General features: G+C 34.8%; 1 protein-coding gene and 1 pseudogene across 1 annotated transcript; both read right to left on the bottom strand.

The window, feature by feature from the left end:
* Positions 1–41,970: 41,970 nt before the first annotated feature.
* Positions 41,971–44,071, bottom strand: LOC145578722 (berberine bridge enzyme-like 8 pseudogene; annotated as a pseudogene).
* A 580-nt stretch (positions 44,072–44,651) lies between these two features.
* Positions 44,652–58,764, bottom strand: LOC145643131 (leucine-rich repeat receptor protein kinase HPCA1-like). Its single transcript, XM_081694293.1, has 20 exons — positions 58,339–58,764; positions 57,030–57,492; positions 56,183–56,303; positions 56,007–56,078; positions 53,341–53,415; positions 52,893–52,964; positions 52,608–52,769; positions 52,427–52,501; positions 50,994–51,065; positions 50,846–50,917; positions 50,683–50,751; positions 49,855–49,929; positions 48,833–48,901; positions 48,579–48,713; positions 47,441–47,922; positions 47,189–47,335; positions 46,971–47,107; positions 46,515–46,734; positions 45,638–45,873; positions 44,652–45,296 (listed from the first exon to the last, which is right to left on the bottom strand). The coding sequence occupies exons 2-20, from the start codon at positions 57,127–57,129 to the stop codon at positions 44,859–44,861; spliced, it is 2,829 nt and encodes a 942-aa protein (XP_081550419.1). The 5' UTR covers positions 57,130–57,492; positions 58,339–58,764; the 3' UTR covers positions 44,652–44,858.
* Between the last annotated feature and the right edge of the window lie 13,325 nt (positions 58,765–72,089).

Genomic DNA, 72,089 nt, shown 5'->3' with positions numbered 1-72,089 from the left:
CAATCATAGTAAATAATCCCAACACTTACAATTTCACTCATAAGATATAATAATGGAGTAATAGAGTGAATAAACAAACTTTATTTTCCAACTTGAATTTTTTCCATTGAGGCTCAAAATTATTCTTTACAAACCTCCAACTAGAACATTTGAACATTTTTTTCTTTTTTTTTCTTTTGAAGTTCGCTTATTTTTTTCACATTTTTTTTTTCTTTGAACTTCTCTATATTTTCATAACATCATGCTTTATTTTTTCAAGAAAATATAACTCTCAAACTCATCAAAAATAAACATGATCAACAACAAAACAACTTCTCAAAAGCCCACCCAAATTGTGCAAATAATAAGTACACTACAAACTCCCTCACCTCACTCACTAATAGCTCCCCCAAGCCAAGCTTGGGACTAGTAACCAATGGGGCAAAATAGGCTTGTAATGCGGCTAATAAACAACAAAAGGTCAAAGCAACAACATGGGTAGCAAGAAGGGAACAAATGTATCTACAATGTCTGGAGGCTACCTAAAAGAACAAATGCCTTCGTCCTCCTCAATGTGCATAATAATGAATCATATAAACATTACTAATAGTAGCAAACCAATACTAAAATTCATTGACATACCAGGAATTATGGAACTATCACACATTTCCTAACCAAATCAACTAGTCAAGCACTATATTCACAAGTAGTTGGGCAAAATTGACGCATGTTAAGGGTTCAAGGCAATTAAACATCAAATCATGATCAACTAATCCACAATGCTCATCATCAAATACCAACAATCAAAACAAATTTTTCTCAAGTAAGGGGCACAGGGAAGCATGATTTACAATTCATTGGAACAAAACTAACCTAAGAAAGTAATAAAATCTATACTAAGAAAAATAAAAATAAAAAGAGAAGAGAGAGAGTGAAAGATGTACCATACGAACACGAGAACCTCCCCCCAAGCTAAATCAGACAATGTCCTCATTGTCTTAAAGGGAAGATAGTAGTCAAGGTGACTACTCTTCATCATCACCACATCAATGTCACCAAAGCCTCGAGGATTGCAATGCATCTCTTTGGAACAAAATTGGGCAAGAAATAAACAAAGTGTTAGTGGGAAAAAGTTCAAATTTGAGTCAGGTGCACTATTCTGATCATAACTTTGATGTATAAATGATAATACAGTGATTCCAACTGTATTGGAAACTATACTTGAAGAGCTTTTCAACGACAGGTCACACGCAAAAATCAGATAAGAAACGCAAAAGTTATGGCCTGTCGAAGTTGACTAAGTTTGCTGACGCGTACGCGCGCCCGATCGGGCGAGCTCTGCCCGATATATCTTTTCCTCCACTCGATTTGCGCCCGATCGGGCAACCTCGCCCGATCGGGCGAAATTTGCTCGAGTTTTTGACTGCACTTGCGCGCCCGATCGGGCGGCTCCGCCCGATCGGGCTAATTAAGGCTCGATTCCAGCTCTCTTCTCGCGCCCGATCGGGCAAATTCGCCCGATCGGGCGAGTGGAGGCATGAAATTTAACCCTCCTTGCGCGCCCGATCGGGAGAGCTTCGCCCGATCGGGCCCGTGCCCAGTCGTTTCCTTTGTTTTTCTTCGTCTTCAATTTCTTCTAAGTCTTTTGACCTCTTAAACCTATACCTGTACAAAAACACACTCCCACAAATATAAGATATACTCTCCTCTACCTCTCTAAAACAAAACAAAAAGAAAACACACAATCAAATAAATAAAAAAAATAAATAAACTAAATAAAAAGCAACAAAATACGGGTTGCCTCCCACAAAGTGCTAGTTTATCAAGGTCCCGCTCGACCATACTCCTTCTCTCAATCGGAAGAATTCAATGCCTTGAGTAACTTATCAAACGCTCCTGCAAACATTTCATTAAGCACTATATAGGGCTTAATAGCAAGTACATTTATCCCTACAAAGAAAAAGTTAAGAGCACATAAAGAGAACTCAAGGTAGAAAGAAAAATCAAAAGAGGGAGATGAAAATACACCACAACCTTCTACTTCCTCCGCTAAAAATTTAGAATTAATAGAACGAACATGGAGGTAGTCATTGTCTTTACCATCCAATAATGACTTTAAAATTTTACCCTCACAAATAACCTCATCATCAACAAAGGAATTATCAACCACCGTTTCTACAACTAATGATTTTTCAATCACCGATTCGTCAACCAATGATTTTTCAACCACAAATTCTATAACCGATGGTTCTTCATCCTCAATAACATTCATATTATTATAGTGTCCATAGACTTTTTCATCAAGAGCCTTCCAATAACTTTCATTAGCAACTAATCGTTTCCGAATATGATCATATGTATATGGAAAGACTCTAAAATCATCCGGAGCACGCACAAAAAACTCACTATAAGGGCATTCAGGATTTTCATGACAAAGACGTTGACAACTACAGTAGTTAGGTGCTGCATAAAAATTATATAATTCTTGTAGTGACATAAGCATGGATATTTTCAACTCATAAAAAAAAAAAAAAAAAAAAAAAAAAAAAAAAAAAAAAAAAATTAAAAATTAAAAAAATAATAATAATTAAAAAAAAATAATTAAAAATAATCTAGACTCTAATAATAATTAGAAACAAAAATAAAACCGTTTCCCCGGCAACGACGCCAAATTTTGACAGGGTAAAGTCGTATCCCCTAATAAAAAATAATTACCTAATTCACTAACTAAAGTAGATAGGGAAGTAGGGTCGATCTCCACAGGGAAACAAGTCTTTCTACTCCTAATTAAATATTATAATCTAAATTATTTAAGTAACCAATATTTATGAATGAATAAGAAACTAAACTAAAAAGAGTAGGAATAGGGAGAAAATAATATATAAAAGGATCTAGGGCATAGGTTCACCAATAAATAATATTCCGGGGTAAAATAGGGTAATCAATCATTGACATTGCATAAATAACATGATTAACAGGCTCTCGCAATTTTATTAATCAACATAGATCTAACAGGCTCTCGCAATTTACTAGATCTAAGTTCTTATTGAAAATAGCCTTTAATATTAAATTAACATCTGCTCGATTCATCAATTCAATATTGCTAAACATTCACAATCAAATTACATTTGCTCGATTCATAATCTAATTGCAAAGAATTAAAACAATTTAATAAGAAATTATCATGCAATATCAATAATCAACAATAACAAATTATCCCTTCATATTAATTATGGATCCCCATAAACCCTAGAATTAAATTACTCAAACATAATAAAACTAAACTAAACAAAGCAATTAAATAAAGCATAATAGAAAGAGATTTAAGTAAGAGAGAGGAATAGTTACCAGAGTAAAGGAGATAGAGTATGGAATAAACCAAGAGTTGTAGAGAGAGAGAAAAGTAGAGAGAGAGAGAAAAGTAGAGAGAGAGTAAGAGAGAAAAGAGATGATCTAAGGAAAATTGTCTCACACAATGATCCAAAACAACTAAAACTAGCTCCACAAAAGAGTATTTATACTAATCTACGAAACCTAAGCTAAAGCAAATAAAACGAACGCTTAAACCGACTTCCGGAAACACGCGCCCGATCGGGCAAAGGGCCGCCCGATCGGGCGCGCCTTTTTCCTCGACTTCATAATCTGGGCATAACTTCGACAGGCCTTTTTCACTTGGGCTGAATTTTTCTTTTCTTAATTTATCTTGGACTTGCAACAAAATTAATACTCCAAACAAACCGAGCCCTTAATCACCGAACCAAATTTAATTAGCTCAACCTTGGGCTTCAAAAACTCGTCATAAGGTACGATCATCTCTAATATTTTCATAGTGGCTCAATAAGCTCGGGAATTGTCATAATTCTTCAAATTCCTACAAAATAATACCAACTCTACAAAAACTCTAGAAAACGTATATTAGTAATAAAAATAGCTCCGTAGAGCCCAAATAAGCACAAATATGACCGTGGGACGGGGAATAAATATATATATAAAATAGACTCATCAGTGGCTACTAGGATTGAAGATGATCTTGTTAAAGGAAAAGCAAACAAACCTCATTATCATCATCAACCTAAGAATAAATACAAGAAGGGGAATGATAATGCATCGTCCTTTATTGACGTATTTGCGACTTCCACGCAATACAATAACACAAATTGATATGATGATCCTAGAAAAATATGGACAAAAGAGAGAAAATTTACTCTATTTTCTGTAAGCTTTAAAGAATTGTTAGAAAAATTAAATGAAAAAAGGCTTACTTGCCCCAACAGGGTCAACACCACCTACTCCACCAGAAATGAGGTTTCCTCAATGGAATGGTAGTGCTTATTGTGCTTATCATAGAGGCGTTGGACACGATACTGAACGTTGCTATGTTTTAACGCACAAAATACAAGATTTAGTAGACGATGGGAAAATTCCCATGCCTAAACCTAACAATAATGCATCCCCCCTAGGGGTGTTTCACATCGATGAAGACCATATGGGAAGTGATACGTTCAATCCTTTGGACTATATCAGACCCATAGGAGAACCTCTATCCACAATACTCATAGGGGCAACTAATGAAGTATGTGGACTATGGGACGACGACTTTCAAGACTTATTTGTCTCTAAGTATGCCGCCGTCCCACCTCCATCTTGTTTACAAAATGCAACAAATGGAGTGCTTGACTGGGATCATTTCTTGGGGAAATCGCAAGATTTATCGAATCTCTCCTTGGATGAACAATGACATCAAGCACAACTCATGGAACATCTTGAAATGGAGGCACATCCAAAGCCTCTAGAAGAAACTTGGTTTATGGGTCCTACGACTAACCCAAATGAGATAGATCATTTAACTCGTTTTGGGCGAGTCTACTAAGCACCACCACCAAATGAATCTTCGACCACACAAAATCAAACTCAAGGTCAAACACAAAATAGCACCACCACCAAATGGATCTTCGACCACACAAAATCAAACTCAAGGTCAAACACAAAATACAATACCACCTCCACTTGAGGTGGAAGATCCATTGGTCAAACAACTTCGCCAATCCAAGGCGAATGTTAGCATTTGGGAACTCCTAAGTACTTCTAAAGAACATAGGAATTCTCTCATGAATGCTCTAACGGCTTTGTCTGTAAGCACAGACACAACCCCTCATGACCTCGTTAGCTTGCTTACTAGCGAGAAATCCGGCAAGTCAATCGTTTTCACTAATGATGATTTGCCTTTAAAAGACACTACCCACAACAATGCGTTATACTTAACTGTGGGATGCAAGGGATACAATATCCCTCTAACTTTGGTAGACAATGGGTCGGCTGTAAACGTATGCCCATTACGAACGGCAAAATACTTAGGCCTAAATCCAGAAAAAGATTTCTAATCAACAAAACAAAGCATAAGGACCTATGACAATTCGAGAAGATCGGTGTGTGGAACTGTTAAGCTACCAATTACCACAGGCCCAATTCAAAAGATGGTTGAATTCCATGTTATGGACATAAAACCTACATTTAACCTTTTACTTGGACATCCTTGGATACATGAGCTTGGTGCAATACCATCCTCACTTCATCAAATGATTAGGTTGAACTATCAAGGGCTTCCTATGACTATACATGCTTCTCCACTCAAAATATCAATAAATGATCAATCACTCTTAGAAATAAACCATGATAATGATGAAGAGGACATGTGGGGATTTGCCGTGGAGCCAATCTTCACAATCGAAATGGAAGAAGACTTGGAAGAACCATTCAAGCTTGATCCATATTCCACTCGGATAGTAAACAACATCTTGCTCAAGAGTAGTTACTTTCTTGGGATGCCTTTGGAAATAGGAATGAAGAAATCTCTCTTACTTCCTATCCCAAAGAAGAGTTTCTCCTTTGAATTGAGATATAAACCAACCAAAGAAGAATTAGAGTCTCACGATGCAAAAAACAAAGCACGTAGAGACAATAATAATAATAAAGGGATAATCACTTCACTCCCATCCTATCAACAAACCCTTAATGGACAATTCATTAGGGAGGGAGAAGATTACCCATGCTACGAATTTCCAGAACCCTTAGTTTTGGAAGGAATCAAGAAGCCTGGATTTGAAATATTTCATGATTGCTACTTCTTGGATGACGATCTTAATATCGTTAAATCAAAACACCCAACTCTAGGGTGCTATGATGGGCAAGCATTTAACTTGCTATTTGGACTAGAGCAAAATCATGTCGCAACAATGACCAATCAAAATGTCATTCAAGATGAAGATTTTGACCCAACCTCGTTGATCACCCCTTCAAACGAAACTTTTGAGCATGGATGGAGGAAATCTTTCAAATGGATCAATCACAAAGGCGATAAGCTGAAAATCGTCACAGGCGAAGGGAAGATGTTTGAAGGGACGATGAATTTATTATAGACTCTAGGGAAGCTGAAAATTTAGGCCTTGTGGCCATTACTGAGTATTTATTTTCTAGTTCTAAGGACGAAGATCCCAAAAAGGATTCTTCACTTGATGTACTCTCTTTTGATTTAAATAATATGAGCTCTATTTTCGAGTATATGCCTTCTCTTGAATCTTTCGAATGCTATAACAATCAATCTAATGAAGAAGATAACATTAATAAATTGGTTGAATTAATGAATGAACGAGAACAAAAGAACCCTATCGTTGAAGAAACTGAAATAGTTAATATAAGAACTAACGAAAATAAGAGAGAAGTCAAAATTGGCTTAACTCTAAATCCGGAAGAGCGATCGACCATCATATCGACGCTCAAAGAATTCGAAGACGTGTTTTCTTGGTCATACAAGGACATTCCTGGAATAGATAGGGAAATTGCAGAACATACCATTCCCTTGAACCCTACTTCTAAACCAGTAAAACAAAAACTTCGACGAATAAAACCTGATGTCGCATTAAAAATAAAAGAAGAAATACAAAAACAGTTGGACGCCGGTTTTATTCGCGTATGTAATTACCCAGAATGGGTAGAGAACATCGTTCCAGTCCCTAAAAAGGATGGACGAGTTTGCATGTGTGTCGACTTTAGGGATCTTAATAAAGCTAGCCCTAAAGACGATTTTCCTCTACCACATATTGATATATTGGTAGATAACACGGCTGAACATGCGATGTTATTCTTTATGGATGGATACGCAGGTTACAACCAAATTTTAATGGCAAAAGAAGATGAAGAAAAGACATGCTTTATTACCCCTTGGGGTACGTATTGCTACACAGTCATACCATTTGGTTTAAAAAATGCAGGAGCTACGTATCAAAGAACGGCTACGACTCTCTTGCATGATATGATGCATAAAAAAAATAGAAGTGTATGTGGATGATATGATAGTGAAGTCCCAACATAGAATGGGACATATAAAAGCTCTACGCAAATTTTTCACTCGCATAAAAGAATATAAAATGCGATTGAATCCACAAAAATGCGCTTTCGGAGTAACTTCTGGTAAGTTACTAGGATACGTAGTAAGCACACGTGGCATCGAGATCGATCCCTCTAAAATAAAGGCAATTGTTGACATGCCTCCCCCTCAAACAGGAAAAGAAATTAGGGGATTCCTTGGCAAATTACAATACATTAGTCGATTTATCAACAAATTGACTATGACTTGTGAGCCAATATTTAAAAAATTGAAAAAAGAGGAGAAACATGAATGGGACGATCAATGCCAAAAGGCCTTTGAGAAAATAAAAGATTATCTCAAAAGTCCACCAATTTTAGCACCTCCAATACCCAAACTATCTCTTAGGCTATACATTACAGTTACAGACACAGCCACAGGGGCCATGTTAGCACAAGAGGTAGAAAAAGTCGAACGTGCAATATATTATATAAGCAAAAAATTCATCCAATACGAAACAAAATATAGCACCTTGGAAAATACAAGCCTATCATTAGTGTGGGCAACCAAAAAGTTACGATATTATATGTTACCACACACAACTCATGGGATTTCTCAACAAAATCCGATAAAGTATTTGTTTGAACAACCACCCATAAAAGGAAGGATATCTAAGTGGTTGGTGATGTTGGCTGAATTTGAACTAAAATATATTCCTGAAAAATCAATGAAAGGAAAAGTAATTTCCAATTTTCTGGCACAACATCCAATTCAAACAAGTCAAGCAGAAGCTACTCATCTTCCGGATGAAGAGATTCTCATGACACAAGATGACAAATGGGTAATATACTTCAACGGTGCGTCGAATAAAAAAGGATGCGGCGTAGGAGTGTTACTCATAAGTCTAGAGGGAGCACATACTCCAATCTCTGTTAAATTAGACTTTGAGGTTACTAATAATACCGCAGAATGTGAAGCGTGCATTATTGGATTAGAAGCAGCAACTAGCATAGGTGTGCAAAAATTAGAGGTATATGGAGACTCCAGTTTGATTATAAATAATATATTAAAAAAATGAAAAATAAAGAACTCCACAATGATATTATACCAAGCACACCTAGGGCAACTCATCGAGCATTTTGAACATATTGATTTTAAATATCTCCCAAGGGATGACAATCAATTTGCCGATGCGCTAGCAAAATTAGCCTCAATGATCAGCATTCCAGATCACTTAAATATGATGCCATTATGCGTTGATAGAAGAGAAGAACCAGCGTATTGTAACGCAATAGAGGAAATAAATGACATTGAAGGAGACAATCCTTGGTATGATCATATCCTCCAATACATTACTAATGGCACATACCCCGAAAATACTTCATCAAAACACCAACGAGCCTTACGAACACTTGCGGCCCAACACCCATAGATAGGTTTGACATTTTACTGTACTGACGTTACAAATGTCCGGGTTTTCTTCTTTTTTCACGTCTGAAGCAAAAAGGAAGGCATTTTCATGCAGCGTAAAAATGCAAATGGCGTATCGTACGGCGTAAAATTGTACGGCGTAGGTGTTGCGTAAAATTTCACTCAGCTCAAGCTTTGCGAGCTCTACCTCTCGGGACTAAAAGGTAGAGAATTACTGTAGGCGTTAGCTCAACGAGTCGACAGGCGCGCCGAACCTTCAGGAACAGGCACTTCTTGAATGGATACGGTAGTTAGTGCGCTTACTAACTTACCGGAAAGTTAGGGTGTCGAATCCACCCCCTGTATAAAGAAGCGACAAGACGATGTCGCACCTATGTAGTCACGTGCCCCCAGTCCTGAGACACGTGTACTCATCTTGTGGACAAAACTGATGAGAGAGTTGCTGAATTTCTTCCCTCTCACTGAATTTGGATATGTGCCTCCAGTCCTGAGACATGTATTTCTATCTTGTGAACTTCCGGCTCGAATACCGGACCATTTCGGCTCGCATACCGAAAACCCCTTTTCATCTTTTACTTTGTTAAAGTCAGGCTAAAGTTTCAATGACATATCGAGGGATTTTTGACCAACGATGACACGATTGAGAGGACATCCTCCCCTTTTATTCTTTTAAAACCGATTTCTTCTCATGACCTGACATCACCCAGAATACTTTTTACTTGTAAGAGCGTTCTACAATTGCAAAGGATCAATCTAGATTCTTTAGCGCATTAAGACTAGGAAGGACTTTTTCTATCCTTAATAGCTTCTTGTTTCAAACACTTAGCGAACCAAGGATTGTTTCGACATCCTTAAACATTACTGAAATATTCTCTATCCTTAGAGAACTTCGCAGAATGAGTCTCGAATTTATTTCCTTGACTACTTGGATCATCGTCTATTCTAGACTCGATCAAAGTGGGGGCAAACTGTAGACATCTACTTTTGGCCTCCTGTCCCGACAGGAAGTGCAATGACGATAAATAAAGCCATCTTTGTGTTGGATCGAAGTGAAGAATACTTATGAATAACTGGTTAAGCCACAAAACACAAAAGACTAGCCCAAATTAAAGGAAAAGCCAAAACAAAGGTCCAATTAACTAAACCCGATCAGAATTAGGCTTAAGCCCGTGCTTAAACCCTAATAATGACGGATTTAAGAGCGTCTAGGTTAAAACTTGGTGCTACCGCAGAAAAAGCCGCGCGCATCTCACAAAGTCGCGCTGGGCTGCCGCGCGCAACTAATTCAGTTACGCACGACACCCAACGCAACTTTCAGAGTTGCGCTGCAAAAAATTTGTAATTATTCGAAAATTATACGGAAAATATAAAATCGAATCTAACAATAATAAAGCCGCGCAAAAGACCATTAGTTGCGCTGCACATAGCAGCGCAACTCTATAACTTGCGCTGGGATGCCAAGCGCAACTTCATCTGTTGCGCGCGACACCTGTTGTGGAAGAATGCTCGAAACCCTAAACCTAATCATTCTCTATAAATACGGGCTTAATCAAGGCTTCAACAGACATAAGTTAACCTAAAAACTCTGGCAAAATAACTTGTGAACTTGTGCAACCTAACCCTCTTGTCCTAAACACTCACCCTTTCGATACTTTGTTACTACGGTGGAGGTTCCCCAACAAGAAGGTGTCCATAAGTGTTCTAAACGGATATCTAGCAAAGAGAAGTGGTAAATTCCCGACCACTTAGTTAAACCACCTTTATTTTCTTGTTTAAAAGGACTTCAATTAATTAATTAGTGTTGTTTGATCACCTTTAAAATAATTAATTAATCAATTCCACATAGTATCTTGTGTTAAATAAAGATTAGAATTGAATTAAATAATTATTGGTTGATCACTTAAGCCAAGGCGAATCTTGTTTATTTATTGTTCTTTCACGAAAATTATTAAATAAGAATAACGACTTTTGCAATGTAATTCCTACGTGAATTAATGTTCTTAAATAAAATCAACTAACATAGTTTTAGGTATCGCGTTGCATATATTGTTTGGTGATGAAATTGTAAAAAAAGAAGAGCTAGTAGAGGCCGTACTAGGGCTAGGATGACGATTCCCCTCTAAAAGGAACGTTATCTTAGTACCCTCGCTCCCGAACTCATTTATGGTTTGTAGACCAATTTTGGCATGTGTAAACTTATGATTTGTGCTAATTATTCCATGAACTCCCCATGGAAGAAAGACATGAACGAGGTTTATGAGTTTTCCTAAAACTCATTGGCGACTCCTATTTGTTTCTTACAAAAAAGCGTGATGATAGAATCAATTCTAATTCAAGGTCCCCAAACAGTTAGGAATTCAAATCCTACTACACCCTAACAAGTGTAAAGTCCTAGGCTTTTAAGTGGCCAAGGGCATTTAAGGAGAGTACCCCTTACGATGGGATCACCCTCCTTACACTCATGTTCTAAACTTTGTCCTATGTTCTAAATTTTTATCCTTATTTTTTTTAAAAAATGCCTATCCACTATTTTTTTTCCTCGAGATCTAAAATTTTTTGTTCATGTTCAAAAAATTTTCCTATGTTCTAAAGTTTTTTCGACTTACATTCTACATTCTTAAATTTTTTCCTATGTTTTAAAATTTATTTTTTCTTACCTCTTTCTTATATTCTTAAGTTTTTTCAGCTTATGTACTAAATTTGTTCTTATGTTCGAAAGTTTTTTATACCTATGTTCTAAATTTTTTCCTATGTTCAAAAGTTTTATTATACTTATATATGTTCTAAATGTTTTCTTATGTTCTAAAGTTTTTTATACTTATGTTCTAATTTTTTTTCTATGTTCTAAACTTTTTTTTATCCGATGTTCTAAATTTTTTTTCTTATGTTCTATACTTTTTTTTTCTATTTATTAACTATTTTTTTTCTGCTAATTTAATCATGGACTTCAAAACAAATAATCATGGGAGGTTTATATTACAAAGATTATAGAAAAATGGATAAATGAGGTGATGATATGGTATGGAGGTCTATGCAGTTAAGGTTCACTTGTGATAATGGTTGACAATCCTAATAATGCTCTACATATACTTAGAATTACGTAGTATATCAAATTATGCCTCAACATTGAATGCACAACCCTTTGAGTTACAGAAGGGCAACCAAGTCCAAACATTATAGTGACACATATTAACATACCAATAAAAGGGATTTTAACCTGTAGACACCCAAATGTGTCTCCCCAAAACCAAACCCAGTGATGAGTACCTTTTATGTCATTTGATTATCGAACGAGGTGAAAGTGTGAAAAGTCTAGTGATGAGGATGTTTTTATTAAAATATCTCTTCTTTCTATTTTTGAAAATATTTATTTTCTTACCCTATTTATGAAAATGTGCATTCCAGTTTAGTTTGGTCCATGATATGGGTCCAATAATAATTTATTTGGATGGGGCTTGAAAAGACCTTTCGAACGATATATTAAAAGCCCAATTCCGATGAATAATGAGGAAGTTATGGCCAAAATACTAAACTGAGTCTGGTTTGGTTCTTACATAGGGCTCAATGATCTAGAGGAGAACCTATTATTAATTATCATTCCTAAAGCTATTAGGATTTATTATAGTCTTCTAGAGTACTCTAGAAGGTTCTCTTAAATCCTAATGGAGTAAGGATTGATAATTATGTTTCAAAGAGTTTGAAATTGAATAAAACTACTCCTTTTGAGAATCCTTGTTTTGTATAAAATGGAATATATTCATATTTTATTTTTGTGCCTCATAATCTTTATCCAAATCTTATATGGTTGGATAAATATTGAAATTATCTTTCCAATGATATATTATAATATTAATTCCGAGCTATAACAAAAAAGATGTGAATGGAATACGAAACTCTATCCAAAACTGACACCCTTTCACTATTTCGGCCATATCTTTTTATCTATAAAAGATTTTAATTTGATTCTAATTGGGTTGAAAATAAGACTTCAAGATCTTTCCAACGACATATTATATGACTTATTTGGACTTTTGGATCAAAAGATATGATAAAAACAAAATCCGCTAAAACTGTCTTGCAGCGCCAAACAACAGACTATGTCGCCAGGCGACAGGCCTGACGACAGACCCTGTCGCCTGGCGAAAGGTCCTGTTGTTGGCGACAGAGGCGTGTTTAATTCCTTTTCGAACTCTGATTCGTACTATCAATTCCAAACTATTTTATTATAAATAGGGTCCCTGGACCTCCGTTTTTCAATTCTTAACCAGAATTATCTAATTCTTCTCTTTCTCTAAGTTAAAGCTTATTCTCTCTATCTCCCTCTTTCTAGCCTAGCCTTTTACAAACACAATTCCTCATACATTAGGACTAGACACACCTAGCCAAGTTCGAAGTTGCCTTCGCCCTAGACGTGAAAGGTTTGATATTTTTGAGGGTTTGGTCCCAAATCTCTATTTCAATTATTTAATTTAATTGTTTAATTTTATATTTTCCTTGAAGTTACTAACATGTGTATTTTGTTATTAGAAAGATATACGAGACATCCAAGTAAGTGATTTAATTGTTTAATCGATATTTTGATATAGAAATCATGTTTAGGTTGTTATTTTGATTCCTAGTATCATGATAGGATGCTTTTCCTAGTATCATGTTTAAGATAATGAATAAATTTGTTATATCAATTATGATTTCTATGATGCTTCCTATTTATTTCCTAATATCATGTTAGTATCATGTTAGGACTAAAGCTTTTGATCTTTAATGTTTAGTGACATGTTAGGGTTTGTTATTAATCTTTGTAGTATCATGCCTAGGATCTTGCTATTAATAATATTATGCTTTAACATTATGATTATTATGATTAGTGTCATGATTTATTATTATGGTTATTATGTTGCTTGATATATATATTTATTGTTATTGCTTGATCACGCCTTTTATGCATGTTTAAAGGGAATTGGTACTTATAATCACGCTTAATAAGATAATTAATGATCTTGTTTAGGGTAATCTGATTATAATTCAAGTGATCGTCAATAATAGATTTATTTGTGCATTAATATTCAACCAACATAGTTAAACAAGTTTAGGGTAAACCTAATGTTTACATATTAGTCAGAAAGCGCACATGAATACGAGAAGAATAAAGTAGAGGCCTATTATTAGAGCAGGTTCTTTCTCTTTTAGATTGAATTTGTACCTTCATCCCCGAGCTTCCAGTCATGGTTCAAGACCTATTGGAGTTAACGATCTCCTAAATCGTTAAGGGGTGTAACCTTCACCCTGTGAACGGTTTACAAGTTCCTAAAACTTGTTGGCGACTCTTTTGCTCTAACTTCATTCCCTTTGGACGCCACCATACTTAAGTGTATGATCATAGTGGGGTTCAAGTTTGGGGTAATGCTTGAAATATTCCTTACACAACCCATCCAAATTCCATCCGTTACATTTAAGTTGTACGTTAATGTATATAAACATATTCGAACTACAAAATAAACTACCAATATTCTATTGTTGCACATATTGTGAAATAGATGTAGTACTAAAACGAAAGTAGTAATAATAATCGAACATGTTAATCACTTGCTATTAAACCAAAAGGTAACTTTTTTTTTTTTTGACAGCTATTACAAAGGGTAACATTAGACCCCAAAAGCAAAAGTACCTACAGACAAACAATGAAAATTGGGTAAAAGAGAATTGATTTTGTGAAGAGTCACTCTGTCTTCTTGGCAACCTGAAAATTGGCCTTGCAGCCATTTAGTAACCTGCTTCTCCTGGCAACATATATGAAGGTGCCATAGCTTGTCCTTCAGAGCGGCCAAAAGACCACTGTTTATGGCTGCCAGCAGACTACTAAAACCATATTCCTGAGGAGAGTCATTACCCTGGCAGCTGCTATCTGACTTCAAGATCCAGTACCATTCCCTTTGCTTCCCTTTCCGTCCTCTTTTGTGCACTTCCAGGCTGACTGTTTTGCAAAAACCTATTCCAGCAATCAGAATATCACTATGCTTTTGCTCACCTTGAGAATTCTGCTGGGCGTTCCTGTGTAAAGCTAACTATAACTGAACATATAATAATAAAACAACAATGAGTTACTATTCAGCCAAAATAAAAAATAGCAAACATTAATAGTTCTAATAATTCCTAAGTACAAATCAACTAATGTTCTATTACTTCAAATCAACTATACTTCCAGATGCAAGTCAGGCTGACGTTACACCAAGTTACTTATCTCGAATAAAACCTACTATATGGCTAAATATCCAAACATAATTGATCCAAATAAAAATTGAATCAAGCAGCCAATTTCCTACCTCGATAAGTGGGTAATTTAGAAAATGCAGCCAAGTTTAATTTTAATTTCATGCGATTAATTCTCTGCCCAATTCTAAAATAGAATTTAGGAGGTTCAATCAATAGATGTTGCTCTTCACAAATCCTCACAAACAAAGGGATATAAAAAGTACGAGTAGATCATTAGCCTAAATTTAATAACTTTGAGTTACAACTTTCACATTTCAAGAAGTAAGCTTGATTGTTCTGGCAAGAAGTAGTTTACTAGCTTCTTACACTTTTCTTGGTTAGTCTATTATATCAACTAACTTGAAGTTTAGAGTAAAAACTTAAATAAAACGTTTACATACAAGTATTCATTAAAAATGTAGACAAAAAGTGATTAAACTTTAGAACATAACTAATAAACTTTAGAACATAAAGATTAAATTTTAGAACATAGAGAGAAACTTTAGAGCATATAGAATAAACTTTGGAACATAGACTAGAAATTAACATATCCAAATATCAAATTAAAACAAAAAATTTCAGAATGTTGCAGATTCAAATCATAAATGAGCTCCAATTCAAATTACATCAAGTAGCATTTACATTGAAGATATCAAATTCAAATGCTTAACAGTAAAGGATGGTATAAACAAATTAGCAAATACTTTGTATAACTTAATTATCAAAATAAAAAAATTATTTCACTACGATCCTCAAAAGCTGCATCAATCAAACACATAAGAATCAATGAAAGCTTATCTAAATAGAACAATCAAATACATTATTCCGCAAAAAAGTACATTATAATCTAAAATTGATCAAAATTATATGAAAAAAATAGTCATAAATTGGGAGATACACAAAATAAAAACATCAAATATTCAAAATTTAATGGAGGTGAAATCTCAAATTGATGCTTCGATGCTGCTTCATTGGAAGATAGTTAGCATAGATGCCACTTCAATGGAGGATAAAATCTTATACGCGTCTTTAATGGAGGTGGAATATCAGATTAATAAACTTACCAAAGTATGAATTCATTGATGAAGATTGGGTTCTTTTGAGTTTTGAGGAGAGAGAAAATACTGAGGAGAGAGAAAATGTTGATGAGAGAGAAGGAATAGCCTTGAGTTTTAGGTTATTTTGTTAGATTGGTAAAAAAAATAAAACTATAAACAATTACAGAAATGCAATTATTAAAGAATTATTTTAGATAGATAGATTAAAATAATAAAGGGCTGAGATTAGTTCTTATATAAGATTGAGTTCTTACATGAGACTTCCTCTATATAGTGGGAGCCCCATCACTAGTTGCAAAAAAAATAAGAGGGAAAATTGGGGGGAAATTATTTACCCACTATAGCGCCTATTGCAACTTAAGCGGAAATCTTGTTGGGTAAAATTGTAGGCGCCATAAGCATTAACTACAAGCTACAACAATATTTTATTTTCCTTTTTCTGAAAATTTAACTCATAAATATAGGATAATATTTTGCTACGCTTGAAGCTTGATCTTCTCTGTTTCTCTAACTTTCAATCTAAGTCTACTTAGTTGTTTGTGTTTTAAAGCTTTTAGGAAGGGCACTTAATGTAAACTTTATTTCATGGCCTCTAACTTTATCTTATCCTTGAGGTTGTTTGCTCTAGTTTATATCCGACGGGCCTCTAATTTTGCTTACGGTATGAGGCTACTTGTTCTAAAACTCTTTAAGTAATTAATATTTTGTTTATAATGTATTAAACAAATATTGGATAATATTCCAACATTTTTTTTTCCTAAAACATGGGTCAAATACCAACATTTTTACAGTTAATAAAAAAAATGGTCGGAGAAGATGACAAAATCCACTAACGTTGGCGAATTTTCCGGTTAAGTATCAAAATACTTAATTTCGCAAGCTTGTTCAATCCAAGTTAAAGAAATTAGATCTTGTTCAACAATCATGCATGTTCAATTTAGTTTTAACATTTTTTAATTTTTCTTTCATCCACCATGTATTTGGGTTTTTCAGATTAGGATCAAAATTCATGTACATAATATAGATTTAGTTAAAATATTTCAGATAAGCAGTCTTGTTTGGGCTTAATCACGCTTTTGAGGCTGGTCGTCTCTGTACAAACATCCCAAAGTGTCATGAATCAGCCAGAAAGAAGATTAGTTGCAATAAAACTCGTTCATTTGATGAAGAAATTCTAGCAAGCTGTTCATGGTGTTTTTTTTTTTTTAATTAAAAAGTTTGTTAATTAAAAATAATAATTTCAGAAATAAATCTGTCATTGGAAATGACAAATATTAAATTAGTTTAAAATTTCATTTGAATTTAAGTGAAATATTAAAGTTAGTAAATTGAGGGGCCCAATTTATTCTCCAACGAAAAGTTGTCATATCACATTGTACGTGGGTTTCACATACAATGGTTGTAGGAGAGATTTTAAAGGGAGGAATGTTAGACATGTAAAAATGCATAACAAGAGGTATTCATGTAATTATACATATGTATAAACGAATGCATATTCTGGTATAATTGGAAGATCAAATGGTACAACTGAATATACTGTGATACTATATATGCACATAATGGTATTATATAAGCATTTAGTTGTACAGAATTTATGCATAAATAATACCACTGAGGATTCAATGGTACCATATAAACTTTCAGTGAAACAATCAACATGTGGTCTCCCATCACATGATACAATCTGACCAAAAAATAGGTGGGGCCCACCTACAAACCTCTCTCTTCCTATCTCTCTCCTCTTTTGTTTCTTTACCTGTGTTTTTAAAATATTTTAATCAATGTTATGTATTTACAAATGCATAACATTCCTTCATTCCCACTTCCTCATGGTTGTATGTGTAGTATTTTCCTCAATGATTCTCTTAATAATCTTCTCACATTAAATCATTAATTAATATTCCTTCTAGAAATTAGCTCCTACATTTTGGGAAGTTAAATTTGCCAAATTAATCCCATAATCTAACCAATTCATTCATATTATCTTCTATTTTCATCCGTGAAATCAATTATTTGTATCATTACCTACATTTTTTTGATTTTTCATCTAATGATAATTTCCCCCGTAAACGTCTTCTTTGCAATCAATTTTCAACGGGATTAAAATCTATGAATTTTCCTATAAATCATACTCTTTCAATTGTTCTTCACATATTGTAGACACCCATTTGTGTCTCCCCAAAACCAAACCCAGTGATGAATACCTTTCACATCGAACCATAATCGAATGAGGTGAAAGTGTGAAAAGTCTAGTGTTGCGGTTAGTTTTTGTTAAAATTCTTTCTTTCTGTTCTCGAAAACCCACTCTATTTTATGAAAACGTCCATTCCAGTTTAGTTTGGTCCATGATAAGGGTCCAATAATGGTGTAGTTGGATGGGGCTTGAAAAAACCTTTCCAACGATATATTATAAGCCCAATTCCGATGAATATTGAGGAAGTTATGGCCAAAATATTAAACTGGGCCCGAACCGGATTTTACCTACGACCCAATGATCATGAGGAGGGTCCAAAGGTTTAATCCTATTCTTAAACTAATTAGGATTGATTAGAATCTTCTATAAGTTTTTAAAATATCTTAATTATCCTTTTTTGAAAAGATAAGATTAAGGAATTTGATTTAAATATAAACTTTCCTTTTTTATAAAACTTTCCTTTTTTAAAGTCCTAATTCTATTCGAATTTAAACATGTTCAAAGACAGTCAGATATTATTTTCGTGCCTCATATTTTTTATCCAAATTTTATATGGTTGGATAGATCTTTAAATTATCTTTCCAATGATATATTATAATATTAAATCCGAGCTATAACGAAAAAGATATGAATGAGACATGAAACTTTATCCAAAACTGACACCGTCTCACTATTTCGTTCATATCTTTTATTCTACAACATATTTTAATCTGATTCTAATTGGGTTAGAAAGTAGACTTCAAGATCTTTCCAACGACATCTTATTCATCTTATTCTGATTCCTGGATCAAAAGATATGATAAAAACAAAATTCCCAAAAGCTGCTGTCTACGAGTTTTATTTCGATTCGAATTTGGATGTTTTTCTTAATTCTTCGACCCCTCTTTTTTTCTTATAAATAGAGGTCATATCTCCCCTTTTTCGATAACCAACTCTCATCAAGATTTTCTTGATTATTCTCTCTCTCTCTCTTTTTCTAAAACTAGCCTTTTCTCAAATAAATAATTCCGCATTCATTAGATCTTGATACACCTAGCCATATTCGAAGTTGCCTTCGCCCTAGACGTGAAAGGTTTTAATTTCTGAGGGTTTGGTCCCAAATCTCTCTTTCAATTATTTAATTTAATTTTTTTGTTTATTATTTTCCTTGAAGTTACTAACGTGTGTATTTTGTTATTAGAAAGAGGTACGAAGCATCAAAGTAAGTACTTTATTGATTTATTGATTTTATGATGTAGATATCATGTTTACATTGTTATTATGATTCCTAGTATCATGTCTAGGGTATTTTTAAATATGATTGTTATGATGCCTTTTATTCTCTTCCTAATATTTATTCATTGTTAGTATCATGTTAGGGTTAAAGATTTGATTTTTATTGCTTAGTGACATGCTAGGGTTTGTTATTAATCTTGTTAGTATCATGCCTAGGATCTTGCTATGCTTTAACATGATTATGATTATTATATTTATGATTGATATTATTTTTTATTAATGATGTTGATTATTTATTTATTATGTTGCTTGATATGCATATTTTTATATTGTTATTGCTTGATCACCTTTATTGTATGTTAAAGGGAATTGGTATTTGCAATCACGCTTAATAAGATAATTAATAATCTTTTTTAGGGTTAATTGTGATTATAATTTCAAGTGATCGCCAATAATAGTTTATTTGTGCATTAAATTCAACCAACATAGATTAAACAGGTTTAGGATTAATCCTATTGATTGCATGTTAGTCAGAAAGCGCACATGAATACGAGCAGAATAAAGTAGAGGCCTATTATTAGGGCAGGTTCAATCTCTTTTAGGTTGGATTTGTACCATCATCCCCGAACCCTTATTTGGTTCATGACCTTATGGAGTTGACGATCTCTTGGATCGTTAAGGGGTGTAACCTTCACCTCGTGAACGGTTTACAAGTTCCTTAAAAACTTGTTGGCGACTCTTTGCTCTATCTTCTTCCCTTTTAGACGCCACCGTACTTTAGTGTATGATCACAGTGGGGTTCAAGTTAGTGGGATTTTAAAGGCTTGAAATTATTCCCCACAGTTTTTGGCGACTCCACTGGGGAGGATTTCTATTTTAATTCCTGAATTTGTTTCGGCAATGATTTAGAATGAGTGGATGAGACTCGAAAAGTTCTAAGTATTTCATGTGCGTAATTTTGATTAACATTGTGGCATATGCATAAAAAGGTTCTCATTGGAAAGACCATCCGTAATGAGTCAAAAACATAAGGATTTTACACGTAGGAAATTTGAGAAATGTCTTTCACAACTAGGACTGAAATAACACCGCGCGAAACTGGATGATTTTATTGAGCACAGAAAGCTGCTGAGGCATGTGGGAAGTAGCGTCAGGGGCCAGAGCTTGGCGCCATACTTTTAGCCGTAGCGCCAGACGCCAGTATTGGCGCCAGGCGCTACAGTTAAAAGTTGGCGCCAGTCTCTGTTTGCTGGCGCCAACTTCCCCCAATACCGAGCCAGAAATATGCGTTCTAATTTCGACCGGTTTTTCGTATTGTTTGCTCGATCCTGCTTCCTGATTGAATTTTTTCTCACTTTTCTGAAACCCATATGTGTTCTACATATGGACATAACCTTCTGGGAATTCATGCTCTATCTACCCGATTGAACGCTCCTGGCAACAAAGGGTACATCTGAGAGGTTGAATTCACCAAACCATGGAAGTGAGTTTTTTCTAAAAACTTGCGGTGTCCTATCCACACGCGTTAACCTTTCACGGTTAGGCTTCTACACGGTGCATCTGGACAATTAACCATGGACCCTATTTGACTAAACCATATCCCGAACTTTAAAGAACTAGAGCCATGGTTAGGTTGCAAACTCATTGCATCATATTGTGCCTACTTGACTAATTGTGCATTATTTGTTGTGCATACTCTATGTGATTTTTCCTAACCGTTTGTTTGACTTGTGTTAAGACTAAATAAACTGATTAATGACAAAAGGAATTTGTTTAATTAATTAATTAGAGCTAATAAATAAACATAAAATCGAGTCAAAGTTCCTTTAAGTCAACCCGGATTTTTATTCCCGTATACTGCACAAATATCAACTTTTTTTGGTCATAGATGGAGTTATAGAAAGAACTACGAGTCGTACAACCTATGGATCTGTAGCCCCGAGTTTTATCTTTAATTTGGCGTTGGTTTCATCCCAATCAGAGTCGCAGATCAAAAGTTATGACTAAAATACCACAGTCTGTCCAGTTTAATGCATATACGTGAAGTCTTAACTTAGTCTTTGCTTGAGTCTAGTCACATAGTCTAGCCACATGGTCATGACACGAGCCTTAACATGTCATCTACACTCACTAATCTTAGCACACACTTTGAGTACACGTCACCATGACCATGTCGTAGGTCCATGCATGAGTCGATCTTTCCGTCATTTGAGTTGGGGGGTACATTCTATTCCTAATTCTTCATATCCCTCCATCTAAATCTTCTTTCACATTTTATTCCAATTTTCCTTCATTCCTCCATCCATTGCATGTTGAATAAAGTTTGAGTTAAATAATTAATGATAAGTATCCCCAAATTCCTTTCCCACAGTACTTGGTCGAGGAGAGAAGGGCGATTAATCAAGGACAACCTCTTTATTCAAGTCTCGCTTTTTGATAAACCGATTCGTTAGAAGAGGAAGGCTAAGAAGATAATGGCAACTCAAGAAGAAGTCAATGAGCTTAGGAACCAATTGGTTACCATGACTGAAACACTGAAGCTACTCACCCTCAAGGTTGATGATCCCGTGAAGCAACAACAGATGGATCTCATGCAAGAGAGTCTAAGCAAGCTATCTAGTGACTATAAATTTCAGGGCATGAGTTCGCAAGGGGTCTCGCTGGACAAAGAACTTCTTCCGCATAAGTTCAACGCCACTGACATCCCTAAATTCAAGGCAACAGACAACCCTTACTTCCATCTAAGAGCTTTTGAAACTATAATGAACATTAAGGGTATCGATAAGAAGGTTTTCCCCTCTTTGTTCCCACTATCTCTTGAAACCGTTTGCCAACAATGGTTCTTCTCCCTTGACAAGGAGAAAACCTCTACCTGGGAATTGATAGCAAACGCTTTCGTTGATAGGTACAAGTGCAATATTCAAGTTGAAACCGATCATAGACAACTTGAGATGCTAAGACAAAAAGAGAATGAAGGCTTTACTTCTTTCTTTAATAAATGGAGAGAAACTTTCGCCAAGATGATTGAGGTCCCCACCGAAAAAGAATCCGTGAGGATGTTTATCAAGAATCTCCAAGAAAAGTATTCAAAGCACTTAAAATATCAACACAACTTGAATACTTTCAAGGCCGTCTATGACATAGGTATCGAGATCGAAGATGACCTCGCAAAGCAAAAAGCTACTAACAATAGCAACCACGGTGGTTGGAAAGGAAAGAAGAGCGACAATCCTTCTTCTTCCGAAAGCGCCCACTCTAGTAATAATGTTAGTACCTTTGACCATAATGATGTCTTAGCCGTGGACAATCAAGGATCTAAAAGGAAACCCAGGCAAGAGTTCACATCCATTGGAATGACCTACGATGCTGCTTTCAATCATCTCTATGATCGAGGATTAATCAAACCTATTGGCCCTACCGAGGATCCAACACCAGAAAATCGATCTTCGAGATGGAATCCAAATTCCTATTGCAAGTACCATCGAGGAAACGGTCATACCACCGATCAATGCTACATGTTTCAAAATCTCATTCAAGATCTCATAGAAGCAAATAAGATCCCATTGCCTCTAGCTAGCGAGAAGACTGGATGATGTCGGAGCAAACAACACAAGACAAGAGGCGAGCTTCAATGACAAGATTTCATGACCTCTTTTGTCTATTTTTTTTTCTTTTTTTTCCTTTCCCCAATAAGTCTAGCATAGGCACCTTTTCTTTTCCTTTAGATTATTTTGTAGTTTTTCTTTTCTTTTCCCTTTTTAATAAAATGAGCATTTATTTCCTTGCATATGATCATTTCATTAAAAAAAAAAAAAAAATCCATGTCGAATTAAGCACAAGGTATACCTATGATTTGAGGCACCTCTTGTAGCCACATCATATCTCCTTTCGCCCTTCAATTATACGATCCTTTCTTCATAAACCCTTTGAGCCTCGTCTAACGATAGACCTTTCTTTTTTCAACCTACATCTATCTAACCTTGGGATGGGATGGTGTGCAACTTATGCAATTTTCAATTTCATAAAAAGCTTGAGTAATTCAAAAAATAGCAAAAATAAGCAAAAGCAAAAATAAATAAAAGTGTACAAAAGGGCAAGTGTTCCAATGTCAATGATGTGAAAATATCTTTGATAAGAACACGTCTCAGATTGCGTCTCTTATCGAGTGCTCGGTACCGTGCCTGAGAAACATGAATGTCAAGTGAGTGATAGACCGCATGATCGAGATTGCCCACACTTATTAAAATAAAATAAATGCTAAAGCAAACGAAAGAGCTAAAAAAAGAGTAGAAAACCTCAAGCATAAAAATACAAATATTCAAAAGCAAGGTTGCACACCTTGGGGGCTTATCTAGGGTCTTGAGCCTTTATCCCCTTCTTCTTTAAACCTTTAGCCTAACCACGTTACAACCCTTAAAAAGACCTTTTTGAGGTATACACACTTGTGCGAGGTTTGGCTAGAGCTACGTTCGGCCTGATTCCTAACGGATACGTAGGCAACCTCACATCGAGATGCGGCCGTAATAAACATGCATTCATATTCACATTCACACACTTACACCATGATCATATCAAGGAATTCCCTATGCTCATCCCTTTTCATTTAGAGCTAGACTTGGGGGCTTGATCCCTATATTATTAGCTTACCTAGCCTAAGAGTCACCACCATTTGACTCTTTTCAATATATTTTTCCATACACTTAGCTCTTGCGGCCTAGCCTTAGTGTCACTATCACACACTGCACAGATACATGACCAAATATATTTCCCTTAGGAACCCTTTGTCATGAAATCTTAACATAACGATGAAGCATGCCTTGTCACATCACTCATCACTCATAATTGTCATTACATAGAAGTATGAAGTGCTTAGCCTCCGTGCCTAAGTTACCCAAATACTTTCATCATGGAGTCAACCATTGAGATAGCCTAGGATGAATTAATCCTTGAACCTTGAGAGATAGTATCAAACAACATTTGACTAAGCTCATTCAACATGCATCTTCAAACTTTTGATTTTCTTTTTCGCGTCTTTCTTTTTCGGGAGAAAGTCGGTGCCCTCCACAAAAATGACGGAAAATTCTTTGCATTTTCGAGTCGCATAATCAACACTATGCACACACGGGTCATGAGTCTAACACATGTGTCATTACACTTTGAGTCGAGTCAACCTCGAGTCAGTCAAACATATCGAGTCAAGTTTATACCTTGAGTTGTGTCGAGTCAATGAGTAAAGCAACATTAAGCCTTAGGTCAACCCTAAGATAATTAAAAAAGATTGGCAAAGTTCTATAGTAAAAAATAAATACAGATGCAGCAGAACAGGGAAGACCCTACTCCAGCGCCTGGCACCAGAGATATTTCAGCAACGACAGAGCTCGAAGCCTCTCAAAAAGGTGATTTCGACTTCATGCAGCAATTTCGGGTTCCTTGGTACGCCAATTAGCCCCTATAAGCAATTTGACATGATTAGTAGTCGGCTCGATTACAATCGTAGTAAGTGATTGACCTGACAAAAAATCGTCTCACTTAGCTTAAGCGCCTAAAACACTGGCTCATTACAATCGGTTCAAAAGCAAGCACTTAAACGACAATATTTCCAAATATGGATTGTTGCGCATTCTTATTAAACGACAAAGTTTTCCAAAAATTGGATTGTCATCCCCAACTGACAATATTTCCAAAAATGGATTGTCGTGCATCTTCTTCAACGACAATTTTTCCAAGATTGGATTGTCATCTCTGGCAAAGTTTCCAAGCATGGATTGTCGTGCTCCTTCTTTTATTGGCAAGTTTTTCCAAGTTCGGATTGTCATACATTCATCGGCTCGTTGGCAAGTTTTCCGAGATTGGATTGTCATACACCCAGTTCCCTATGGCAAAATTTCCCAAAGGATTGTCGTAGGTCTCCACTCATCATAAATATCGGCAAAAGTTCCTCAACGTGGATTGTCATTTATTTCAGTAAGTGGCAAATTTTCCCGAATTGGATTGTCGGTCGACTCTTTTTTGCAAATGTTCCAAGACGCGGATTGTCAATTGTGGCAATATTTTCCTAAAAGGATTGTCGCATAGCGTTGGCAAATTTCCAAGGTGGATTGCTTTCAAGAGTTATATTCCAAGATGTGGATTGTCGATCGTAGCAAAGTTCTTATGAAAGATTGTTACGAAGCATTGGCAACTTTTCCAAAAATTGGATTTTGGCAAATTTTCCGAGGTACGGATTGTCGCTTCATCGTGACAACATTTCCAAGGATGGATTGTTACGAGGCATTGACAACTTTCCCTAAATCGGATTGTCATACATCATACAAGAGTTGTGTTGGCAACTATTCCCAAAGAAAAGAGGATTGTCATCACAGCAAAAGCACCAACATACTGGTTCACAAGAAACAAAGCGTCGACGTACTGGCATAGCAAACATTAAAAAGCAGTGATCTTTTCGAAGACTATCACAGCGGAAATCAGAGTCATATAAAAAAGAAGCTCTTTGTTCAGAGACGAGTGAACATCAAAACAGAAAGGTGGCGTTCCCTGGATTATGGAGAGTTGTCACAAACATTTGAGGATTGTTTCAAGAGAAGCAATCTTCGATAGTATTCCCTTGGACGTGGAATATTATCAATGCGGATGAGGATTGTTTCAAGAGAAGCAATCTTGACAGTATTCCCTTGGATGTGGAATATTATCAAAGCGGAAGAGGATCGTTTCAGGCGTAGCAGTTTTCAAGCGGGATGGCATTCTCTAGCTTGCAGGAGGTCATCAAAACAACAGTAAAGCGGCAACAATCGGTTACTTTCAGAGATGTGTGCTCGACGGTGCAAGATACGCGTTTCTTAACTCTTTTATCTGTTTAACTAATGCTAGTTTTGCAGGTATCGGCGTTACAAGATTGATTTAGGATCGCAGAACGTTCTGAATCATTCTCCGTCCCTATCGCTACTTTGACTTTCGTTTTCGAAACTTGCGTTTCTCCAAACTCATTCAAAGTGGGGGCTTCTGTAGACACCCATTTGTGTCTCCCCAAAACCAAACCCAGTGATGAATACCTTTCACGTCGAACCATAATCGAATAAGGTGAAAGTGTGAAAAGTCTAGTGTTGCGGTTAGTTTTTGTTAAAATTCTTTCTTTCTGTTCTCGAAAACCCACTCTATTTTATGAAAACGTCCATTCCAGTTTAGTTTGGTCCATGATAAGGGTCCAATAATGGTGTATTTGGATGGGGCTTGAAAAGACCTTTCCAACGATATATTATAAGCCCAATTCCGATGAATATTGAGGAAGTTATGGCCAAAATATTAAACTGGGCCCAAACCGGATTTTACCTACGACCCAATGATCATGAGGAGGGTCCAAAGGTTTAATCCTATTCTTAAACTAATTAGGATTGATTAGAATCTTCTATAAGTTTTTAAAATATCTTAATTATCCTTTTTTGAAAAGATAAGATTAAGGAATTTGATTTAAATATAAACTTTCCTTTTTTATAAAACTTTCCTTTTTTAAAGTCCTAATTCTATTCGAATTTAAACATGTTCAAAGACAGTCAGATATTATTTTCGTGCCTCATATTTTTTATCCAAATTTTTTATGGTTGGATAGATATTTAAATTATCTTTCCAATGATATATTATAATATTAAATCCGAGCTATAACGAAAAAGATATGAATGAGACATGAAACTTTATCCAAAACTGAGACCGTCTCACTATTTCGTTCATATCTTTTATTCTACAACATATTTTAATCTGATTCCAATTGGGTTAGAAAGTAGACCTCAAGATCTTTCCAATGACATCTTATTCATCTTATTCTGATTCCTGGATCAAAAGATATGATAAAAACAAAATTCCCAAAAGCTGCTGTCTACGAGTTTTATTTCGATTCGAATTTGGATGTTTTTCTTAATTCTTCGACCCCTCTTTTTTTCTTATAAATAGAGGTCATATCTCCCCTTTTTCGATAACCAACTCTCATCAAGATTTTCTTGATTATTCTCTTTAATTGGTATTCTGTGCACCATGGTGCACAATAAACTACATGCTCCAGCCCAACACGCGGCCCAATTAACACAACCCAAACAAAAAACACGCCCAACCCAAACATTATGTTTTCAGTTTTTTTTTTTAAAAAAAATAACCGTTCTACTGGTAATGAACCGCCACATTATTTTTTTAATCATTTTAAAACATTCTCTTTCTTCTCATAAATTATAAACTTTCATCTCACAAATTAATTTGCATTTCTCTCTCCTCATTTCATTTTTCTCAATCAACTCTAAATTTCTCTCTATAAAAACTACTACAATTTCATGGCGAATGAAGAAGATTCACCGAAATCGACTTCAAAAAGGTGAACATCACTCAAATAACTTTGATTTTGATTGAATTTTGATAAATTTGTTAAATTATTGTTGTTTTAATTATTTGAAATGTTAAATCATCAATATAATTTTGTTTTTTTTGTTTTTTTTTTTTTGTTTTTTTTTTGTAGAAAATCAAAACAAAGTACGTCTACTGGTGAAGACGAACACATGTAAGTGATTTGTTGTTCAAATTACCAACAAAATGAGTAATTTAAACCCTAATTTTTAAAATTAAAAATTAATTTGAAACAAAATTATGTTGAACAGAACATTAAGTCAGTTGTTCGATGTGAAAACAACAAAAAAGAAGAAATTAGAAGATATAGAAGGAAGTGCATCAAAAAGGTATATTTTGAATTTTTAATTCATATATTTTCTGTTTAATGTGAATATGTTTTATTTTTTTGAAGGATAATTCCAAATAATCAACCGAAAAACCCACAATTGTGTACTTATGTTTATATATTTGCTTGCATGTTTATCAATTTTACTTATGTATTGATATGTTTTTGAACAACACTTCATAATCTTTTGAACAACTAACAATAAATAACCACTGAACATATTTCATTACAATTTGTATTAGAATAATTGATAATACTTTATTATTAAATTTTCAGATGAACACCCTATCATAAATATTGAACAATAAACAAAAAGACTAAAAACCCCAAAATTCTATATATATTTGATTGTATTTTTGATATGTTGTGATAATGTTTGGATATATTTTTGAACAAACAATGAAAATCATTTGAATGACAAAAAATAATAACTGAACACCTTCAAATTTAGGTTGTTTTACATTAAATTACTAGGATATATTCATTTAAAATTAAATTTGGTTTATAGTCAAATGTTAATTAGAAATAATATATATATAAATTGGTTTATGTTAATATAAAATTTGGTTTATGTTCATATAAAATGTTAATTTTGTTGTTACTTTTCTTTATTAACAGTCCAACTGCTGGAAAGCACCCTGAAACATCTGAACAACATCCCAAAACTTCTGAAACACGTCAACCATCTTCTGTACTCCCATCAGAAGGTTTTGAACAACCCATGGGAACTTCTGAACTCCCATCAGAAAATTCTAAAAATCCTCAATCATCTTCTGTACTCCCATCAGAAAGTTCTGATCAACCCATGGGAACTTCTGAACTCCCATTAGGAAATTCTGAAAAACGTCAACCATCTTCTGGACTCCCATCAGACACTCCCAAAGAACCTCCAACAAATCCTGTAGCCCCATCACAAAATATTGAACAACCTCCTAAGGAAACTTCTGCACTCCCATCAGAAAATCCTGAACAACCTCCAACAAATTCTGTAATCCCATCTGAAGAACAAGGAAATTCTGAACATCCTACAGGAAATTCTGAACCAGATGGAAACAATGGTGACAATGCTAGTCAGAGAAAGCCAAGGTAAAATGTTAATATGTTTTTCAATCATTTTATTTATAGTGTAATGTTCATTTAATTACATAAATGTAAGAATTTTTTAACTTAGACTATATAAATGATTAAAACAGGAAGAAAAAACATATAGCTACAAAAAAAAAGGAAAAACACAAGCATCACAGAAGAGCAAGAAAACCCTGTTGAAGAAGAGGTAATTCCAGAATCAGAGTTTAACAAAACTCAGAAAATTAGAAAGGGAGTTCAAACAAAACAGAAGGGGGTTCTGATCAAAGAAAAAACTGGTGCAAAGGAAGGAGAACAATCTTCACAAAAGATTGTTAAAAAGGGAGTTCAGAAGAAAGAAAAAGAAGTTCAGACAAAAGTTGAAAAAGTTCAAAAAAAGGAGAAAGGAAAAAAAGTTGAGCAGATTGACAAAAAAAGAAAGAGAAAAGTTGATGATGATGAGCTGATTGATGACAATGTAGTGAATTTGAGTGATGATGATGAGGTTGAAGAAGATAAGCTATGTGTTAGAGTGGGACATGTTAAGTTTATGAAGTTTATAGGTAGCTTAACACCACAACAAAAACAAGCAGTGCAAGAAATGGGATTTGGGGCATTTCTTTCTGTGAATTTGCCACAAAATGATGCAGTGTTTTGTGCTTGGCTGTTGAAACATTTTGAAGAAAACAACAGCACTTTATACTTGCCATTTAACAAATCAGTGGAGATAAATGAACAAGATGTTCAGATTGTATATGGAGTACCTAGAGGTAAAAAAAATTGTTTCTGAAAAAGAGCCAAACAAGGAAGAGGAAGAACATGAAGATTTGGAGATTGTGACACCTTTGATAAGGTGGAGGGAAATGTGGGGGTGTAAAACTGGAAGCCCTAGAACACAATGGATTTTTGAGAAGTATGAAAGTGAGGAAGAAAAGGAGATCAAGAGAGATCAACAAGCTTTGCATAAGAGGAAATATGTCACAGCAGCCATATAGTCAAAAGAGAAGAACACAGGAGAAGCAACTGAAATGTTCAAAATAGATTTCATTGTGCTCGCTGTAAACTCAATGATGAAAACAAGCCAAAACCTACACTGCCACTACAAATTCCTACACTCAATTCAAGATTGTAATGAGATAAAGGAATTGAATTGGTGCAAGTATGTGCTGCAAAGTCTGATTTCCACAGTACCTGAGTGGAAAAAAAACACCAAGGGTTTTTTTAAGGGACCACTGCCTTTCTTGTTGGTATGCTTTTGACTTTTGTTAGTTTTTATTATTTGTTCATATTGTATTGCATGATGTTCAAAAGTTATACCCATTAGTTCAAAAGTAAAATGAAATATGTTCAAAATGTGTTTGACTTATTATTATATGAATTATACATTTTATTCTTATGTTCAACAGTTTTGGTATGACTGTTCAAAATTTTAATGTCTTATATTCTTATGTTTGTTTCAAGGTTTTTGATTATGATTGTTCAATTTTAATTCCATATATCAATATGTTCAAAGTTTCAAGGTTTTTGATAATGTTTGTTCAAATTTTAATGCATATGTTTGTTACATTTTTTTAAAAATTTCATAATGGAAATAATGTTTTGGTATGCTTTTTTAATGGCACAGTTATTCTATTGTGATCGAGTGCAAAAAAGAGGTATCGAGCAACCAAGGACATACCCAATCATTACAGCTTGGAATAGAGATATGATTCAAGAAAGAATAAAATTGGAGGGAAAGTCTCAATTTGGATTGGGAAGTGTGTTAGAAAGAATACAAATACCTGGACAGCAACAACAAAAAGTTCAACAACAAGAAAGTGATGATCTGCCAATATCTGAGAATCTGCCAACCAAGGTTCATTTTCTTTTCTGTTCAAAATTTATTTCAAATAGTTCAGAGTGTAATGACAAATGTTCAAATGCTTTCGTCAAATGTTCAAATAATAAAGAATATTAAAATAATGCATTATCAAATCAGTTAATACTTCATTCAACAAATTTTTGCTGTTCATTAACTTTAAATGCATGTTCAAAATACTGTAAACATATGTGAATTATTTTATATTGAAATCAGGAGAATCTGCCAACCAAAGTTCATTTACTTTTTTGTTCAAATTTTATTTCTATTTAATTTGTTCAGAGTGTTATGATAAATGTTCAAATGTTTTCGTCTAAAGTTCAAATAATAAAGAATTTAATAATTGATGTTCATCAACCTATAATGCATGTTCAAAATTTTGTATACTTAAGTCAATTTTTTTTTTAATTGAAATCAGGAGGAATTTATGGATGATTTGATGGATATTGTAAAGACTTTGGGAAGTTGTGTATAAAAAATGACTGAGAAGCTGAAGCTAGGAAAAAACCTGTTCCCTAACAACATGATAATCAAAAGTGTTGAAAGTCTTATTGGAAAAAGAAAGAATGATGATTCCAATTTGAGTGAAGATGAGGCTTTCTTTGGAACAGAGTCTTTCTTGAAGGCTATTGATCAGATTGAAAGAGAGTATATGGAAAAAAAGGAAGCTGAGAAAAAAGAAACAGAAAGAAGAGAAGCTGAGAAAAAAAACAAAAAGAGAGAACAAGAGCATGGGGAAAACAGAAGGTAGGGGAGGATTATAACATGGGTAGTGCTTTTGATTTGGGAATTAATGAACCTCCAACACCACCAACAATTGGAGGAAGTAAAAGTCCTATGGTAAGTGGTGCTCCTCCTATGGCAAGTGGAGATCAAAGGGAAGAAAGTACTGGTGCTGGGAAGAGTACACTTGACCTAACACTTACCATAGGTAGAGGAGAGAAAGGTCCTGAAAAAGAAGTGGCAGAAAGTGGTGATAAAGGAAAGGCAAAGCAGGTGCCTTTTGAAATGCCAGAATTTGATGCACATGGAAAGTCATCACATATGCCTTTTGAAGACATGTTTGATGATTCCACTGACTTTGCCAATATATTTACAACTAATGATGCAACACTTGATGATATTTTGACGAACCCGCTTTCAAAGGACTTTCAATATCAAGGGTAATGTCATTCTATCTGAACATCTATACGTAATTTTTTGGGCAGTAGGGTAGAAAAGAAAAGAAAAAAGATATGTAAATATTTTGGAAGTAATGTAATGAATCTGTAATTTTTTGGACAACTAGGATAGAAGCTGATAAAGTCAACATAAATATTTTGGATGAAATCAGAACAAGTACAAATATAAATGTATTTATGAAGTATTGAATGATATATTTCCTATATTAATTTTCTGTGTTCAAATAATTAAATTTATATGCTCATATGTCTTTATTGTATGTTCAAATCTACAGATCTAAAGAAGAAGCAGGAAAAGAAAAAGAAGTTTCTAAAAAATCACAGGGGTAACTGTATAAGAACATATATATTCGATTAAAGTTCATTATAAATTCATTTACAGTTCAGTTTCATAAATGTATAGTTCAAAAAATCTAACAATACTTTTATATTGTTACATTAGACCAAAAACAAAACAGGTTGTTGATGCAAACAAAAGACCACGAAGAGAAGTTACAAAATTGCCAGCTTGTCTTAAATCCCCATTCATGATTAAATATGTGGATTTGTTCAAAAATGTTAGTGCAATGCAAGCAACTTTATCTGATTATGCATTCAGTGAAGGTCCTAATGAGTAAGTTTCTAATATAATTTCATTGTTCAAAAATTAATTTACTTTGTTCAGATATTTATTTATATAGTTCAAATAATAAAATGAAGCTTAACTTAGTTTGTTATTTTTTTTTTCTTGTATTGGCAGTGAAGTATTGTACCATGATGGAGAAAATAGTGTCAACAGGGAAGAAATGAGGACACTTGGAACAGATGAAGAGGTCGACAATGCAGTTATCGATGCTTGGGCTCATATTCTGAACACCAAAGGCAAAAAACATAGCATTTACTTCTCCACAATGCCATACGTAAGAAAATATATATTTAATATTCTTAAATAAACCATATTTAATATTTTTCTACAAACTGTTCAGTATATTTTGTTCAGTGTTCATTATTTATGTAATAACTCTTCGTTATTTGAATGGTTAATTGCAGTTGATTGTATGCACAGACAAAGGTAAAACTGTGAACACCACAAAAGAAGTAAGACATGAGAAGTTTGCAGAAAGACTAAACTATGAAATGACAAATAGTGGTATCACCAACATAAAAAAATATAGGGAATTCTTTTTTCCTGTGCCTGCATTCAGTCACTTCTACTTGCTATGTATCAACATGTACAATGGAACAATTGATTTGATTGACAACAGGAAGCTTCCAATGAATGTCAAAGCATCTACCAAATATGAAGATAATCCTCAAAAAATGGTAAAGTACTAAATTATTTTTTGTTCAATTTGTTCTTAGACCGTGTTCAGTAAATTGAGTTTAGATGTTCAAAAAGTATGTTATTATGTTTTACAGCTAGAAGCTTTTGCATATTTTATGCGAACAAAAGATTATACAGGAAGTGATATTGCTAGAGTCTTAAGTTCAAGACTGATTTGATCAAGATGAAATGGAGAAGCAATTTGGATCATAAAAATTGTGGTGTTTACGTGATGAAACATATGGAAACATACACAATAGAGCCTTTGGTAGAATGGAATTGTGATTTGAAAGCAAATAATGTGAGTTTCAAAAATACTATTCAAATGTTTTCTTTTTATGTTCAAGACATTTTATATAGTGTTCATAATTATATAATTTCGGGGTGCATGTTCAGGTTGATCAAATAAGGAAGCTTAGAGTGCAATATTGTTCAGAAATAATATTAAGCCGCACCAACAAAGAAGGATACAAAGTGAAAATGGCAGCAAGAAGAAGAATGGAAGAGAATTAATATTTAGGTTTATTGACATTTAAAGAGACAGTGATTTATGTAATTTATTTGAATTTGAAGTTTAATGAAGACAAATGTTTTATGAATTTTTAATTTGGATTGAGATTGACATAAGTATGTAATATTTGTAGTAAATGTTGACATTAAACTTGTGTTCAAATATTAAGTTGTAGTAGTTCATTTTATAAAATATGTTTGTCAATATTTATTTTGATTAAAAAATTAAAACAATAAAATTATAATGCAAAATTTTCATATATATTGAAAATTAAAAAGCATTTGAATGTTATTACATATTGTAAACCTATGAAAAAGTGTTCAAATATATTGAAAACCTACGAATTACTTGTCTTGTCAAACATTGATAACATTGCATCATAATTTGAAACATTAGAAGATCCAGAAGCACGAGACCCTTCATTCCTTGCATTGCGACCAGCATCAAAATACTAAAAACACAAAAATTAAAAGAACGATAAAAAAAAATCAAAAAACCAAAATTCATACAAAAAAACAATAATACAAAATAAAGAAGAAAATGTTCACACTTACTTGAGCCCATTTACTAGTTTCATATCGAAAACTTCTGTTATGATTCACATCAGATACTTTCCTTTTTTTAGCCTGAGAACCACTTGAAACCTAAAATAAAAATATATAGTTCAAATTATAATGTAACACGTTCAAATTAAATTAAGGAAAGTTCAGTAAAAAACCTACATTTCTAGCAGAAGACTGAGAACCAGTTACTGGAAAATTAGTTGAAGCTTGATGACCATGAACCTAGAGAAAATCTAGGTTAGTTCAGAATTTAAGTAAAATAGTTCAAAAAATACATTTATAAGTTCAATATAAAAATTACATTTGATAAAGGTGGCTGAGTAACTCTTGAGAATGATTTTGTATTTTTAGTTTGAGATCCACATACCTAAAAACATATAATATAAACACACACATGTCAATAAATTATCTTTAAAAAATGTCAATAACGTTAAGAGTAAAGAGGTTAAATTTACAGAGGAAGGCTGAGCATTTGTTCTTGGAATGGTTTTTGAAGCTTTTGATGCAGATGGCTGAGAAGAATTAGGACCTGGAAAATTATTAGATAATTGACCTTCACAAACCTAAAAAAATAACAAAAGATCAGTAATAAAAAAAAAGAAGTTCAAAATATATAAAAGAAAAATCAAGAAAATCATACATTTCTTGAAGAAGACTGAGCAACACTCGCTGGAAAATTAGTTGAAGCTTGAAAACCAAAAACCTACAGAAAATTAAAGATAGTTCAGAATCTAAACAGAAAAGTTCAAAACAAACCTTAAAAAGTTCACCAAAAAAAATACATTTGATAAAGGTGGCTTAGTTGTTGAAAAAGAATTTGAAGCTTTTGATGAGGATGCATGAGAAGAATTAGTTGAAGCTTGATGACCAAAAACCTACAGAAAATTCAAGTTAATTTAGAATAATAAAACACAAATACAAGAAAAACTTAAAAAAGGTTCAATAAAAAATTACATTTGAAAAAGGTGAATGAGTAAATCTTGACATATTTCCAGAGGAAGGCTGGACATTATTTGTTGAAAAGGTATTTGAAGCTTTTGATGACGATGATTGAGAAGAATTAGAGCTTGGAAAGTTGTTGGATGATTCACCTTCAAACACCTACAAAATTTACAAGTTCAAAATATAATAAAAAAAGTTCAAAATAATAACATAAAAAGTTAAAAAAAAAAAAAAAAATTACATTAGCTGAAGATTGCTGAGTAGATTTAGTTGAAGGGTTACTATTTTTTAATCCTTTTCCATTTGAAGCTTGAGAACCAGTTCTGAAACCGTCACCAAAAACCTAAAAATAAAAATGAAATTAAACATATATAATAGAAAACAGTTCAAAAAAAGAAAATTAAAATATTCAAAAAATACTTACATTTGATGATGATGAATGAGAAGCATTGGTAGTAGCTTTACTATTTTTACTTTGAACATTATTTTTCTTAGAAAGTACAGAGAGATTTGGTCCTTGTGTTGTTGGATGTGAATAAACCAAAGGATCTCCATCATCATCTAAAACCTACAAAATTTTAGAAAATTATAAACTATTTAATAAATAAAAAAAAAGAAGTTCAGATAAAAATAAAAGAGGTTCAAAATTACCTCAACAACCAATTTTTGGACAGTAGCTCTGGCTTCATCTTTGTATTTATCTACTTTCTTTTTCCAACTCTTAGCTTTATTACATGCTTTCTCAACAGTACTTTTTGGCATGTAGTTTCTCTCACCCTTTTTTCTAGCTATTTTTGGATTGTTTATGAACCCTTCTTCATCACCTTCTTCTTTAGCTTCTTCACCAACTTCAACATCATCAATATGAATTGGACCCATCACACTTTCCACCTTTTCACGTAACATTTGAAAAGTATACTCAATTTCATTTCTTGCTAAAAGATCTTCTTGACATGATGTCACTAATTGAACATACTTCCTAACCATTTGAACTCTCCAAACAGCAGAAGGAACAACTTTAACATCTTCACATGTCTCTTCATCAGACACATGACTACACATAGCCTTCTTAGTCCACCTCTTCACTATATACTGTTCTGGTATTTTTTGCACACAATGAATATTATATATACGAAGAGAGTGTCCACATAACAACCCCATCTCACTCCAATACTTACAAGTGCAATTGATATTAAAAGTGAATTTTTCATAAGTAACTTCATGTCTTATAATGTCCTTATTTGGCCTCCAAACATAATAACAAATAGTCTCATCATCTTCATGCTTTCGCTCTTGACAACATGAAATACCTTTCGCAAATTGATCCTCAAATACCACATACACAGAAATAGTATAAATCTCCCTAGCGTGTATGAGCAAACGAACATTAGCTACTGCAAGATGACGGTTACCCCTCAAAAAACGGAAATCTTGCTTACTTTCTTTACTCCTCCACTCTGATATAACATCAAGAAAGGTACTGTAAAAGTCACTCAAACCATCTGTTTTATTCAATCTATTGGAAACAGAATGATTTGTTGTTTCACTCCTTTGGGATGACAAAACTCCACCCGAAAAATAATCTTTTGAATAAGCAGGACACCATTTCTCTTTAATATCATACAAGTGATTTAACCAATCATTTTCTGAACACTTGTATTTTGTCATCATTCTATTAAAAAAAAACAACAACAAATCAATAAACAAAATGATAATATAGTTGTTCAAATTACAGCAACAAAAGTTCAAAAGATAAATAATATTATTCACATACACTTGTTAAACAAGAAAAGAAAAAATGTTGAAAATAAATAATAATTAGTTCATATTTAAAGAAAGGTTCAAAACTTAATACATTTAATTCAAATATATATAATTAATGTTCAAAAACAAACAAATCATGCTAAATTAAATATAATTAAGTCCGCAAATATGTAAATGTAATAGTTCAGATATCAAATATAAAAGTTCAAAACATAAAATAAAAGGTTCAAATAATATTAAAGAAAGCTTACCTTGGCCAGTAATATTCAAATTCAGCAGGACTTTCACAGTACTTAAGCAAATAATCGAATACTTCTGGAAACCCTTTTAATATTCTGAGTCCTCCTATGTTGGTCTTTGAATTCTCAACAAGGTGCCAAGTGCACAAACGGTGACGAGTGCTTGGAAAAATTTGTCGAATTGCTGCAGCAATTGAAGGGGCTTGATCAGTCATTAAGGTTATGGGGTCTCGACATCCTCCCATAGATCTCATAAAAGCCTCAAACAACCATACAAAACTGCTGGTCTTTTCATCAAGAACAAAACCCATTCCAAACATGACATTATTACAATGATGATTCATACCAACAAAAGGGGCACAAATCATGCCATATTTGTTAGTTCTATAGGTGGTATCGAACACCATCAAATCACCAAAAGCTTCATAATCCCTTCGCATTCTTCCATCCCTCCAAAATACACTACAAAGGGCATGATTTCCATCAACCTCAAACTCATAATAAAAGTCACTCTCTTTGGCTTGTCTTGCAGCAAAAGACTTGATCAAAGCATTACAATCACCACCTTCTAATCTGCCGGCTTTTTCAGTAGCTAAAGCGTTGTAAACATCAGTAACAGTGTAGCATAGATTAGGAGATCCACCAACTTCTTTCCTTAAAGCACGAAGGGAATCCGTAACCCTAACCCCACTAGCCTTCATAGTACTTATGAACTTCAAATGCTCACCTTGAATTTTCCTTTGAGACCTAAGGAGATGTCTTTTCTCAACAGGTATTATAGCATGATTGTGATCCATATTGTGTTTAACAGCAGTCCAAACTCCTTTCTCATCAATAACAAAATCAATGTAAGCTTCACAACATGTACGGTAATCCAACTTAGAATACTTCTTAGGCACCTTGGAAGAAGTATCCTTCAAACCAGCATTTGAACATACATAATTTCTGCCTCTCCAAACACTTGAAGTACCAACATATCGAATTTTCCCTTTCCTAATACTAAATCCATGCCGAAATGCATAATCATTATACATTTCATATGCCTCCGCATCACTGTTAACTTGTTTCCACTGCAATTCAGACTTTTCACTTTCCTTATAAACAACTTCATACTTAAAAACTGCAATAAACAAACAAAATGCATAACAAAAATTAATATAGTTCAAAAATAAAAAAAACAAAGTTCAAAAAAAAGGATAAGATGTTCATAATTACTTGTACAATTCTATATTAAAATATATATAAGATCAAAGGTTCAATAAAATGAAATAAAGATTCAAAAAATAACATGACAGTGTTCATAATATACTTAAAATACTAATAATACGACTAATACGAATTATAAACAAATAATATTCATTAAATTCATCAAAAAAATGATAAAATTAATCACAAATTAATAAAATACAATAAGAAATCAAAATATCTTAAACAAATTCCAGAAGATAATCGTAAATTGATCAATAATTTGATTAGTTCTTCAATTAATAAATTGAATAATACAACTAATTAAACCTAAATATTATGCAATGTTCAAAATCATATTAAAATTCATAAATCAGAAATCAAATTCAAAACACTTTGAACAAAACATACGTATATCTATCAAATTCTGGACATAAATTGTTCAGCAAGAAATCAAAGAGGCGAAAGTTCAAAATCAAGAATTAATAAACAGATTAATCAACAAATGATAAAAATCAACACAAATTATTATAATACTACTGCAAAATCATATTAATCAAAATCTAATCAAAAATTACAGAAGATTAAAAATAATAGATCAATAATGTGATTAGTTCATCAATAAATCAATAGAAAATACAACTAATTAAAATTACAAATTATTCAATGTTCAGAATCATATTCAAGAAAATAACAAACCTAATAACTATAAAATAAAAAATCACAATCTCATCTCAAATATAAACAACTAAATAAAACCTAATTATACAATGAATTAAAAAAAAAAGATAATTATAATTTCAAATAATTAGCAATAATTAAAAGTTTCTCAAAAATCACATTGAAAAAACCTAATTAACGAAATCAAATTCAGAAATCTTACCTCCACTATCAAGAACTTCAGTCACAGAAATCAAATCCATGGAACAAACAAGATTGAAGAACAACAAGGATGAACAGAGCAATCAACAATGGTGAGAGAAGCACTGAATTAATCGAAAAAAACAAGTAACTGAGAGAAAAAATTGATGAGAGGAAACTAGAGGAGAGAGAAAATCGACGAGAGAAAAATTTCGAATGATAATTGAAAAGGAAAAATGGAGAAATAAGGAAAGGATTGAAAAAGGAAAGAACGCGGGAAATACGTTGCAAAAATAAGGAAACAAACAGCTAGAAAGAAGCAGCTACGTGGCAGCGCCCTATTGGTGGTGCACGTAGTTCTGTGTGCATATAGAAGGAGCTACGTGTCAGCGTCCTATTAGTGGAGCACGTAGTTCTGTGTGCACAAGGGTGCACATTATAATTTGCGTATTCTCTCTCTCTCTTTTTCTAAAACTAGCCTTTTCTCAAATAAATAATTCCGCATTCATTAGATCTTGATACACCTAGCCATATTCGAAGTTGCCTTCGCCCTAGACGTGAAAGGTTTTAATTTCTGAGGGTTTGGTCCCAAATCTCTCTTTCAATTATTTAATTTAATTGTTTTGTTTATTATTTTCCTTGAAGTTACTAACGTGTGTATTTTGTTATTAGAAAGAGGTACGAAGCATCAAAGTAAGTACTTTATTGATTTATTGATTTTATGATGTAGATATCATGTTTACATTGTTATTATGATTCCTAGTATCATGTCTAAGGTATTTTTAAATATGATTGTTATGATGCCTTTTATTCTCTTCCTAATATTTATTCATTGTTAGTATCATGTTAGGGTTAAAAATTTGATTTTTATTGCTTAGTGACATGCTAGGGTTTGTTATTAATCTTGTTAGTATCATGCCTAGGATCTTGCTATGCTTTAACATGATTATGATTATTATATTTATGATTGATATTATTTTTTATTAATGATGTTGATTATTTATTTATTATGTTGCTTGATATGCATATTTTTATATTGTTATTGCTTGATCACCTTTATTGTATGTTAAAGGGAATTGGTATTTGCAATCACGCTTAATAAGATAATTAATAATCTTGTTTAGGGTTAATTCTGATTATAATTTCAAGTGATCGCTAATAATAGTTTATTTGTGCATTAAATTCAACCAACATAGATTAAACAGGTTTAGGGTTAATCCTATTGATTGCATGTTAGTCAGAAAGCGCACATGAATACGAGCAGAATAAAGTAGAGGCCTATTATTAGGGCAGGTTCAATCTCTTTTAGGTTGGATTTGTACCATCATCCCCGAACCCTTATTTGGTTCATGACCTTATGGAGTTGACGATCTCTTGGATCGTTAAGGGGTGTAACCTTCACCTCGTGAACGGTTTACAAGTTCCTTAAAAACTTGTTGGCGACTCTTTGCTCTATCTTCTTCCCTTTTGGACGCCACCGTACTTTAGTGTATGATCACAGTGGGGTTCAAGTTAGTGGGATTTTAAAGGCTTGAAATTATTCCCCACACATATCAATCTACTTAATCAAATTTTTTTTTATTTGTTTCTATTATTTTTTTTTCACCATTATTATTATTATGGATTTAGGCTTTGATGTTCGAAGATGAACTCAGAAACAGTATGGGCTTGCTATTGAGTCATTGTTAAGTTCTTAACTTTTAATTTTTTTTTTCTCCAGAAATTACAATTGATTAATTTAATTTATTCAATTTTACAAGAGAAGTTATGAAATACTCATTAATTTTATGTCATAGGAATTTTAATTTTTGATTTATGAATTATCAGTAGATAGTATGTCAAATTTATATATTTCCCATTCATTCTAATTTTGTTTGAATTATGATATTTCACATTTGATTAATAATTAACAATTAATTGATTATGAATTATCAAATTGTTAGTATGTTGAATTGATAAATTGATTGATTTTTTTTTTTAATTATGAATTATAAGTATGTCGAATTGTAGAAATGTAGCTAAATAATTGGTAAAATTTTAGTTATAAATTATCAGTATTTCAAATGATAAACTTTTAATAATTTATTCAATTGTACTGAATTTTTAATTTGTGCTATCAATATTTATTATATTGTAGGTGTTGCTCATCCTACCATATCCGACGACTTTTGGATTTACCGACTTTCTTAGCATTAAATAAAGCCTTTTTGTAATTTTTTTTTTTTTGTGTATACTCAAATATTTCTCTTAGTCAATTCAGTCGTTAGTTTACAAGGGCCCCATTTTTTTATATCCGCCCTACGCCGCCAAAATCTCAAAAACGGGCCTGTCTTTACTCTAACTAAATCTGGATGAAAGTAATAAAAATATTGCATAAAATAAACAAACCATCATCAAGCCACTCACACATTAGTATAATATCACAAGGGAACGAAATATAGTGGGAGCTTCATACAATAATGTACATTTTGTCTCTTAGTTTTTGCCCTAATTTTATTTTTAGTCCGTTCCTTTATTTTTGTCCTATTCTATTTTCAGACATCTAGACCATACTCTTACTCTAACAACCATTCCATGAACCCCACCACTTTTCTCTCTCATTATTTTTTTCCTACTAAAAATTTAAAAAGTAACACTATTCTTATGGGGAGAAAAATAAAGGACGGAGAGAACACAACTTACCTACACATTTGTCTTCCTTATTTAGTTACAATGAGTACATTTCATTTACATAGAGTTGGAATGCTTTGCTCATTCCTAAAGAAATTTTCAGGATCAACCAATGTTTTAATTCTCACCAGCTTGTCAAAATTCTTTGAGAAATATTGAATCCCATATTTCTTCCCTTCCACATAACTTTTGTTTCCATCATGTTGATTAACACCCAAGTCAATATCCCTATAGTTATAATAAGACGGCCTTGGAAACTTGGAAACATAAGGAGACATGTAACTGTATAGCTTCCTTACCAATTCCATGTAATACTTTTCTTTGTCCTTCCCTTCCTCTTCCCAATTTGCTAGGTATTGAATCTTGTACAAGTTCCCTTGTCGATATGGAAAAGGAATCGCGTCATCTGAAATTTCACTCATTTTTCCTCCATATGGATTAAATGTGAGCTTTGGAGTTTCTAGCTCAATCATCTTCTGTAATATGAACTCAAACCCTTCTCTAGGGATTGGTTCCTTAACGTAATCCGACTTCCTCGTTAGGTGACTCAATGATGGAGGCATCCTTTCGAGGAGAACCTCAACTGGGGTGTCAATAGAATAATCTGCCCAAAAGAGAACAGATTCGATCCAAGTCACTTGATGACAATCGGATCTTTGCAAACCTAGTTTGGGAAAATTTTCATGTATCAAAGAGAGGAGTTTTCCTGAATCTCCTAGGAACAATGTAATAAAAGTAGCTCTTACAGTCTTTTCTCCGCCATCACATTCAACTACATCCATAGTTAGCCTTAAGAAAAGGTCATTGTCTATGGTACTAGCAATATCTTGCCATTGGAGGACAATATCAATGGCGTTCTCCTCCAAAGTCCTTGATACTCGAAAAACAGTCACCACCTCAGGTACTCGAACTAACTTGATCTTATAAGAAATAATCACCCCAAAACTAGATCCACCACCTCCTCTAATAGCCCAAAAGAGATCTTCACCCATGGAATCGCGGTTTAAGAGCCTACCATTAGCATCAACGATCTCAGCATCAATCACATTATCCGCGGTAAGCCCATACTTCCTCATCATATTTCCATAACCAGCCCCACTAATATGACCTCCAACACCAACAGTAGGGCACACACCAGCAGGGAAACCATACACCCTACTCGTCTTAGCAATGTTATAGAACAACTCCCCTAGGGTTGCTCCAGCCTGCACCCAAGCAAACTCCTCCTTGACGTTCACTTGGATGGATCTAAGGTTAAACATGTCGAGGACAAAGAAAGGGGTGCTCGATACATAGGATAAACCCTCATAATCGTGCCCACCGCTTCTGATCTTCATATGTAGATGGTGCTTCTTAGCCCATGCAACAACCCCTTGTACATGGGATGCATGAAAGGGGTTAAAATAACAAGTGGTTTAGGTGTTGTTGGAGTAATAAAGCGAAGATTTCGAATGTGAGAGTTAAGAACACTGGAATAACAAGGATTTTCCTGGGTGTAAACTAGTGAAGAGATTGGAGTTGAACAATTGTTGCGATGTTCAAGTGTTTGTATAAGTGATTCATGAACTTCAGGTGGGATTTTTGAAGGGTAGTTACCGACACTTTTTTTCTGCACATATTCATCAACACTTTCCATATTTTTTTTCTGTGTTTTTTTTGGTGATGTGATAGTAAGTATCTAAGGATGCCTTTATATTTATGTTTTTTTGAGAGACATTATGTGCTTATGGATGTGGCACGTTGGGAATACAACATCCATAAGTTCCCCTTACATTGATTGCTGGGGAAGGGACCTTTATTAGAAATATCATAAATCATACTCTACATTGTATTTAATGATTATATTTGAGCATAATTATGAAATCTTTAACTAAAGTGGTTAATTTAGCAAATAAATAAATAAATAAATAAAATAAAATAAAATATTAATAATTGATTTTAGTTGGAGACATAGTTATTCGGCGGTAGCGTTTAAGGTAGTGATTTGCGTTTTGTACTAATCAAACACAGTTAGGAAAAAAAAAAAAAGCTCTCATTTGAAAAGATAGTTTTTGTGATAATATTTGGTTAGTTTAGTAAAAATCTTAGGTTGGATTTTTTTAAAAAAGCAACAGAAATAGCAAAAATACAAAGTATTTCTTATTATGCAGCCTTTGGACAAGGAGAAGAATTATAAGTTTATAACCATTAAGTACAAAGCTTAAGCTGTTATTATAAGTACAAAGCTCTTAACAATACTACCAAAACGTTAATAATAAAGCAACACATTCCACATCAATCACAATTAAATTAAAAAATAAAATAAAATAATAATAATAAAAAAATCTCATTCCCTGAATTAATTTGTGGTTAACTGCTTAACTCACGTTGCCAAAGTTACATGGAAAACATGAAGCACATCTTTCATTTTAAACATTACACAGGATATATTAAATACGTAGTTGTTCATTTGATACAAAGATTTGCAAGATTAAGATCTTTAGGAAAGTCTTGGTAAATTTAAACACGTTAACTATATCAAACAAGTGAATCATCAGAATAGGGATGGCTGAAACTCTTTGCAGTTGATCCTTCATAACTCTGTGAAGTCGTTGTAGATTCTGAATCTGGATTCATACCTGCTAACTGCATAATGACCTCAAGTTCTTTCACCACTTCACCTGTCGCAGGCCTATCAACTCCGAATTCTTCAACACATTTCAATGTCAAGTCCACAAATTTTTCAAATCCAATTAGCGTTGTTGAAGATGAAAGAAGCACAGGGTCCATTACTTCACCAAGGTTATATAAATCTTTTGTCTTGTCTACTGTTTCTTTTATCACTTTCACAATGAATTTGCCTTGTTGTATTGGTTTGCTTGCAGTGAGCATTTCCAGTAAAACCACACCAAAACCAAATATATCACTTTTATCAGTTAACTGATTGGTCATGAAATATTCAGGATCGAGGTATCCCTACAAGAGAATAAATGTAATGTTTCATGAGTTGTGCGCTACAACATAACAGTCAAAATGGTAGAAGTGTTTAAAATGGTAAAAAGTATAAAAATCATAATTGTAGAAGTTGGTTATATCAAACAGTAGTATAGAATGTGAGTATATATAATCTTAATTTGAGGACGTCAACCTAACATGGAAAATATAAGTGCTTTAAACTTTGGCAGCAAGATATCAGCATAAATAGACATTACTATTAGCAACCGAGAGGGCATAGATAGCCAGTGCATATCATTGCCTAAGTGGGTCTTTCTAAGTATACACAGTAAAAATCAAATAGCAACAAAGATAAAACTAACCATTGTTCCTTTGACTTGAGTAGTAACATAACCCTTTTCGGAGTCACCAAACAGCCTGGAAAGGCCAAAGTCAGCAACTTTGGCATTTAGACGCTCATCAAGCAAGATGTTAGTTGACTTTATATCCCTGTGTATGATTGGTGGATCAGCAAGCTCATGCAGATACTGCAAACCTCGGGCCGAGCCAAGGGCTATTTTCAGTCGTCTTATCCAGTCTAACTGTATCCCAGATTTCCCTAAATGGATAGTTCAGATATATAAGATAGTTGGAATATTTATATGGAGATTAAGATCACTCCAAGTCTACTATTTTTTAATCCATAAACTAACTCAACAATTAGGACACTTCTTGGTTCACAGAGACATGTAAACAATACACGCAGTAGATAAGTTTGTTCATGACAAAACAAATGTGATACAATAATGGTTCCGGTGGTCTAAAATGTACTTAAAGAAAACTTAATTGGTCTTTAATTAAAATCAAAATACTGAATAACATGGCTATGCATTTAAAGAAAACTTCTACCACGAGAAAACACAATAGAGCCAACATAAAGCCCTGGTCCAAGAGGTATAATATCAACCACTCCTATATGTTAAGAAAATTTTCCTAATCCACTATGATTACAGTTCAACTATAATGGAGTCTCATCTTCTATTAACAAAACAAGGAATAAAAACAGCAAAAGACTGTATATTCTTCAAGGTTTGGCAACCGTCCCTAATCTCAAGAGATATGATGAGTTAAATTCTTAATACCATGTTTTATGCACTAATGGCTTGGAAAATGTAATTAATGCCAACTGAAAAAGAAATAAGTTCACTGTAGGAATCTTAATTGCAACTCTGCAGGAAGCCAATAGACTAAGATATATACCTGAAAGACTATCAGATAGTGTACCATTAGGAATAAATTCATAGACTAGCATCTGTTCTCCGTGATCAAAGCAAAATCCTATGAGTTTCACAAGATTTTTATGATGGACCCTTGATAAAAGCTCAATCTCATTTTTAAACTCTCGACTACCCTGCATCGATCCTTGCTGAGATCTTTTAATGGCAACAATCTGCCCATCAGTAAGAACTCCCCTGTAAACCTACAAACATCAAAATAATCAGTCTGTCACAAGCTAGCTGTAATGAACCAATTTAAGGGGAGGGGCATTATTTTAATCTATACTATTTCAAATGGAAATCTGAGTCTATTAAGAAGGATGACAAAAAAAAAAAATAATAAAAAAATAAACATCAGCTAGAAATTTAACATAAGAAATTGGAGTAGATTTTACAAATATATTGAGCAGTATTAATTTATTGCCAAGCTAAAACCAACCTTCCCATAGCCTCCAGAACCAACGTTGTTGACTTCAGAAAAATTGTTGGTACATTTCTGAAGTTCTTCAAAAGTGAAAAACCTGGCTCCTTTTAACTTGGGAACATCACCACTAGTTCCATGTGAGTCCCACGACACTGCAATGGGTAACACACATCATAAAGCTTTGTACAGTTGAACTTACAGTCACAAAAAAAAAAAAAAAGGTTGCAACCTACCGAATGGATTGGCCTGCTGCTTAGCCTTCTCTAATTTCTTCTTTTGATAAAACGCATAGCCTGCAGCACTTATTAGTAGCAACAGTAGAATTGAAACTCCTATAATAGCACCAGCAATTGCTCCTATATGAGATGGATTTTTTATTCCTGTCGATACAAAGATTTGAATAAGAAAGTTTTTCAAAGGGTGATAGAGATAAAAAATATTGAAAAAAAACCATTTATTTGTAAGAAAATACATGATAGAATCACCTTCAAATGGGATGTAATTGTCTGCATGAAAAACATAGGGTTTGAAATCCTTAGGTGGTGTGAAAGTCTGTTTGCTGAATGCAAACGCAAGTGAAGCCACTGCTGTTCTGTTGAAATGAGCTTCCTTAGCTGGGAAGAATGCTAGCTGCATGGTAAGGTAACCAAATTTATCCATAGTTGGATTACTTAGTGACACTGAATCCACAGGAAGTGAATTATTAACAAAAAATTGCAAAAGGAATCGCTGGAGAGTTGTGAAGCAACTATCACTTCCGAAGGCTGAGAAAATAGGGGCTCTAAGGACAAATTGTCCAGTGTAGGGATATGCACATTTGCAAGTGGGGCTAAACATTTGGTCAGATGGACATTTGGGAGGAACACAAAATAGTGGTGTTCTGTATAAAGAACCAATATCCTGCAGATTTTTGTTGCAGTAAGTTGATGTTACCAAACTTTTCTGACAAATTGGATTACCAGAAAGCCTGCAAAAAAATATTCATTTCTGCAGTGAGAATTGGAGGAGCAAGTGTTAAGCAAAATACTCCGTTTTTTTAATAAAGCCACTCTTCCCTAAAACAACCGTTTTTTAATGAATGCAACGCTTAAATGGAAATATACTGCAATATTTTATTATATCTCTCTCCTTACCCAGTCTCCTACTGTTGTTATTATTTCTCTTCTCACATCCTTTAATTTTGAATAAACATTAACTCATTAACTCAATAACCCACTATATTTCATACTGTAGTTTTAAATTCCCCTACAAACATAATATGTTAGCAAATTCAACTCAACTACCTGAAACTCCATACTAATTAAAGTGTTGCATTTAAAAATAAAAAAAAAGGGAGGAATACCAAAAATTGTGTGAATGTAAGCAAATAATCAAAAAATAAGTTTGTTGTCCTGAAACAAAAGCTGTGTCAGCAGGAATGCAAATTTGCCAACAACTTAAAGCTCAATGTCTCATCTTATCTATGAAATTCTACACACCTAATCTCTGTCATGAGGACAATCTCTTCAATAAAGATAGTCTACGACTCTACATATACTTTATTTCTATGCACATTGTTTATTTCAGTAAAGCCTTGAATTACAACAGTACCCATGCAGAAAAGAAATCATTAAAAAAGCTTACATAATTGTATAATTAGATCCAGGCTTCAAATTAACGTTACTGATGAAATTGTTTTGTAGATCAATGAGATCCAGTAACTGGCTTGAGCTACTACCAAAATCTACAGTCCCATTAAGCCGATTGTTCTTCAAGATGCTGTAAAAAAAAAAAAAAAAAAAAAAAATAGTGGCGTCATCATCATCCCGCATACGTGGATGAAAAATTAAGCATAATGTTCCTAGCTATTTATCACAGAAAATTGAACCAACACTCACACAGTTTGCAGAGAGTCACTGAAGAATTCGGGGGGAAGCAGCCCTTCAAGTCCTGTCCGTTCCATTTTTCTGAAAGTAAAATGTTATACAGAATTAAGATCATCTCTATTAAAAAAAGCAAGTGAAGGAAATTGGGTTAATACAATTAAGAGTCACTGATGTATTTAAAATATTTGTGTGATGGTAAAATAGTGAAAGTTCAACTCTTTTTAGGGTATGTAAAATATGTATCGTATTACCAGCCATGATGAGGTCCATCAAAATGGCTTTCGCCATTAAAAGGGGATCTGGAAAAGAGAAATATCTTTAAAATTAACTCCATTTTTTCTTTCAATTTAAATTTACACGCTCATCTCTTCACGATTACAAGAGTCGCAATTAAAAATAAGAAGGCAAAAATTAAAATGTGAAGGACTGAAGGTGACATAAAAAATTATTCGTGAATTTATGTAATAATAATAAAAAAATAAAAAATAAAAAGGGGCAGTAGGAGATTAAATTGAAAAAAAAACATTCAAAATAGGAAAGTGAGTAAATTAAACAGAGGGAGTATACAATAATTATATACATTATTCTGGGAGTCTAAGAATGATTATGCACCTAACAATAATATTCATAATCCGGCACAGGACTTATACCTACTAATAACATGCTACAAGGCTGAATATAGAATGTAGTCTGCGTACACTCACATAATACAAGAAAAAAGATGCAATAGTGGAGCAAGAAATAAAAAAAAAAATGAAGCAGATGAACTGAACTGGATTGCAAACATGCAGGAAAGTAACAGTTTTGTGGTTAAAATCTGATAGTTTACTCTGAAAAACATATAATTTTAAGCAAAAGAGGTAAAGAAATACAAATGAACAAGGAAAACACAGGTTTTGAGTGAATTCGTCATGACCACAATGCATAATATTGACGAATCTAATAGAAAAGACCAGGATCTATACACATTTAGATGAAACAATTTAATTGAAGCAGATTAATATACTAGAAAATCCTTCAGAAAAGGGCATTACACTGTTCTCAGGGACTTTAGGGATAAAAACCATTTTGGTACTGTTGCAGCTGCAAAACTATTGTTGCTCAGATCCCTGCATATATAAAGACATTGCACTGTAAACCAAGGAGAAAACGGCAGAATTTATAGGTAAAGGTTGCATGTGACGTAGGCCACCCCAATATTTTTTTCTGGGTGACGTCGTATACCAAGTCTCAAAATCACTAGCTGAGAATTTAAATGATAAAACGGTGACTTCATTGTCAATGAATAGAAACTAGAAAGGACTCTATTATCACTTAAATGCTTTAACATGTGAGTAATTTTTATATGGTGCTTTCAAGATTATCATAAGCACTATTTGAAATGAATAGAACCTTTTCAAGATTGAATACAAAACGCATTCACATTGAAAATTTAGCAGGTTTTATTTGAACCAAAACTTAACCAAATGATTTAGTAACAGAATATTTGAAGCACCTCTCAAACATAGTATGTACATGTTAAATAGCTGTGCCAGTTTATGCATAAATGCTTAAACTTCCAAGGTGTCCATAGACAGTTTTTTGAGTATGCAGACTTTAAGTATGCGCCTTATGGTCCTTAAGTAGACTGGCTAGATGCCTATAATAGTCATCCACATGTGGCAAAGTACCGTGAAACAGGCATATACGGAAAGTTGTTTTAATAATCATCCAAATGTGGCAAAATATGAACAAAACAAGTACATGTGAAATATCAGCTAGTAATTTTGAAACATAATAAACCACAAGTATGAGTATGTTGACTTGTTTCTTCTTTTCCCATTAAAGGGGCAAAACTACTAAATACATATTTTAGTACTTACACAGAGATAAGGGTGTCCATGCCTGTAAGATTGGGCACAGGACCAGTTAGCGCATTTTGAGACAAATCCCTGAAATTATAGAATTTAAAGATCACTTACAACAAATTGCCTTTGTATAAAAAATGTAAAAAAACTCAAGATGTTGAAAATTTCATTCACTTACAGCTCGGTGACTCGAGTAAGGTTGTTGAGATTGGGTGGAAGATTCCCACTCAAAAAATTCCTGTCAAAGCGACTAATACAAAAAAGATATTATTAAACAATGATACATCAGAATTCGATAATTATCAGCCTCAACCCATTCTACTCACACTGCCTCCAACGACTGAACAAGACCTAATGATTCAGGAATGCTTCCTGTGAGGTTGTTGTTGTCAAAAAGCCTGTTATTAAACATCAAAAATTAGTAGACTATTAATAAATAAAGTATTAAAAAAGAAATCAATAAAAACAAAAAGAGATGAACTAAAATAAATGGGGATTCAGTTGCACTTTTGTTACTTTTGCAAAGATAACATGCAATTTATATTAAGAACTATAATGCATGCACAATAAGTGAAGAAAGTCGGTAACAAAAGAAGACAAGCAAGGATGAATAAACACTCCCACTATTTCTGATTAACTGAAACAATCCCATATAAGGACCCTCTTGCACAACTATTTTACCACTGCTTTTTTTTTATCTCCCACTAACATTTAAATATACTCTCACTCTACTTCATAATATAAAATTCCACTTTGGTCACCGACCTATCATTCTACTTAAACTTTGTGCATACCCTACTTTTGCAATTGATAAAAAAAAAGGGGGAGTAGAAGAGAGCAAATTTGTAGCAGGAGACTAAATAAATAAAATAATATAAGCATATTTGTAGCAGAATCTTTATCTAGGACGATTAACCCTTAATTTACTCATTTAGTAAATTCATTGGAGAGAACAGTTGCCTTTTTGATTGTTTGGACACTTAAGGATTCAGATATTGAAAATGTCAGTATATATGCTCTCATATTATGCTTTCTCATATTTACCAACAAAATCATTAAAGACGAAAATTTTAGAATGGGTGCACAATTAAGCCAATTATAATCTTAAGACGTCGTCTAAGGCAATAAAATAGCTTTCAGAAGTATTGCTTGAACCTGTATTTGATATTAACTGGGAGATAATTGCATTGAAATGACATTATGGATCCAATTCCCATTTAGTAGGGTCTGTATACAATTTCTCTGAAATCATAGAGGTTATAGTGGATTTCCCCTTAGGCCCCTGAAATCATTGGGTGTGATATTGACAAAGATAAAATTGGGGGTGTGATTCTATTTAGTATTTACTACTTTGTCCTTTTTGGAATATGTGGTCACAAGACACAAAGCTGTAGCATTTTCGTGCATGATCTATTTAACATTCTATCTTACAGCTCCATTAGCAATGCATGGTGGATATGTGGATTGGTTTATATTTACTCTTACATATTTTCTCAAGGAAATTCAAATGTTAAAGTCCATATCGACCATATGTATGTGTTTTGCCATATAAATTTCATTAACACATTACTATCAACCAGTATCAGTTAGTGGTAGAAGAAATATGCAACTAATGCAAGGAAGCAAATACTTGAAGGTAAAGCATTATCCTGTCACTTACTAGATAATGTTCTACATAAAAAAAACATTACCATTAACTTCTTTTATCACTGCCTATCAAACAGGCCATTATAAAACACCAAATTACAACAGCACTTACACATGTATCAGAGTCATGTCAGAATTAAAAAGTTTACGCGGGATTTCTCCAGAAAATTGATTCTTTCCAAAGTGGCTGAAAAGATTTAACACTAGTAACAAATTAATCAACATGCGGATATCATAAGAAAAATTACTAATATAAGTACTACTTCAAGGTCACATAAAAAATAAGTACATACAAGTGCTTTGTATGAACTAGCATATCGAGCCCCGGTTGGCTTCCATCAGAAACAGGAATGCTTCCAGTGAGCAGATTATCAGACATATCTAACCAATACAGGTGTTTCAAATTACCAATAGAAGCTGGTAAATCTCCAGTAAATTGGTTAGAATTCAGAGATCTGCAAGATTTGAAATTGGGCTTAAAAAAGCTTCAAAGGCTTAGCTTATGTAAAGGGAAGAGATTAAAGAAAAGTTAAGTATTGATTTAGACAGAATTTAGAGAATATGTGTAAGATTCTTACAAATAGACAAGTTTCTTGAGCGATCCCACTGAATCAGGAATTCTTCCGGAAAAGCCACAACCAAAAAGGATTCTTGCAGATAAGGAGAAAAGAGAAAGAGGGATTTTTCATGAGGTTCCAATGTCTTGACTTAATCCACATGCATCATTTGGTTCCAACTTTGGGCACCATTACACCCAAAACATTACAATAATTCAACATGTACACATTTCTTTCTTGTGTTATAGATGTACCCAACATGTGCAGATGTGGTTGTTCGCTATCATTGTAAGATTCATGGTTACATGGTGCATAAAGTAGAGACTAATAGATGCACTATGAATCAAATCAAACCAGAGCCCTCACAAAATATCCAAAAAGTAAATAGGTTCTAGTTAGTATAAAGCACTAGTGTTAGTTGTGCATAATAACTTAATAAGTTTCTCAAAGAATTACACAAGTTTCTTACAAGGTATTAAGATTTGACAGTTTTCCGATACTGGGTGGAAGAGAACCCGTAAGCCCTTCATTGTAGGATAGATCGCTGCAAAAGTTAGACTAAGCAGATTAGAATTATAATTTCTCCATGACAAGTAAAATCCTATCTATTGGCTTAAGTTTACATACAAAAAATGAAAATTTGTTAAAAAATAATATAAACTTTGAGCGGTCCGCCAAAAACAAGTCAATCTTTTAAATATTTCTAAATAAAACAAACTTTATAGAATGTTCGTTTTAAATAAGTTATTTTTTCTGTAACCTGAATGACTGGTTAAATTTTTTTTTTTCTTTTTATTAAATTCGTTTAACAATGTAATTAACTTTTAAAAACAACTTTAATTATGGTTGATTAACAATTAAAATATTTTTTAAAATTTTCTTCAAAATAAAATATTATTTTTAAAAAAGAACATCTCATCCACTAGCCACCCACCACCGGCGCCAGCCTACCTCTTAGCCCCCAGGTGATGCCCCTCCCCTAGTGCCGACCCCCTCCCCCGCGCTTCACTCCGTAACCACCAGCCTCTTCCCCGGCAACCAACTAAACCCCCTCCCACAAAACTTTCCCTCCCCGCTAAACCACCAAAACCCATCCCCCAGCCTCGAAAAACCCTAACTGAACACTTAGCGGTGGCTAGGGAGGTCCGATTAGGGGTTTTCGAGGGTGGGAGATGGATTTTTGGTGGTTTTGCGGGGGAGGGAGAGTTTTGGGGAAGGAGTTCGCGGTTGTTGGGGAAGAGGGAAGGGGCGATAACATGTGGGAAGGGGGGGCGGCGTCGGTGCCGAGGGGTTGGGAGAAAGCCTAGTGCCGGTAGTGCTTATGGCTGGTGGAGGAGATGGATGGAGTGTATAATAACAATAACAATAATAATAATAATCTTCTAAAAATTATTAATAAAAAAAAAAAAAAAAAAAAAAAGTCAACAAGTCAACAACAAACTAAATGGTCAAACCTATAAGATAATGACACTATTCCACATAAGCTATTAATAATGTGTGGTTGGTGCACCCGGAAGGAACATTAGCTATATTTAAAAGAATATGGGCGAAAAAAAGAACATTATAGATTTTTATAAAGAACGCGAGCATAATATGTTCTTGTTTGATTATTATGTTCTTTGAGTTTATATTCTTTACATTATACAATATGTTTTTTAATGTATGTAAATTAAAAAAAATAAAAAAAAAATAAAAAATCACCCGAGTAACCCGAAAAAAGAACATGTTCTTTAACGTATTATCATGTTTTCTTTGTAAAGACTTTATGTTCTTTGGGCACTAGAGGTGATCAAAGTTAGACCAGCCCGATTTTGGACGAGTTTTGGGAAGAATTTTTTCGCCCCGTGGTCGAACCCGGCCCATAATTTAATTTTTTGAGCCGGTTTTGGAATGCATTTTAGTTGTTATTTTTTACTCGACCCGAAAAACCTCATGGCCGGACCATTTTGGGCGGGATTGGGCACAAAAATTTCAACCTAAAACTTGGCCCCACCCGTAAGTGAGCTGATTTTTTAACCTTGGCCCGGCCCGCTCAATGATCATATCTATCTTTGTCAAACACAAGCATGTTCTTTGTCAAATATAATGTTCTTTTTCAAACACGTTCAACCACCCGAGTAACCATGAAAAATAACATGTTCTTTTTGTAAAGACTTTATGTTCTTTGTAATGTCATGTTCTTGTCAAACACAAACATGTTCTTTATCAAACACTAAAATGTATATGTCTAAAATTCTTTCCGGGTTGTGCACGTGGGTGCACTATACTATTTTCACCTATTAATTAGGTTACTAACGGGTCATAACTTGTTTTAAGTGGATACTCCCCAAAATTTGTATTATTTAGAAATGATTAAAAGATCGACTTGTTTGTTTTTTGGCGGATCGCCGAAAATTTGTATTATTTTTGACAATTTTTCCTACAAAAAAATTACAATGTTGCATATCTTTAACAAAGGTTATGTTCAGTTCAGTTCACCTCATCTAACCTAATCTGATATGACTTTTAATGATTTGATCTGACTTTCATATTTGACTAAATTTTGACCTTATTTGTAACCTAATCCTTAATATATCTATCATAAAAGATGTCACTAGATTTGTATTAATGCATATTTTCCAAATATGAAATTCTCATAATTTTTTTTTTTTTTTTACTACAGATTTATAGAGACATAAGAATAAATTATCACAAATAGCAAATACTTCCTCTATTTTTTAATAGTTGCAACACACCCTTTCACGATATTTAATAAAAGTGAGATTCACATGGTTTAACATACTTTAAAATGGGGGTGAGAGGTTGTTAAAAGTAAAATTTAGTGGGCCTTTAAATAAAGGAAAATAGTGCAACTTTTCCTCAAAATAACTTTCCAATTATAGTGTGTAGTAAATATTGTGACATTTCCATTTTAGGTGCAAGTATTAAGAAATGGAGGAAGTAATGAATCTAGACTGGTCTAATCTTATTTGAACATTCTGAGATAATCAGATATCTGCTTAAATAAGCTGAACATAGCCTAAAAAACAGATATGATGGGTGCATATTTCTGAAGCAATATTTTGTATATGTGATTAAATAATTATATTTATAAACAATGAAAAAAGAAAAAAAAATAAAAAATAAAAAACCTACAGAATCTGCAGTTGAGACAAAGATGCCAAGTCTCCGGTGAGCTGACCCTTCAAACCCATACTTGCTAATGTTCTGAAGCACAACCAAACATCATGGAAAAGTTAATCTTTAGTGAGGTTATTACTCTAGAAAATATTTATACAAACTCTGACTTAGAAGTACAGAACACAACTTACATTGAAATTATACGAGAATTGCTGCAGGTAATTCCTTCCCATCTTCTGCCACAAGGGTCTTCACCAATCCAGCTCTGCGGTAAATTCTCCCAGCCAGTTGTGAGGGCCTTCAACACAGCAACTGAACCAATAATTTGTGCTTTAGTGTTCAATGGCCAGGTTGGTACAAACTACCAATCCACTTAAGGTAAATAAATTTTAGTATTGCCAGAGAAAGCACATAATCCAGAGTCCAAACCACATCTAACCGATGCCTTAATTCCAAAGTGGAATGGCATATGATTTATGAATTTGCTACAGAATTCCTGATGACTGGTGACACAATGAATTTTAAGATCTTCCAATCTTACTTGTTTGGTAATGAAAAATATTAGCCATTAATAGCTCATTCAGTAGGCAATAATGGTATTGGGTTTGGGGGTAATTTCATACAAAAAATTTTGCGTCAATGCCCAAGGTATTGCATCATTTCCTCGTTACTTCATTATTCTGCTTAATTTTCAGTTTTAGTTCCACTAAAGGCACTAATCACCCTGTTACATACAGTACTATTAAGTAAGGATATAAATTTGTGAAGAGTAATGCATACCAGGAGATTGAAAAGTGTTCCAATGGACTAATTAAAAATTAAACACTAGCTTATTACCAATATGGTCATTTAGTAAGATATATCAAACAGGTGATAAGTGTTCTTGTTTAGCATATCAAAGCGAACTAAAATCATTCAACATCATAAACCAAGAATCTCTAAAAGTAATATAAAGATTATTTAAAAATAAAAAATAAAACTTGCACAACAATAAAAGTACAAAAAAATAAAGATTGAACATAAATTATCCTCACTTACCATCTTGGAAATTGGTCGTCTGTGCTAATGTACCAAAAACATGACTGCAAATAAATGCTACAAATACGACAATTCGCATTCCACTACAAAGAATTTTCATTTCTAAAAGACTACAACAACAAATTGCAATGAAAACCTATCTTTAAGAACTTTTAAAAATTAAAAAAGGTCTAATCAATTTTTAATAACTGATTGCTGCAATAAAAACCCAATAGTATTCATTCATCATAAATGAGCAAGAGACCAACTCAACTCAACTTGCCAAGCTGAATTAAGTGACACAAGTTTTGTAGATAAAGTTGGACAGAGAAATCATGATAATCCAATAATATAAACAGAAATAAAAGAAGAGAAGAGTCAGAGTGCAGTTGAATATTCAATAATCTGGGTCCCAGAAGTTGCCCATCAATTAAGTTTCTCGTATGTGACAGGAATTGTTTGGCCACACTTGACTGCTACTTTTCTGAGAGGAAGAAAAATCTGCTTCTTAGAGTGTAATACATAGTGTTTCATGTACAGAGAAGCTTGCTTTGTTTGTTGTTGTGTTATAATTTGACTGAGTATACATGACATGACAATGACACGACTTTGACCATTAATATCTCTAAAAACTATAAAAATTTGGTATTATGAAATTACATAAGGTGAATAATCCAACAACAAATTATACAACATGGATTTTATGTATAAGTAAATGAATCAAGTGAATGCTATTATGTGAATAATTAAAAAAAAAGTATAACAATTATTCCATTTTCAAATAATTGCTTCATTTCTGCTACACTATTCATCAAATCCCCCTTAAACTGTTCTTTGTAAATTATTAATAATTATAATGTATACATTAGAAAAATTATAGGCGGTATGGATTTTCATTTGGTGATTAAATGATAAACTATCAACAAAATGGGTATAAATTATAAAATACTTATGGGTATACGGTACACCCCGGTATATATAACAAACTCTCATATCAAATTCATCAACCTATTGTGAAAAAAGATTCATCAACCTATATTAGGGAAATTGGTATTATTCCCTTGACAAGCACATAGTTTGGTTTAGTATTACAATTTAACCGGCAAATAGTTTAAACTAGTGTTACAATTTAATCGGCAAACAATTAGGCATAGTGCTTGTGAGAGGAGTTCGACACTGTATAAGATGGGAATGTAGGATCCGCAATTACCCCATACTTGCAAGTGACTACTACTCACCAAATAAAATAACGTAGTTTGACCGGCACATAGTAGTATACTTCTTAGTAGTATACTACTATGAAGAAACAAAAAACAAAGAGAAGACTTACAAGGACCAGCAATAGCCAACAAAACAAAATCGTAGACAACCACCATTGAAGTCCTGATTAATTTAGCCACATAAACCAACAAATATTCATCCATTTACTGCAGAATCAGCCAACAAAACCCATTGAAATTTCCCAAACTAAACCCCGAAAACCCGTCAAAGGGCGTCTCTTTCTCAACGGCAATACCTTCAAATTGGGTATTGGTAAAAAGGTGGGATTTGAAGGTTTTGAGGGTTGATTTTGGGGAAAATCGGTTGTTTGATTTGGAGGTTTTTGCATAGGTGAAAGACATGACATGGGAGGAGAAGTGGTCAAGTGGAGGACTGGAGGAGAGACTTAATATTTTGAAGCAAGTGACGAAAGTGGAAAGGCTAAGTGCATTGGAGGTAAAACGAGTTTTTCTAAATTGTCATTGTTGCCCAAATGCCCAATGCCCACCTGTAGGCGTCGCTCGAAGTGCGCCTACATTAAAGCATGTGTGAATATGCTTGGCAATCATAGGAAGTGGGAATTGACGTGTACGATTAGGGACAATGAAAGTAGGGAGCCGCCAACAAGTTTTTAAGGAACTTGTAAACCGTTCACAGATCATATAAGGCAACCACGAATAAGGGACAACGAAGGCAACAACGATTGACCCGTGAAGGTTACACCCCATTCATAATCCATGAGATTACTAACTCCATATGGTTCGGAACCACGAAAGGAGGATCGGGGATGATGGTACGAAGTGAGTCATGGAGTCACATTCGTCCGCATTGGCCTCTACTCGATTCTTATAGTGAAAAGTGATTATTGCGATCTCAAAGACATACAAACAGAGATTTAATTTGCTCCAAACTATTATTAGGCTAAATTGGTTTAATATTAATGCAACATATAATTCTAAAGTATTGTGATCACTTGATTAAACAACAAGATTAAAAACGATCCTAAACCGGTTGTCCAAATTATCTTATTAGGCGTGATTTTCAATTACATATTCCCTTTAACATGCAATATAGTGATCAATAAATATAATAAAATATACATTAATATTGGAAGCAATTTAACAATAATTCCAACAATATAAAATCGTTAGAAAAATAATAGAAATAAAAGGAACATAATTCTTACTTTGATTCTGTTTGTTTGCAACTACAAAATAATAAACGAGTTAGTAATTTCAAGGAAATAATAATAAAACAACAATTAAATTAAATTAAATAAAGTAGAGTTGATTTGGGGCCAAACCCTCAAACAGTTCTATCTTTCACGCCTTGGCTTAAGGACAGAACCACGAGTAAAGTATGGACTCCTTGGAGTACTTGAAGAAGGAATTTTGAAATAAGAAGGGTAGGCTAGTGTTTAGGCTAAAGCATAGAAGAGAGAAAAATAATCTAGAGAATTAATTGATGCCCCGTACATCAGAAATGAGGGGGTATTTATAGAGAAAATGTGCTGAGGGAGCACACAGAACCCTAAAATGATAAAAACCCTAAAAAAGTATCCCGCGACACGGCAAACCGTACCGTGACACGGGAAGTCCCACCGTTAGACGAGAAACATTCCCGTGACACGATGCATTTTTAGTGTGACGCGGGAAATTTTTAGTAAACGGGGAAGAAAACGCGTTAAGGGTTTACACGGAAAAGACACGGAATTTCCCGTGTCACGGCAGATTTCCCGTGTCACGGGAAATCCCACCGTCAGACGGGAATGATTCCCGTGACACGGTGGGTACCTGCCGTGGCGCGGGAATTCCCAGCCCGCTTTTCCGTCTAAATACATTTTTAACCCTAATTTCGTTCAGCATTTTTAAGTGTTGATTGATAATTTCGGGTCTTTTTCTGATTTATTATTATTTAGGCTAAAATAAGAAAGTAATTAAATAAAATAAATAAAAGGTTTGGGCCAAAAATAAATAATAAAACAATAAATAATTAAAAAAAAAAGGTTTGGGCTAAAATTAAATAATAAATTTGGGCTGAAATTAAAACTGTGTTTTTACCAAACATCAAGACTAATCCATGGACTGTTCAAAAATACGATTTTAATCAAATATGATTTTTTAAGCACTCTCGGGATTAAATACTGAACCCGACCAATAGTGGCGGTGAAAGGTTGTTCATCATCGAGTTTGGTTTTGGGGAGACATTTTTAGGTGTACAGAAGCCCCCACTTTGACTGAGTTTGTAGAAAAGTCAGTTTCGAAAACGATAGTCAAAGTAGTTGATAGGGACGGAGAATGATTTAAAACGTTCTGCGATCCTAAATCACTCTGTATACGCCGATACCTGCAGAAAAATGTTAATTCCACAAATAAAAGAGTAAAAGGATAGAATACGTATCTGGCACCAGTGTATCGGTGACAAATGAGTTTGGCAGCTTCCTATGCTTGAAGGAATCCACCGGATGACATTTGTTGAAACGCTTTCCATGCCTGAGGAAAGTCGACTGAGGAGTTTGGTAGTTTTCTAAGCCTGAAGAAACCTACCGGATAATACTTTCCATGCTTGAGGAAAGTTGACGTATGAATTTGGTGTCATTCTATGCTTGAAGAAATCCACCGATGATGCTTTCCATGCTTGAGGAAAGCCGACTTGGCGGTTTTCTATACTTGAAGAATAATCCACCGATAACGCTTTCCATGCTTGAGGAAAGCCGACTTGGCGGTTTTCTATACTTGAAGAAAAATCCACCGATAACGCTTTTCAAGCTTGAGGAAAGCCGACGACTACTGTAATCGCTGAAATTTGCAAGTATATGATGGTTCGATTATCCCCGAACGTGGGCCGCAGATGATTCACACCTTCAAGTCGATTATCCGACCATATTAGGTGCTTAAAATATCGACAAAATGACTTTAATGCTTCTAGGGGCAAAAAGGAAATTTTGATACCCTCCAACCGTCAGTTAGAATTTTCCGCGTAATTTTACCAAAAAATTAATTGTCCAATTTGCGCGGAAAATCGTGCAGCTTTGGTAAAAAATACCAGAAATATTCGCTGCTAGCTTCGAAAAATGTGCAGAATAAACTCCTGAACCCCGTGCCACGTGGACTCATCCCGCGACACGTTGGTATTTTGCCGTCTGACGGGAGTATTTCCCGTGTCACGGGAATTTTTGGAACAAAAATTCCACGCGCTTCTTTTCACGCGCCTGTACACCGTTGCTTAATAACGGAAAATGTGGAACGGTAACGGGGTCATGCAACGGCTACTTTTGGCTTTAAATATCAACCATTTCTCCCATTTTGCTCATTCACCGTTTCTCTTTCTTGTCCTGTTTTCACCCAAAAATTTTCTTTTTAACTACTCGGTTTCCCGTGTCTCGGCGGAGGCTCACCGGCGCTCGGCGTTATTTCCCGTCAGACGGAAATTAGATCCCATGTCACGGCGGTTCTGCCTTTTCTTCTTTTTTTTTTATTTTTCTTTTTTCGCTAGAATTTCTGCTGCTCGTCTCTGCTCACTACCGTGCTGCTGTTGCCGTTTATCGGAGCTCCGGCGACCCTTGGACTTACCGTGACACGGAATTCATTCCCGTGACACGTCAGTTGCTCACCGTGTCGCGGCGTCGCCTGACCGTGTCGCGGCGGCTGTTCTGATCTTCGTGGTTTTTCGAGCTTTTGGAGCTCAAATCTTCATCAATTCTGCTCTAATTTTTTGCTACTTACTTCATTTTCGATTCTCTACAAGGATCTATGTAAGTTTCCCTTGATTTTGCCTCGAATTTGCTTCAAATGAGTAATTTCAACCATTAAAAATCAATTTGGGAATTTTTTTATTTTGTGGTTTATGTTGAAATTCTTGCTATGAATTTTCTTGCACATGTATGTATGCGTGTTTGTGAGCGATTTGAGACAAAAATTGCATGATTTGGTGAAGAATTGAGCAAAATCACCATTTTTGGTACTACTTGCGGTAAATGGTGTTTCTTGTTGTTCATGTTGTTCTTTTGCACTTGGATTGATGACATGTTGGTTGTAGATCTTGTAAAATATGCTATGATGCGTCGATCTATTGTTTTTGTGCAACTTTGAGACATGTTTTGTATTGTGTATGTACTACATTGTCATGGAGAACATAGTATCATGCAATTAGGAGAACATAGTATTAGTTCGTCATGGAGAAACTAAATACTATAAATAATTCCATTATTTTGCCAATTTTTAGCCTTGAGGTAAAAATTCAGCGTATAATGCGATAAAAAACTAAATAACTTAGGAAGTGATGCTAAGTGTAGGGAATAATTTCAAGCGTTAACCCCTAGCTCGAACCCCACTGTGATCATACACTAAAGTACGGTGGCGTCCAAAAGGGAAGAAGATAGAGCAAAAGAGTCGCCAACAAGTTTTAGGAACTTGTAAACCGTTCACATGATGAAGGTTACACCCCTTAACGATCCAAGAGATCGTCAACTCCATAAGGTCTAGAACCAAATAAGGGTTCGGGGATGATGGTACAAATCCAACCTAAAAGAGATTGAACCTGCCCTAATAATAGGCCTCTACTTCATTCTGATCATATTCATGTGCGCTTTCTGACTAACATGCAATCAATAGGATTAACCCTAAACCTGTTTATCTATGTTGGTTGAATTTAATGCACAAATAAACTATTATTGGTGATCACTTGAATTATAATCAAATTAACCCTAAACAAGATTATTAATTATCTTATTAAGCGTGATTACAAGTACCAATTCCCTTTAAGCATGCATTAAAGGTGTGATCAAGCAATAAAAATAAATATCATCAAGCAACATAATGATAATAAATAATTATTAAGTCATAATAAAAATAATCATGATCAAAACAATTATAAAAATAATCATAAATCATGTTAAAGCATAATAAAAATAGCAAGATCCTAGGCATGATACTGACAAGATTAATAACAAACCCTAGCATGTCACTAAGCAATAAAAATCAAATCTTTAACCCTAACATGATACTAACAATCATAAATATTAGGAAGAGAATAAAAAGCATCACAACAATCATATTTAATATTAAAAATACCCTAGATATGATACTAGCAATATCATAATAACAATATAAACATGATCATAACATCAAAAATCAATTAAAGTACTTACTTTGATGCTTCGTACCTCTTTCTAATAACAAAATACACACGTTAGTAACTTCAAGGAAAATAATAAACAAACAATTTAATTAAATAATTGAAATAGAGATTTGGGACCAAACCCTCAGAAATTAAACCTTTCACGTCTAGAGCGAAGGCAACTTCGAATATGGCTAGGTGTATCTAGATCTTGCGAATGCAGAATTTTGTATGTGAAAACAAGGTTTAGAGAAAGAAAGAAAGAATTGAAAGAGATGAAATAATCAAGAAAACTTGATGAGAATTGGTGAATGATTAAGAGAGAATTAGAGAATTAATGATTGCGAATGAAAACTGATCGTAGGTGAATGAAACGGAGTTTTTAATACGTTATTTATAGAGAAATCAGCCAAAAAGATAAAATATCAAAACAGAGCACTTGGCGCACGCTAAACAGAGTTGGCGCAAACCCTGGCTAACTGGCGCTAGGCACCAACACTGGCGCCAGGCGCCAATGGCTAGCGCCAGGCGCCAAAGCCTGGGGTCAGGCGCCAAACCTATTTTCAACACGTTTTCGAAAATCAGATAAGTTTGTCGTACTGGAGGATAAAATCAGATAATTTCCTCGAAAATGCTATTTGATTTTAATTAAAACTCTGAAAAGTCAAAAGTCAATTTATCAATGCTAATTGAATTAGGAATGAAAAGAACCTTCTAGAAGATTCTAGAAGACTAAAACCATTTCTAATTGCATTAGGAATGATAAATCATATTAGGCCCTCCTCTAGATCATTGGGCCGCATATAAGACTCAAACCGGGCCCAGTTTGGTAAATTGACCATAACTTCCTCAATATTCATCGGAATTGGGCTTATAATATATCGTTGGAAAGCTCTTGTCAAGACCCATCCAACTACACTATTATTGGACCCATATCATGGACCAACCAAACTGTATTGGCTGTTTTCTTAAAATAAGTTTTCAAAAACAGAGAGAAGAGAAAAGAAATTAAAACTATCCGCAACGCTAGACCTTCCACACTTTTGCTTCATTCGATTATGATTCGACGTGAAAGGTACTCATCACTGGGTTTGGTTTTGGGGAGACACAAATGGGTGTCTATACTAAGCATTTAGATTTTTTATTAAAATGCAACTCGAACTAAATGTCTTAGGAAATGATGCTAAGCATTTAGATTTTTATTTTTATAATAGCATGCCTAGGCGACGGGATCGCGATCTTTTCACCCATGGCCGGCGTCAGGATTTTCGGGAGGACACTCCCACGATTCCCGAGGGTATGGACGACGACGTCTTAGAGTCTGAGCCTTGGGCTTCTACGAGTAGAGGTAGGTGGGTTCCACCTTTGTGGACTCCAGACCAGTTGGTTTTCTGTTGTGAGAACCATGTTTCTCATCGCCCACTTGCCGGCATAGTTGACGGCACGCTTCGCCACCACGGTTCTGGAGCTGGAGATTTGATTCCTCGACTTCACCAGATTATCACGAGGGATCTTGCTACGAACGACTTATGGGAATCGGCTGGTTTAGTGGATTTTTATTCGGCGGGCGTAGGGTTTCGCAGCCCCAGGGGTTGCGGTGCGACCGTCGTTCGCGCATTGTTGGAGTATTTTTGGGATACTACCAACACCTTTCACTTTGCTTGGGGGGAGATGACGGTGACCCCTCTGGACTTTAGCATGATTAGCGGTCTGCGCTTCACTGACCGGGCTGTAGCGCAGATGTTTGATCTTTCTTCGGGAGCGCTGAGGCAGCCGATTTGTTAGATCCGATCCTTCAGCATATCAGGACTCAGCCAGTGTCTCGAGGTGGTCCTAAGATCGGGCGATCGGAGCTGGCTTCGGTTCTTTCCCGTGGTTTTGACATGGAGGAGACGTCAGCTGAGCAGCGAGTGCGGATCTTCATTCTGATTCTCATATCCATGACTCTTTCTCCAGATAGGAGTTCACGTGCACTCCTTTGCTACCTCCCTTCTTTAGTCAGGATCAGTGAGATAGGATCCTTTAGCTGGGCCAGCCTCGGATACGCCGACCTTCTCTTGTCGTTGCGTCATGGCTGTAGGCAGCTGAACGACGGGTCTCCCATCACTGTCTACGGTCTGTGGAGAGTTGTAGAGGTGATGATCCTTTCCTCTTCTTGTTTTATTTTAATTTGTTTCACTCATGTGCTCAAAGATTACTTTTCATTGCAGCTATGGTTCTACGAGTACTTCCCAGGATTGGCTCCTCGACGGCGCCGTGGAGCGGTTCATGACTTCCCTGTCAGGGCCAGCTGGCGTGACCGAGGAGAGTCACGGGTGGAGTCTGTCTCCGCGCTGCGCGGGCTGCTACACCGAGGCACCTCTTCTATTGGCATAAGAATTAGTTTTGTTGCCTGTTATTTTCTCTCTGACGTTATTTCCGGTGTTTCATGCCAACTTTTTATGGTTTTCAGGTTGCCATTGATGTCCAGTATTGTCCTTGGGCCGGGATGACTAATCTTCCCGAGGCCTTGCATCTTTCAGCGCACCGCACCATTTTGGTTGGTACCGGACGCTTTGTCTGGTATTTGGGGGAGCGTGTCGTTCGTCAGCATAGCGGTGACCGCTTTGTGGTGCCCTCATCTCCACCGGAGTCGATGCTGGACTCGCGCTTGCTTAGGGAGTTGATAAACAGGGGAGAGCGTGACAGGGTAAAGTCGTATCCCCTAATCAAAAATAATTACCTAATTCACTAACTAAAGTAGATAGGGAAGTAGGGTCGATCTCCACAGGGAAACAAGTCTTTTTACTCCTAATTAAATATTATAATCTAAATTATTTAAGTAACCAATATTAAAAGTTGAATATGAAACTAACTAAAAAGAGTAAGAAAAGGGAGAAAATAATATATAAAAGGATCTAGGGCATAGGTTCACCAATAAATAATACTCCGGGGTAAAATAGGGTAATCAATCATTGACATTGCATAAATAACATGATTAACAGGCTCTCGCAATTTATTAACCAACATAGATCTAACAGGCTCTCGCAATTTACTAGATCTAAGTTCTTATCGAAAATAGCCTTTAATATCAAATTAACATCTGCTCGATTCATCAATTTAATATTGCTATACTTTTACAAGCCGCAATTGTAAAACATTAAAACAATCCAATAAGAAATCATCATGCAATACCAACCATCAATAATAGTCAATCATCAATGCATCAATTAATCAGATTGTAAAGGGCTCTCGCTACTTATTACAATCACACAATTAAATTACCGGTATTAAATCTCATCTCTCGAATCTTGACTTAACCATTTATAAATTAACTTGCCTATTGAAACTAGACCTAAACATTAATTCTCATCTCTCGATTCTTGAATCAATATTGTCAAACTCATGCATAAAAGATAGGCCTAATCTAGTCACAGAGCATTAAATCAATCAATAGGAAATTAATCTAGCATTGATAATCAACAACAATAATTTACCCCTTCATATTATTTATTAGATCCCCATAAACCCTAGAAATTAAACTACTCACACATAATTAGATATAGACTAAGCAAAGCAATAAAATAAATCATGATCAAAGGAATAAAATAAATAACTAAGATTAAGGGAAGAGAAATCGTCACCAAAATAAATCTGGAATTAATCAAAGAAATAAGAACAAAGGTTTAGAGAGAGAAAACTAAGTAGAGAGAGAAAGTCTAGGAGAAAGGATTAAGAGAAGAAGAAGTGGAGAAGAAGAGAGAAGAAGATCTCCCCCAAAAGAAGAGACGATCTAAAAATGTATTACGGAGGAGTATTTATACTCCGTACAAAAATCCTAAACTAAAACAAATTAATACGACTCTAATTGTTTCCTAAATAAACACGCGCCCGATCGGGCGAGGCACCGCCCGATCGGGCGCGCCTTTTTTCACCTCTAATAACAATCTCGCGCCCGGCCGGGCGCGTCACCGGGCGCTCCTCCCGCCCGGCCGGGCGCGCCTCCGGGCGCCAGCCTTTTTGGCCGGGCGAATCATTTGGGCCAATATTTGGACTTCGATTGGGCTCCAATTCTTCGGGCCAATCTGGGTTTCCTCTTTGGGTCTTGAATACTCGGTCCAAACGCCCCGGTATCACCTCTACCGAGCCCTTAATCACCGGTTCGATGTCTCTAACCGGCCCTGGGCTATAAAATCTGGTCATGCTTCTCCAGTGCTCGTGATTGCTCCTAAATATCTCGGGAAAATACTCCAAAAGCATAAATCCCTGCAAAAGTCAACCAAATCTACGAAAACACTAGAAAACACCAATTAGTAATAAAAGTGGCTCTAAAGAGCCAAAAACACTACTAATTATGACCAAGGGACGGGGGTAAAATACTATATAAAATGGATACATCAGAGCGCTACACTTTTCCTTGGCAGGAGCTTTTGCACATGGAGGGTGATTACGCGCAGGACTTGCTTCCCTCTCTAGCTCCTCCACCCCGCCTTCCTGAGGTATGATTTCTTTTGAGGATTTTTGTTACTAGTCTCTGTTTAAATAGTCGAATAACTTGATTATTCAATTGTATTTTTAGACGACTGTTCGCCCTGTGGGGAGGATCGAGATTCCGCCTCAATCTGTCCGCTACCCAGGGCTGATTGGTATTACCGAGGACCATATTGTTGACGCGCCAGAGGATTACAAACAGGCACAGGAGTCTCTGCCCGAGGTTTTTGAGCTGATAAGTTTTTGATGCATTATTCATCCTTTTAACACCGCTTGTTATTGATTTTTCTTTGTTTTGTTCTCAGCCTAACCGCTCGGAGATGATGGGATTCATGAAGCTGGTTGACGCTCTGAAGTACTGCATCATCAAGCTTCGACGTGGTGCGAGTTATTGGAGCAGTTCTAGCGATGTTTTTGAGGTATGCTCATTTTTTCCACTTCTACCATTTGTTTTATTTTGTATTGTTGACGCCTTTTGATTTTGTATCTTTCAGGAGCAACGGAGGTCCCGCTCGCGCTCGAGGCATAGAGGCTCGGACGAGGAGGAGCTTGGTCGTGGTAGACGATCTCCTGTGGTTCATCGGCATTCTCAGTCTCAGCGAGAGCCTCAAATTACTCAGCCGTTTCAGGAGGCTTAGTGGTAGCAGCCTCAGTCTTCCCAGCGCTTTCAGGGCCAGGGTCAGGGGCAGCGGTAGTCGTTTTCACAGCCTGAGTTTAGGCTTGTTTTGACTCCCGTGGATCCTGGTTTATTTTCAGCTCCATAGTCTGGGATTCCTCCACCGGTGTCGGGCTTGTTCTCAGTTCCAATGTATGGGACGATGCCTCCGCCGACGATTCCCGTGTCTTTGAGTCAGTCTACACCGTTTGCTAGTTGGACGGGTCCTGCTTTGAGTTTGACTGCTGCTGGAGTCACAGGGACTAGTAGGGACACTACTCCCCGTACTCGGATGATGGCGGGACTCTTTGGCTCACCGTTCCCGTATTCACAGGCTGGAGATGATACTGATCCTAACTCTTTTAGTTCTGCAGACTTTTGACCGAGGGTCTTTATTTGTACATACTGTGATGACCTTTGACGCTGTTTATTTACTATGACTCATTTTGTATATTATTCACAATTTATGCATTTATTAGTGTGTGTTAGTGTGTGCTTGAGACTCATTGTGTGTTATAGTGTATTTATTAATGACGCGACAAAAAACGTAAGTGGAGTAAGTGGAGGGTACTGACCTTCCCCAAAAGAAAAAGAAATAAAAGGTCAAGAAAAAATAAATAAAAAATAAATATATAAATGATAAAGAGAAAATAGAAATAAATGAAATACTAAAGTAATGAATAAATAAAATAAAAATAAATAATAAAAATGAAATGATAAAAAAAATAATAAAAATAAAAATAAAAAAAGTTGAGAATTTTATTAGGGATGAAACTCTCGGAAAACTGAAAAATAAACGGTGAAGATAAAATACTAAAAAAAATCCGGATAGATAATGGAAAAGATAAAAAAAGAAAACGTGTGGGGTGCCGCGACACGGTACTATACACCGTGTCACGGCAAAAATTTCCGTGACACGGTGGGATTTCCCATGTCACGGTACGCGTATTCTACAATGGTGTGGTTTACGCGTATGGAAAGATTATTTCTGAGTAGTTCCGAGCGCTTTAGCTATAAAATAGGACCAGTATATTCGTGATATGCATAATTACGAAACACAAAATAATTAGAATTTCATATTTCAATAATAATGTCTCAGAATTTTGATAATACATTGCGCGACTGGTCTTATTCTTTGACCAATGCTGACAAAAGAAAGTTAGAATTGTTTCATGTCAGGGTTTACTAGCCCTGAGGCATGTAGCGATTGAACATGATTTTCTTAGGGCAACATTAGATTATTGGAGTCCAGAAACACATTGTTTTAAATTTGATTACGATGAAATCTGTCCTCTGCCGGAGGAATTCGGTGCAATCTTTGGATTTCCTGCTAGAAATCTTATTTCCATGCCTACCCTATGTGAATATTATTACCAAGATTTTGAACGCCATCTGAATCTAACAGATCCAGATTTAAATAGAATTGTGTGTGGTAATGAGGTAGACTTAGAAAAACTTGCAAATTTATATTTTAATCGCCCTATCTCCGAGTCTTATTATGTATACCGTAGAAGGGCATATATTTTTTGCATGTTTAGCAAGCTTTTATTTGCAAACGGTAGGGTAGGACATGCTTGTCTAGCGTCTGTGCTTGAACATGTTGAATCTGGGAGATCTCCTATGCCTACGTGCCTTGGAGAAACATTTTGTGTCCTTGACGAAGCAAAAGCTGACCGGAAAGCAATCAGGAAGGGCTCTTTGGTACTGATGTAGGTAAAAATACGCTTCGGGTAGCCCCCGTGACACAAAACAGGCTCCGTGTCACGGTTGATGTCTGCCGTGACACGGTGAAGTCTGCCGTGTCACGGGAATCTGTAATTTTATTTTTTATTTTTTTTATCAACGACTGATTATTATTATTATTTTTATTTTTTTTTTTTTTTTTTTTTTGCAGATTTGGTTGATGGAGCGTTTAGAACTATTCGAAGCCCCCGACGATATTGAAAAATATGGCCCTAACGATCTTGTCCGCAGGAAAAAGAATTACCCTGTGAACATGTCGTATGAAGACTGGAAAAATTTCTTTGCAAAGAGGGAATTTTCCATTCGTTGGGTGGTACCTTGGTGGAGGCTTACTAGGATGGTTGGTACGAATGATACTCCATATTGTCGTGTTCCTAGTATCTCAAAACTGACTTTTTATTGTCCTTCTCGACTGATGCGGCAGTATGGACTTGAACAAGTAGTTCCACGCTATAATGATAGTCTTCGTGAAGTATCGTTTCATGAAAGTAACGTTCACAAGTACGATACTTATTATATTGGAAAACCTTTGTGGACCGTTTCTGCAAGTGACCAAGCTCCTCCTCCTTTATCTAGTGCATACAAGGCATGGTTGAACCCTAGAAGTAGGAGGGAACAATTCGGATCACGCAAATCTAATGTGAAGAGTCGTCTTGGCAATAAGAAAGCACCTCCTAAAGATCGTCTAGGTCCAAGAACACAAGGGATTAAGTTTAAGAAACCTATAATGCCTAAAAGGAAGAATTATGTGAAAGGGAAGGGTAAAGAGAAGATGGTCTATAGAGAGAAACAACCGAAGAATTTTTAGAAAGGTAAAAGGGGTGAAAGTTCGACTAGGGGTGTGACGGTTCGAGCTACAAAAGACACATTAATGGTGAAGGCCGACCTAGTTGAAAAAGAGAATGAGGTTCCTAAGGTGAAGAGGGATTAGATCAGTATTGCTTCGCTTTTATGATTTATAATTTTTTATTTAAAATAAGGCGTATGATGCCAATAGTTGTAGTCATATCTATTTCAATAATAATAGCATATTTATTTTAGCCTTAAATAAAAAATTACAATGATTTTTTTTTATTTATTTATCCGAGTCAAGGAGTCGGACGCAATGGAAGAATGAAAATAAAAATCTCGAACAAATAATGAATTCGCAAAGAATGCGTCACTAAAAATTCCACCGTGTCACGACGTTTTTTTTTTTTTTTTTTGCCAGGTCCACCGTGCCACGGTGGACTGTACCGTGACACGGTGGAATGTCCCGTGTCGCGGAAAACCCCTCCCCCCCCCCCCCCCCCCCCCGTTTATTTTTTTTTTTGCCAGGTCTACCGTGCCACGGTGGACTGTACCGTGACACGGTGGAATGTCCCGTGTCGCGGCAAAACCCCCCTTTTTTTTTCGTGACGCAATACTGAACTGATGCGTATACTTGATCGACAGAGGGAGGATTTTATTTTTTTTAAAGTGGCCGGGCCCCCTTGAGGGGTTGTCTACGTATCCTTAAAAAGGAATCAGGCCAAACGTAGCTCTATTGGGTCATGAACCCATGCGACTAGGCATAGAATTTCTTAAGTTGATCCAAGTTGGTTAAATTGTGGAAACCGTTACCGTCCATGTCTACCAATTGTGCCGCTTCGCCAGACAAGATGGCTTTAACAATGTACGGGCCTGGCCAATTCGGTCTGAATTTTCCTCTTGGATCTAACACATTTTTACGAAGTGCCTTAAGCACTAGGTCACCCTCTTTGATGTTCCTAGTCTTGACTTTTTTATTAAAATGTCGCGCCATGCGCTGTTGGTAGGTTTGGACATGATGCAAAGCTGCCAAGCGTTTTTCATCA

This window comes from Chenopodium album, chromosome 1 (genome assembly GCF_948465745.1).
Source record: "Chenopodium album chromosome 1, dcCheAlbu1.1, whole genome shotgun sequence".
NCBI classification, from domain to species: domain Eukaryota; kingdom Viridiplantae; phylum Streptophyta; class Magnoliopsida; order Caryophyllales; family Amaranthaceae; genus Chenopodium; species Chenopodium album.
Note: the sequence above shows the minus strand (reverse complement) of the source record. Positions and strands in the feature narration are given on the sequence as shown.

Bases quoted from the DNA above. Each gene is read 5' to 3' on its own strand.
- LOC145643131 (XM_081694293.1), bottom strand. From the start codon at position 57,129: ATGAAAATTCTTTGTAGTGGAATGCGAATTGTCGTATTTGTAGCATTT. The intron at 47,336-47,440 runs GTGATTCTATCA...TTGTATCGACAG, and splicing joins CAATTACATCCCATTTGAAG to GAATAAAAAATCCATCTCAT. The intron at 46,735-46,970 runs GTTGGTTTTAGC...TGATGTTTGTAG, and splicing joins GTTCTGGAGGCTATGGGAAG to GTTTACAGGGGAGTTCTTAC.